The following is a 72,089-nucleotide window of genomic DNA, read 5'->3' as shown; positions in this document are numbered from 1 at the left end:
TAATTATTTTACTAAAATTAAAATCATGAATTAATTTAAATACGAATGAAATTAAATTAAACTTTTTGGATTCAATTATAAATTTATATGAGCTTTAAATTTTAATTAAATTTGTATGTTTCCGGTTAGACTAGAAATACATTTTTATGTTTAAAATTAGTAAAGCATATGAATTTATTGGTTTAAGTGGGAGCCCTTTTAGTCATAAACTCTTGATTAGGTCTACAAATCCTTAAGGTTAAAACAACTTGATTAGAATTAATAAGGACTGAATAATTGGTAGATTATTGGTGCCCTTGATTAATTGCTGCAAATGTTTACGTGATGCATAATGTGTTTTACTAACCAGCTATGTGGGCCATTCATGATAATGAATGGGTGAATGGTATATATTATATATGTACTGTTTTGCAGGTTATGAAGTGACTAGTATGGCCCAAATAGGATAGAAAATATGGTCTGCGTACCATTAATTTGAATGTAATTGGTCTAAAGTACCAAAGTTGTCTTTTAATTCAAATATGGTCTGCGTACCATCAAATAGTTGTAATTAGTTTTAATTATAGCTTATCCTATTTGAAGAAAATGGTGCCTCCCACGGAGATTTTCAAGACGGACTTTGAAGTTAAAGCTTCAAGATGAAGTCGGGCCATACTAGATCACATTTATCTTATGCATGTTTTAAGTTATTTATTGCTTTTAAATATGTCTTAAAATCCATGAGATCATAAGCTTGATTATGTTGCATGATTAAGGATTTTAGTTCACTTAAAATCTAACCAACATAGTAAGAGCCTTAAGTTCCAAACTTAAAAATTGAGTTAAAAGGTGCCATGCCAAAATATACACTTGCTTGGATATCCTTTACATCAATCTAGTAATAGTTTTCGCTCAGCGAGGTGTTACTTATTGGTCCTAAAGGGGCAAGGTACACAAATAATTGTGAGTACATGTTAGTTTTGGTGAAACTCAACGATATAAGTAAGGAGTCCTTTTATGTCGTGGCAAAATCGATAGGTTTACCTAATAAGTTCTTAGACGTACCTATCAACCAAGAATAGTTTCTAGACTATTAGCAAAAGGCTTTTGCTTACCTAAGATGTTTTAGGATTAAGTCGACAAACTGTGCTTAGTTCTTCAATGATTTTAGGATCTTGGAATCATTTTATTCACACCTGCCGGAACACATAACTTGAATAAAATGCTTAATAAACATTGAATTATGCATGTATGCTAGAATTTAAGTTTATTAAGAGAAACTGTGAATGGTTATTTATTTGTTTATTCTTTTCAATTGTAGTTTTTAATATGGCAAACAACAATTCATTCAACATTCGATCAATTCTCGAAAAGGAGAAGTTGAACGGGAAAAACTTCCTTGACTGGCAAAGGAACTTGCAAATAGTTCTTATGCAGGAAGAAAAGGAGTATGTCCTAGAAGAGGCGATGCCCGAAGCCGCAGGCGACGGGGTCACTCAGGCAGCCCTCAATCGTTGGATTGATGCCAACAAGGATGTGAAATGTCTAATGCTCGCCACCATGAGTGCGGATCTGCAGAAAACGTTCATCAACTCAGATGCTTTCACAATCATCAGTGAGTTGAAGAACATGTTCCAAGATCTGGCTCGAGTCGAAAGATTCGAGACTCATAGGCAAATTCTTGAGACAAAGCTTAAGAAAGGCGAGCCCGTAAGTCCACATGTTCTCAAAATGATTGGACTCATTGAGAATATGAGTCGGCTGGATCAGCAATTTTCTCAGGAAATGGCTATAGACACCATCCTCCATTCTCTTCATAGCGGGTATGATCAGTTCAAACTGAACTACAGTATGAATAGTCTGGACAAAACGCTCACTGAGCTTCACGGTATGCTGAAGACCGCTGAAAAGACGCTCAAAAGTGATAAGCAGGATGTGCTTATGGTGCGTGGGGGCAAGTTCAAGAAATCTGGAAAGAAGAGGAATGCTAAGAAAGGTGGCAACAAGGCCAGCCCAACTAAGCAAACTGGCGCCAAATCTGTAAAGAGGAAGGTCAGTCAACCCACTTCTGAATCCGAATGCTTCTACTGCAAGAAGAAGGGGCATTGGAAGAGAGATTGCTTGAAGCTAAAAGAAGATCAGAAGAACGGAACAGTCGTTCCATCTTCAGGTATTTTCGTTATAGAGTGTATACTTGCTAATTCAACTTCTTGGGTATTAGATACAGGTTGTGGCTCACACTTATGTTCCAATCCACAGGGACTAAGAAGAAGTAGAAAGTTAAGCAAGGGTGAAGTCGACCTACGAGTGGGAAATGGAGCACGGATTGCTGCATTAGCTGTAGGAACTTACTATTTGTCGTTGCCCTTCGGGCTAGTTTTGGAACTGGAAGAATGTTTCCATGTTCCAAGTCTTACTAAAAACATCATTTCAGTTTCTTGCTTAGATGCTAAGGGATTTTCCTTTTTAATAAAAGACAATAGTTGTTCGTTTTATTTTAAAGAGATATTTTATGGATCTGCTAGATTAGTCAATGGACTTTATTTATTAGATCACGACAAACAAGTATATAACATAAATACCAAAAAGGCCAAAAAGGATGATTCAGATCTCACCTATCTGTGTCATTGTCGTTTAGGCCATATAAACTTGAAACGCTTAGAAAGACTTCAAAAGGAAGGAATTCTAGAACCATTTGACTTAGAGGATTATGGTAAATGCGAATCATGTTTACTTGGCAAAATGACAAAGCAACCTTTCTCTAAAGTTGGAGAAAAAGCAAATGAACTATTGGGTTTAATCCATACAGATGTATGTGGACCAATGAGTACAAATGCTAGAGGTGGTTTCAGCTACTTTATCACTTTCACTGATGACTTCAGTAGATATGGTTATGTCTACCTAATGAAGCATAAGTCTGAATCCTTTGACAAATTCAAGGAATTTCAGAGTGAAGTAGAGAATCAATTAGGCAAGAAGATTAAGGCACTGCGGTCTGATAGAGGCGGTGAATATCTGAGCTATGAATTTTATGACCATCTGAAAGAATGTGGAATTCTATCAGAATTGACTCCTCCAGGAACACCACAATGGAACGGTGTGTCGGAACGGAGGAACAGAACCTTGCTAGACATGGTCAGGTCAATGATGGGTCAGGCCAAACTTCCATTAGAATTTTGGGGACATGCACTAAATACAGCTGCACTCACTATAAATAGAGCTCCGTCTAAAGCTGTCGAAAAGACCCCATACGAATTATGGTTTGGAAAGCCTCCAAATGTGTCTTTTCTTAAGATTTGGGGATGTGAAGTATACGTCAAACGATTAATTTCAGACAAACTTCATCCAAGATCTGACAAATGTATCCTTGTGGGCTATCCAAAGGAAACAAAGGGGTATTACTTCTACAATACATCTGAGAACAAGGTGTTTGTTGCTCGAGATGGTGTCTTTTTGGAGAAAGATCACATTTCCAAAATGACAAGTGGGAGAAAAGTAGACCTCGAAGAAATTCGAGTCGAACAACAAACTCTAGAGAATGCTCAAGATGACATTCAGGATGAAACTCAGAGATCTTTAGAAGAATCTGGTGAGAATCATGGTCAAACTAGAAATGTTACCCCGCGTAGATCGCAAAGATATAGATCTCAACCGGAAAGGTACTTAGGTATTTTGACGAACGAGAGCTATGACGTTCTATTACTTGAAAGTGATGAACCTGCGACTTACAAATAAGCTATGACGAGCCCTAGCTCCAAGCAATGGCAAGAAGCCATGAAATCTGAATTAGACTCCATGTCTGAAAACCAAGTATGGGATTTGGTCGATTTGCCAGATGGTTACCAAGCCATTGGAAGCAAATGGGTTTTCAAACTGAAAAAGGACAAGGATGGGAAACTTGAAGTTTTCAAAGCTAGATTGGTTGCAAAAGGTTACAGGCAAGTCAACGGTGTGGATTACGATGAAACCTTTTCACCAGTTGCAATGCTAAAGTCTATTCGGATAATGTTAGCAATCGCTGCATATTACGATTACGAAATATGGCAGATGGATGTCAAAACTGCTTTCTTAAACGGCGTTTTAACAGAAACTGTGTTTATGACACAGCCTGAAGGTTTTGAGGATCCAAAGAATGCTAAAAAGGTATGCAAGCTAAAGAAGTCAATCTACGGATTGAAGCAGGCATCCAGGAGCTGGAATATACGTTTTGATGAAGCAGTCAGTGACTTTGGTTTCATCAAGAACGCAGACGAATCTTGTGTATACAAGAAGGTCAGTGGGAGCAAAATTGCTTTCCTAGTATTATATGTTGACGACATATTACTTATCGGAAATGACATTCCTATGTTGAACTCTGTCAAGATTTGGCTTGGGAAATGTTTTTCGATGAAAGATCTAGGAGAAGCACAGTACATATTGGGCATCAAGATTTACAGAGATAGATCTAAAAGGATGATTGGACTTAGTCAAAGCATTTATATCAATAAGGTGCTTGATAGGTTCAAGATTGCGGACTCCAAGCGAGGCTACCTACCCATGTCTCATGGAATGACTCTAAGCAAGACTCAGTGCCCAAAAACACTTGATGAGCGTAGACGAATGAATGGGATTCCATATGCATCATTGATTGGTTCAATAATGTATGCTATGATATGTACACGCCCGGATGTTGCGTACGCACTCACTGCTACGAGCAGATACCAGTCAGACTCAGGAGAGGCGCATTGGACTGCTGCCAAGAATATTCTGAAGTACCTGAAAAGGCACAAAGATGACTTCCTGGTCTATGGTGGAGATGATGAATTAATTTTTAAAGGCTATACGGACGCAAGTTTCCAAACCGACAAAGATGATTTCAGATCACAGTCTGGGTTTGTCTTCTGCCTCAACGGAGGAGCAGTAAGCTGGAAAAGTGCTAAGCAAAGCACCATTGCGGATTCTACAACTGAAGCGGAGTACATTGCTGCACATGAAGCAGCAAAGGAAGCTATATGGCTAAGGAAGTTCATAGGTGAACTTGGTGTAGTCCCCTCCATTAAAGGACTAATAGCCTTGTATTGTGATAATAACGGAGCCATTGCACAGGAAAAGGAGCCTAGACACCACCAGAGAGTCAAGCATGTACTTCGTAGATTTCACCTTCTACGAGAGTTCGTTGAAAGAAAAGAAGTCGAGATAAGCAAAATTGGAACTGATGACAACATATCAGATCCATTGACTAAACCTCTGCCGCAGGCGAAGCACAACTCGCACACTGCAGCTATGGGAATCAAGCATATTGGAGAATGGCTTTGATGTCTCTGTTTAATGTTTTAAAGTTTTAGAGTTTAAATCTTTGTAAAACATTATTGGTTAATCATTCACAATAAATGAAAAGAATTCATTTTTCCATTTAATTTGTGGTTTATTAAATGATGAGTCCCTTCAATTTGACGATATATTCAAGATAGACTGTCAGGACCAGTCCTGTGACTAAGAAATGTCTATCAAGTGAACTTGAATGTCAAAGGTTGAAAATGGTCCCTAATCGGAGTTTTCTATAAAATTGGACGCATAGAAAACGTTAGACGATTAGAATGCAAGATGACTAGTAGTTCTGTTTCTTGAACTATGTGGACATGGCAATGTCATAATCATCTGCATAGATACTTACTTTGTGAAGACTAGTATCGGACAAGACCTATGAAACTTTACTGTAAGAGATGAAAATCTGTCATAAGTAAATTTCATTAAAATTATTAGACACTAAATCCTCAATACCTGAGTGATTTGAGATTACTTGTTTGAGAACTGGTTGCTTTGACGTTGACCAACCGTCGCACCGTAAAAGGAGGCTATAAAGGCAACGCTCAGGTAATCACCTATCAAACGAAGTCTAATCTCAAGATCGCAAGATTGGGATTGTCCTCCCATAAATCGGGATGAGATGCTTAAAAGTTGTACAAGGCCACTCGGAGAGCTAGAAACTGTGAAATGCATGGCCGTGCTCGGATGAATCATAGGCTATGATTATCTGTTTACTTGATCAGTTGAACTCTGAAACCGAGGAACACCTCTGGACATAATAAGGATGACAACTCTTACCTTATGTTCAAGAGCAAGCATCGAGCGACAAAGGAATTAGGAAATGCACACTTGTCCCTAAGGACAAGTGGGAGACTGAAGGAAATAATGCCCTTGGTCCAAGTATGCATTCAATGATAAGTCTAATAAATGCGGTTCAGTATTAATTAACAAGTTAATAATTCAGTGAGATCAAGTGAGCTGAATGCCTAGCTAGAGGCCGCTTCAGTTCAAGTGGAATTAATGATATTAATCCACAGCTTACTCTTGACTGAACCCGTAGGGTCACACAAATAGTACGTAAACGGATCAAGTATTTAATGGCATTAAATACTCCATCTATGGATATTCGGAATCGACGGATCTTGGTTTAAGTGGGAGCTGAGATCGTCACAGGCAAGAAATGAATACTCCGGAAACGATGATATTGCCGGAAACGGAAATATGGATCGTATCGGAAATATAAATATTATCCAAGTCGTAGATGTTGCCGGAAACGGAAACATGGTACATATCGGGAAATATTATTGGAAATAGAAATATTGCCGGAATCGGAAATATTGCCGGAAACGGAAATATTGTCTGAATCGGAAATATTATCGGAATCGGAAAATAATTCCGGAAACGGAAATATTAAATATTTGTTCGAAACGGAAATTAATTCCGGAATCGGAAATGTTAAATATTGTTCGTATCGGAAATGAATTCCGGAATCGGAAAATTAATCGGAAGCGCGTCGTACGAATTAGCATCAGACGAGCTTGCTAGACGAAGGCCCAGCACGAAGCCAGGCCCACGTCCAGGAAGGGAAACGCGCGCCACAACACGCCAGCCCAAGGCTGCGCCAGGCCCACCGCAAGGCAGGCCCAGCGCGCGCCCAAGGCTGCGGCAGTCGTGGGCTGCGATGCTCGGGCTGTGCGCGCGCGCGCATGGCGCCCCTCGTGGGCTGCTGTGCGTGCGTGGGTGTTTGTGTTCACATACGAAACCTAAAACGTACAGGATTCGTTTAATGATTAAATTCCTAATTCTATTTGATAAATTAATTAAATAAGAGTTTCATTAGGATTCTAATTTAATTAATTCGTATCCTAATAGGATTCCAATTCTCTTTCCATACCCCTATAAATATGTGGCCTGGGTTCACAATTTATAACAAGTTTTTCAAGTATTCAAAGTGAGTTTTGAGAGAAAAATTCAGTCACATTCCTTGCTCAAAAGTGCCGAAATTTTTAGTACCTTAAGGGCGATTCTAGTTGGTCAATCTTAAGGCGGATCCGGACGTGCTGTGGACTATCTACGGAGGGACGACACTTGGAGTCCTAAAGACTTGTTCTTGTTCGGTTCGGGCGCAGCTAGGGAAGGCACGCAACAAAGAGTATGCATCTAAACTATGCTATATGATTATGTGTAAATAATATGTATTCCTGGCTAAATGGTTTTTCCGCATGATTTATGAATTTTCATATGTATCATAACCTAACAACTTGTGCCCGTGTGGCACATGCTTTAGGCTTTTAGGGCCATCATTTCCAGAATTGCGGGGATATAAACCGTTTTCAAATTGACTTAGATTTACTTGGTGTATGTCTGCACAAAGGTCAAGGTATACTTAGTTCTTTCCCTAGTTCTTTCATTTCAATTTCTAGCCCCCAGTTGCTATTATGTCTTCTCATTAATGATGCTTTCAGATTTCGATTTTAGATGCCCGTGTCATATGTCTGAGTAGGGTGAGCCTTGGTTAGGTGCCAAGTCCTATTGACAATGTCTGATTTTTTCAAAGGGGATTCGCAAGCATTTGGATTACCATGAACGGGTGCCCTGAGTTTGAAGGAACGATGGGGCGATGCCGTAGAACAATCCTCTTTATTGCAAGCATACTGCCTTTACTACTTGTTGGCGATTATGACTGTGTCTAGTGGTGAAAGAAGGTTTTTAAGTGAGTAACTTTGCTTTAGGGAGGGTCAAGTCGAGTACTTTAGAGGTCATGGACGCTTGCGCTAGCCCCCATTCAATTGAGGCAGAGCGATCATTTGAGTATTGGCTAAGTGCCTAGGAGTGTGAGTGTTCCTTCTAGCAAGGGTACGTGCCCTTATTATTTTTCGACGTGTGCTTATTTTGGCATCTTGATGACTTGGATTCTTCCTTTGACTTAAATTTTTCTTTCGATTTGGATTTCAATAAGGACTCTATTTTTTATTCTTGCTATTCTATAGGTTTTAACATTTTTGCAAATTGGTTGGACCGAGTCATGGATTGCCTACGTATCCGCCTTAAATAGATTTAATTTGGAATCAGGTCTTGCGTAGTTCTTAGCCAGAAATGGTTTCGTAAACAAGTACGTTCGAGTGGAATCGTAATGTTTGAAATAGGGTGAAATCAGTGAAGTTTATTATTATTTTAATCTGCTGCTTTGCCGTAAACTAAAAAATTTGTTTTATTTTTTTTGAAGTACATGTATTTGCACAAAAAATCTATTTGCACAAAAATCTTTTCATGTGTGTTTTGGTACGCATATCTGAATACGTGTTGTACCGCCCCAAGTGTTCGTTATTTTTCCGTGCATGTGCGGATAAAATGACGAGCACTTCTGGACAAAATTTGGCAAGCAGAGAGATTCAGCGCCCAGGCTGGGGCGTTAAAGATTTCGGCGCCCAGCTCTGGGGCGTTGAAAGTGATTTCTGGGGAGATTTCTTGGCACGTTGCTTCTTTTCGTTTTGTGCCAAATATTTGCGAATCTTTTTTTTGTGCGCTAAATGCTTTTTTTTTTAGACGAACTTTAAAGACGCTTTGCAAAGTTTCTTTTTTATTATTTTTTTTTTACGTTAAGCGTAGAATGTACTTTTCATTTGTCTTTTTTTTATTCGTGACTCAAGACGGCTTGAAAGATGGGTTGAATGAGATAGGATAATTTGTATAGGTATTAGCCAAGCATGAGGATTGGAAAGGGTAGAAGATCGTGGAACTTTATGTAGTCTTTGTGGTATGATTTGGATTGGCTGACTCAATTCTTTTCCTTCGTTTACTTGGGTAAATTTCGCACTTTGGGAGGTACGGGCTAAGTATTTCATGGATCGTTCTTTTCGCTCTCCCTTTTCTCTTTCTCTTTTTTCCTTTTTTACTTGGGATTTCTCCCCCTTTTTTATTTGGGCTAAAAGGTAGATGGTTGAGGTCTTTGAGTCACAAGGCGAGACTGAGTGAGCCTCGTTTGGTAGGCCTATAGTGGACCTTTAATTTTAGTAAGCCTAGGGTGGACCTTTAAATTGTCTTACTTTGCAAGCGTTTTTAATCGTTTATTAAAATGTGCAAATAGCGTAGATTCAAAATGTTGTTTTTACTTTATTGAAATTTAACGAAAGAATTACATCGAAAATAATTTTTTGCTTCTTTTTAGATTCCAGTTTCAAGGATTTAATTGGAAGTTGTGATTTAGACTCGAACTTTCATTAATTTTTTTTTACTATAACCCGTGTATGAATACAAGGAGGTGGCCTAGACTCCAAATAATGACGTGGCGTCAGCCTATAATACTTGACCAAGCGACTCTCAGACTTAGGCTAATTGGACCATAACTTTTGTTGGTTGGCACTTTAGATTTTAACCCTTGGGTGTTCGTTTGTCATGCGCCATTTTGCTTAATGTTGGCAAGGTAGTTAGTTGGGGAGATCAAATTTTCATTTTTGCAAGACTAGAATCATTAGTGCGGCTTCTCTCTTAGTGTGTAATGCTTTACCCCAATGGTAGCCTTATGGCATGCCGATTTGGGTATTTTCATGGTTCTGAAGGAAATATGTCCTTCACCCAAGGTGCATTAAGTCTAATACCAAGGTTCAGATTAATTGCGAACAATTAATTCAGTGAGATCAAGTGATCGGAACAGCTAGCTGGAGCAATGCTTCCGATCAGTGAGTTCTAATGGATATTGAACTCACAACTTACTCTTGACTGAACCTACAAGGTCACACCAATGCCACGTAACAGATCACCGGATTAAATGAATCGGAAATTCATTTAATATCTTTTCTGGATATAAGTTGGAAACGTATTATACGATACGACCTTGCATCAGAATCGTATATCGTATCGCGAATATTTGTAAGCTAGGCGAAACGAATAAATCGTATCGTACGACGGTGATTCGTCGTATACGAAACGATAAATAATATATGGGAAATATATTAAACGCGAATACGAAGAGCGGCCCACGAGCCGAGTGCACGAAGCACTCGAGGCCCATGGGCGCGCGCTAGGCGAGCAAGCAAGGGCCAAGGCAACACGGCAGCGCTGGCCCATGGCCGAGCGGAGCTGCGCGTGTGCGCGCGGGCCTATGCAGCGACACAGCCACAGCAGCGAGGCCCATGGCCCAGCGCGATGTGCTTGTCTCACGCGTGGCTTGCTGGCCGGCCTTGCCTCCGGGCTTGGTCGGTTAGTAAGGTTATGTAAATAACCTTATGACCTAATTTCCAACTTACTGCAATCACAATTCAGATTACTCAAAACCCTAGAGACACAGAGAACCCGAATTCTCTCTGTGCCTCCAAAGTGAGTTCTTCCCAAAAAGCAAAGTATCTTGATTAATTGTCTAAGCTACGATTATCAAGACGGATCTTATCGTGTCGGTGTACCAAGTAGAGGAACGACAATTGGAGTTCTTTGTTCGTGTTCGTTGACGGATTATTGTGGAAAACACGCTTCGAATGTAAGTATGCTTAATCTGTGCTTTATACATGTTTCCTGGCTTTGGGGATTGTTTCGCACATGTTATTATCTTTAACTGTATTCCCCTACAGTGGTATCATGAGCCTTATGTATTCAAAGCATGAATTAGCATGATTATTATTGTTTTTGCATTGTCGAAATTTTTGGAATTTTTGTTGATTTTTCGGAATTTTTTCGAATTATTGGATTAATTGCGAAATTGGCAGTTCCGAAATAAAAAATATTCGCTTTTTCGATTTTTAAAACCCTAATCTGATTGAAAACGATTTTCTAAGATCAACTCATGAGAATAGAATTGCGAAAACAGGCCTCGAAGCATCAGTTTATGGGCGTTTTTGTTAATTTTTTATTAAAAATTAAATGTGTCGGACAGTAATTCAATTAAAAGGTCGACCTAAACTACTCGGAATTGCTTGAAATTTTGACACAATGTTGCTGAGTTCATGCTTGATCTGTGGTAAAATTTCAGATTTTTCCGATAAGTATAAACCCTAATTTTGCCTTTCCCCAATTCGTAAAATTTACAACCCTAATTGAATTTTAATTAATTTTGGATTAATAATTCGGTTAATTGGGGAAAGGGGTATAATTTCATGGGTCAGTGGCTAATTTTAAAATTTATTAAATTAAAATTTTGAATGGTTTCGTTAATTTTAATCGCACTTAAACCAAATTATTAATAATCTGAAATGTAATTGTTTATGAACGATATAAAGTTTCGGATTTTATTAATTAAAACTTCAAACTTTAAAGTTGATTCGATCGTTCTTAAAAGTTTGAATATTGTTAGCCCTTGATTTATTAATTTTACGAAATTAGATTGTCGTTAAAGTTTATTAAATCGTTAAAAATCGTTGTTTTTCAAAAATTATATCGTAACCTTTTTGAAAAATAAAATTAATGCAAGTTCGTGAATTAAATTTAATTTTAATTAAGATTGGTCCGTTTTACGAACCAAAAACACGAACATGGGCATGATGGAAGTATGGCTCGTCGAGCCATACGAGGCCATTGTGCTCGCCGCGCCATGCGACACGGGCAGCAACACAAGGCTGCGTGCCTCGTGCGCGCTAGGCAAGGCAGGGGCAGGCATGATGCTTGCGGGGCTGCAACGAAGCAAGCACAAGGCTTGCGACGTCCAGCACACTCGACGCACAACACACACGCAGCGCAGGGGCAGCTAGGCTGCGGGTACGCGATGCGTGCGCGCGAGCGATGGGGGGGGCGCGCGGGCAGTGCTCGTGTGCTCTTGGGCCTCTCGCACGACGGGCTGGGCGCAAGCCTAGGCCGTTTAATTGAACTTTTTTTTGAATCGTTTAATTTGGTGGGCTTCATATATTTGCATTAATTTGGGCTAACGGGATATTTAATTTCATATTTTATTTGCTTGGGCCGGGCCGCGAGTTTTAATTTAATATTTCATAATTAATTATCCAGTATAATTATTGGTTTCAGTGGGAGCCACTAAATGAAATTAAAATGAAATAATTATTTTAATTGTTTCGTAGGTCGCATTATTTTAATTAAATTCAATTTTAATTAGAATAAAGTCTAAGGATTAATAATTTGGAAATTGATTAATCTTTTAGGACGCATTTATGTGAACGTGAATTTTAATTAATTCACGTAAATACTTGCATATTAACATGGGCCATTCGTTTTAGATACGAATGGGTGAATGCGTAGAATATATATTTTATGCAATGCAGGTACTCCAAGTGACTAGTATGGCCAAATTTAGGATAGTTAAATACGGTCTGCGCACCGTTCTATATTTGAATGTAAAGTTTTAAATATGGTCTGCGAACCATGGAAATTTTGATGTAATTTATTATTTTCAAGTATTTCTAGTTTAGAACTTTAAGTTAGCATTTGAATGAAGATTCAAGACCATGCCAAGCTAACAAGGAGGTGATGAAGATTGGATGCTTCAAGACAAGAAGTTTTGGGCCATACTAGATCACCAATTAATTATGCAATTTAATATATATATTATGCGTGAATGTATGAATGTATGTATGCTTTGCATGAACAGGTTGTTTCCTATGAATCGATTAGTTTCAAGTTCACTTAATAATCGAACCAACATAGAAACAACTAGGTCCAAGTAATATTGAGTTTTAAAAATTGCCTTCCAAATCAACACTTACAAAAATCTAGGGATCTAAGATAGTAGGTTTACGCTAAAGCGAGGTGCTATTTTAGTTGACTTAGGTGGTAAGGCGTCCTAAAGGAGCACGTTGATTGTGGTTACAACTCAAACAACAATGGCATTAAGTTGTGGCAATGGGATAAATTATGGCATTAATTTATTAACCAAGAGTAATTTGGAGATTACTAGCAATAGGTTTTGCTTACCTAAAATCTTAAACTACTTAAGACATGCTAAAGCTGCTTAAGGATTTAGGACTTTTGGGGTCTTGGAATCATTTCATTCATTTAGGACCATGTTTTTGCTTTTTGCATGAATGAAATGTTTTTAATAGCTTTAATGATTGCATGTTTTGCTTTTATTTCAAAGTTATTGAATTGTATGAATGGTTATTTATTGCAAATTCTTTTCGATTGTAGTAATCAAAATGGTCGCAAACATAACAACAATCATATCATCTGAAATTCTGGATGTCGAGTTAGACTTGACTAATTTTCTTGAATGGAAAGGGAAACTTGTCGAAGTTTTGAAAGTTAATGGCATACATTATGTCATTGAACAACCTTTCCCTAGCTATGATGCGCGAGGCATGACTCCTGAAAGGTACAGAAGTTGGGCACTTCACAAGTACCTTGTCACGGAATTCATCCTCAAGTCTATCCCTGAGAGTTGGAGAGGGAGGTTCATTACTTTTGAACCTCAAGCTCTCCTAAGTAGCCTCAAGGATAAGTGTGCGGGTTTTCGACCCTTATGCCAAATTGGTGGCAATGGGGTTGACGAATTGGCAAATTCGATGGGCGATCTCAAGCTCATAACCCCACGCAAGTCGTGCCTAGAAGTCGAACTTCTGGAGGCACAAAGGCGCATTTACTCTGTCAAGATGGACAAAAACACACCAATTCGGTCTCATGTGGATATGATGTCTAGATTATTTTTCACAATTGAGAGACTTGGTGGTTATCAAAGAGTCGGTAGCTATTGCACTAGTGCTGAATTCTCTTCATAAGGATTATGAGGGCTTCAAGATGCACTATCTCTTTCATCAGAAAGAGAGCACATTCTGTGAACTTGTGGAATTACTCGCGAAATGCGAGAAAATCCTTAAGTTCAATCAAGACCCTTTGAATGTGAGGTGCACTAAATTCAAGAAAGTAGGCAAGGGGAAGAAAAGCAAGGCTACATCTTCATCCACTCCCGGAGGGCATCTGGCGCCTTCCAAGAGCAAGATGAAGAGAAATGCTTCTCCTTCTACATCGCAATGCTTCAATTGTAATGAAATTGGTCATTACAAGCGAGATTTCCCCAAACTAAAGGAAGAGAAGAAGGACGGAAACGTTGCTTCTCCTTTAGGTATGTATGTTATACATTGTAATCTAGCTAATTCTACTTCTTAGGTATTAGATACTGGTTGTGGCTCACACTTATGTTCCAATCCACAGGGACTAAGGAGAAGTAGAAAGCTTGATAAAGGCGAGATGGATCTACGCGTGGGAAATGGAGCACGGATTGCTGCATTAGCCGTCGGATCTTATTTTATTTCTTTGCCTAGTGGGTTTGTTTTGGAACTAGAAAACTGTTCCTATGTTCCTAGTATCACCAGAAACATCATTTCCGTTTCAAGTTTGGATTCTAAAGGTTTTAGTTTTCAATTTAAAGACAACAATTGTTCTTTTTCTTTGAATGGAATGTTTTATGGTTCAGCACAACAAGAAAACGGTCTTTACGTGCTAGATACGAGCAAACACATTTATAACATAAATACCAAAAAGGCTAAAACTGGTGATTCGAATCTCACATTTCTGTGGCATTGTCGATTAGGCCATATAAACATAAAGCGCATGGAATTACTTCAACGGAAAGGAATTCTAGAATCATTCGACTTAGAGAAGATTGATCAATGTGAATCTTGTTTACTTGGCAAAATGACAAAGCAACCTTTCTCAAAGGTGGGAGAAAGAGCAAGCGAACTACTAGGGCTAATACATACGGACGTATGTGGGCCTATGAGTACGAAGGCTAGAGGTGAGTTCAGCTATTTCATAACGTTTACGGACGACTTCAGTAGATATGGCTATATTTACTTAATGAAACACAAGTCTGAATCGTTTGAGAAATTCCGAGAATTTCAAAATGAAGTAGAGAATCAACATGGCAAGAAAATCAAAGCTCTATGATCGGATCGAGGAGGTGAATATCTTAGCCACGAGTTTGATGACCATCTAAAAGAATGCGGTATTCTTTCTGAATTGACTGCTCCGGGGACACCTCAATGGAATGGAGTGTTGGAACGGAGAAACAGGACCTTACTCGATATGGTCAGGTCAATGATGGGTCAGGCCGAACTTCCTTTACAGTTCTGGGGACATGCGTTGCAAACTGCAGCACTCACACTGAATCGTGCTCGTCAAAAGCTGTTGAAAAGACTCCATACTAATTATGGACTGGGAAACTTCCAAAGTTGTCTTTTCTGAAGATTTAGGGTTGTGAAGCATATGTCAAGTGATTAATTTCAGACAAGCTACAACCTAAATCTGACAAATGTTTCTTCGTTGGGTATCCAAAGGAAACTATGGGGTACTACTTCTACAACAAGTCAGACAACAAGGTATTCGTTGCTCGTGACGGTGTCTTTTTGGAAAGAAATCATATTTCCAAATTGACAAGTGGGAGAATAATAGACCTCGAAGAGATTCGAGACGAACAAAGAACTCAAAACTCTTTAGAAGCAGTTTAAGTTGATGAACCTCCAAGGTCTTTAGAAGAGCCAGTGGGAGTAGTTCCTCAAAACGTTGTTGCCCCTCGTAGGTCAAATAGAACTATTTTTCAGCCGGACAGATGGACAGGCGTCCTCTTGACTGAAAACTTAGACGTTCTCATATTGGATAGTGATGAACCTTTGACTTACAAGCAAGCTATGACGAGCCCAAGCTCCACAAAATGGTTAGAGGCCATGCAATCTGAAATAGACTCCATGTCTGAAAATCAAGTCTGGGATTTGGTTGATTTGCCGGATGGGTTCACACCTATCGGATGCAAATGGGTCTTCAAATTGAAGAAAGACAAAGATGGAATTGTATACATATACAAGGCTAGATTGGTAGCAAAAGGTTACAGGCAAGTTCACGGTGTTGACTACGATGAAACCTTTTCTCCAGTCGCGATGCTTAAGTCTATTCGGATAATCCTTGCGATTGCCGCTTTTCATGACTATGAAATATGGAAAACGGATGTCAAAACTGCCTTCTTGAACGGTGTTCTTGAAGAGACTGTGTTCATGACACAGCCGGAGGGTTTTGTCGATCAAAAGAACCAAGGAAAGGTATGCAAGCTTAAGAAGTCCATCTACGGACTAAAGCAGGTATCAAGGAGTTGGAATAAACGATTTGATGAAGCAGTGAATAAGTTTGGCTTCATCAAGAATCAGGACGAATCTTGTGTATACAAGAAGGTCAGTGGGAGTAAAATTGCATTCCTAGTCTTGTATGTTGACGACATACTGCTTATTGGAAACGACATTCCTATGTTGGAGTCTGTAAAGACTTGGCTCGGGAAGTGTTTCTCAATGAAGGACTTAGGAGAGGCACAGTACATATTGGGCATCAAGATCTATAGGGATATATCTAAAAGGATAATTGGACTAAGCCAAAGCACTTACATTGACAAAGTGCTAGCTAGGTTCAATATGATGGAAGCCAAGAGAGGCCATCTACCCATGTCACATGGCGTATATCTAAGCAATAATCAGTGTCCCAAAACATCTGATGAGCGTAGAAAGATGAGTGGAATTCCATACGCTTCGGCTATTGGATCCATCATGTATGCTATGATTTGTACAAGGCCGGATGTTTCGTTCGCACTCAGTGCAACGAGCAGGTACCAGTCAGAACCAGGTGAGGCGCATTGGACTGCTGCCAAGAACATCCTAAAGTACCTGAAAAAGGACCAAGAATCAGTTTCTGGTTTATGGTGGTATAGATGAGTTGATTGTTAAGGGCTATACGGACGCAAGCTTTCAAACCAACAGAGATGATTTCAAATCACAGTTTGGGTTTGTGTTCTGCCTCAACGGCGGAGCAGTAAGCTGGAAAAGTGCTAAGCAAAGCACTATTGCGGATTCTACAACTGAAGGCGAGTACATTGCTGCCTCAGAAGCAGCAAAGGAAGCTGTTTGGATTCGGAAGTTCATCGAAGAACTTGGTGTTGTCCCCTCCATTAAAGGACCAGTGGCTTTGTATTGTGACAATAGCGGAGCCATTGCCCAGGCAAAGGAGCCTAGGAGCCACCAGAAGTCCAAGCACGTACTGCGGCGATTTCATATACTTCGAGAGATTGTTGAAAGAAAGGAAATCGAGATTTTCAAGGTTGAAAGAACGTCGCGGATCCATTGACTAAACCATTGCCACAAGTGAAACACAACGCACATGTAGCAGCCATGGGAATCAAGCATGTTGGAGAATGGCTTTAATTTTCTAAGTATTATTTTAGAACATCTGTTAGATCTATGTTTAAAACAATTGGTTTAACCATTTCATATTTATGAAATTTATTATTTCATATTCATTTAATTGTGGTTTAGAATTAAATGATAAGTCCATGTGATTCAAATCATTCAAATGGGATGTCAAGATGGATTCTTTGACAAAGAAACACCCATAAGTGACCTTGAATATTGAAGTCACAAAGGATCCCTAATCCAGGTCACTGAAAGGTGGACGACCAATGACTAATGAAGATTAGATTGCAAGTAGATTACTTAGTTCTGTTTCTTGAACTAGAGTGACTGGATGTCAGAATTTTTTGCATAGATACTTATTGGATCTTATATCGGATTGACCATGAGAACGCTTTAAGAGATTAAAGTCATGTCATAGGTAGTTCTCATTAATGGTGATTAGAAACCGTTCCTCAGAACATGAGCGATTATGTCTGCTCGTTTGAGAATTAGTTCGCTTTGATACTAGCTAAACGTCGCACTGTAAAAGGAGGCTATAAAAGCAGTTATTGGGCGTATTATGAATCAAAGTGAATGTTCATAGATTGCAAGAATGGATTGTCCTCCTATCTTTGATAGGATATGGTGTTGTTGTGTAACAAGGCCTCTCGGAGAGTTAGATACTGTAAAATGCATGGCCGTGCTCAGAATGGTTATGCTTAACCTTCTGCAAAAGTTTGACAGTTGAACTCTGTAATCCGAGAAACACTTCTGGGCCTAATAAGGATGGCTTGGATCTTACCTTATGTTCAGTAAGTAACACTAAGCGACAAAGGAATGTGGATGCACACTTGTCTGAATGACAAGTGGGAGATTGAAGGAAATATGTCCTTCACCCAAGGTGCATTAAGTCTAATACCAAGGTTCAGATTAATTGCGAACAATTAATTCAGTGAGATCAAGTGATCGGAACAGCTAGCTGGAGCAATGCTTCCGATCAATGAGTTCTAATGGATATTGAACTCACAACTTACTCTTGACTGAACCTACGAGGTCACACCAATGACACGTAACAGATCCATGGATTAAATGAATCGGAAATTCATTTAATAGCTTTTCAGGATTTAAGTTGGAAACGTATTATACGATACGACCTTGCATCGGAATCGTATATCGTATCGCGAATATTCGTAAGCTAAGCGAAACGAATAAATCGTATCGTACGACGGTGATTCGTCGTATACGAAACGATAAATAATATATGGGAAATATATTAAACGCGAATACGAAGAGCGGCCCACGAGCCGAGTGCACGAAGCACTCGAGGCCCATGGGCGCGCTAGGCGAGCAAGCAAGGGCCAAGGCAACATGGCAGCTCTGGCCCATGGCCGAGCGGAGCTGTGCGTGTGCGTGCGGGCCTATGCAGCGACACAGCCACAGCAGCGAGGCCCATGGCCCAGCGCGCTGTGCTTGTCTCACGCGTGGCTTGCTGGCCGGCCTTGCCTCCGGGCTTGGTCGGTTAGTAAGGTTATGTAAATAACCTTATGACCTAATTTCCAACTTACTGCAATCACAATTCAGATTCCTCAAAACCCTAGAGACACAGAGAACCCTAATTCTCTCTGTGCCTCCAAAGTGAGTTCTTCCCAAAAAGCAAAGTATCTTGATTAATTGTCTAAGCTACGATTATCAAGACGAATCTGATCTTGTCGGTGAACCAAGTAGAGGAACGACAATTGGAGTTCTTTGTTCGTGTTCGTTGACGGATTATTGTGGAAAACACGCTTCGAATGTAAGTATGCTTAATCTGTGATTTATACATGTTTCCTGGCTTTGGGGATTGTTTCGCACATGTTATTATGTTTAACTGTATTCCCCTACAGGTTCGTCATGTTGCATTCATGGAAAATCTTCTAGTCCGTACTTAGGAGTGTTTCAAGTAGCGAGTGGCTCGAGAGGACTATGATAGTCGTGACCCAATGTGATCATAAGCCTTGAGGCCATTATTTTTTTTTTTTGCCAATGGTATTGACACCTTAGGCTCACTTTGGGGGTTGTGCGACTATGGAGGAATGATTTTCAGAATGTGACTGTTTCCATTTTGCAAATACTTGAATTACATAATATATTCTTTTTATTGGTGAGAGATAGTATTGAGGCCGTAGATTCTTAGCAAGGGATGACAATTACATATGGGTGCTTATTGATTTTAATGTTAGGAAGGGAGACTCAATATGGTTTAACCTTTTAACTTGCAGAACGACACCAAGCATTAGGACCGATTCTATGTATAAGACAACTAAGGCTTAGGATTTAGATTGTACTTTGGCATAGCCTAGTCTAGACTCGGATTTATTTATTTTTTATTCGAACGTTATTTTTCCTTGAAAACTTTATTCGAACATTATTTTTTGAATACTTTGCCCATGTGACATTCAAAGTTTTTTTTTTTTTTAATTAGCATGCTCGGTTTTGGTGCCGAAAATTGTCGTCATAGGAGCCCTAATGACGACACAAGGAGTTATATATTTTTTTATAAGTTGTTCTTAGAATCGAGTGCCTTTTTTCATACGTCCTTGTAGCAAATTTGTTACGAATTTTTTTTATTGCTACGTATATTTTATGCGCGGGCACCGAGGCTGTTGTGCCTGAACAAAAGGCCAGGCAGCAACTTCACCGCCCAGCTCTGGGCGTTGAAAATGATTGGCGCCCAGCCAGGGGCGCTGAAAATGCATCCCTGACTGGTACTCGTATTCTGTTCGCGTATCCTTTTTTCGTATATACGACTTAATTTTGCGTGCTCGCCTAATAACGTCCATTACGCGTTGTGCAGCGTTGTGGGATCCGTTACAGGCCGTCCTGGGCGTTGCTTATTTTTGTGGCGATCGCCCGGGGTTGCGGAACACGTATTTTGGTATAACTCTTTGGCCAATTGGTGTTTATGAATGTTTGGGCAATTTTTAGGGTCGTTGGTTTTCCGGTATTATTTGTCACACACAATCACAGCACAATCACATAATTCGCTACACATAACTAGCATTACAACATGAAGCAAAATAAATCATATGTCACGTAGTTTATGATAGGCTTCTATGGGTAATATTTGCGTCTGGCTTGGTACCGCTTCTATCGTAGATCCATCACATGCCCCGGTCGAGGTAGTGCATTCAACAGACGAATTTCGTCCCAAGAGGCCAATCACGATGTAAGCCAAGGGGGCATGCACCAATGAGAGGGACCTTAGTGGGCGAGCGATTGGGTTTGGGACGGGTGTACTACTAGAGAAAAGTGTCGAGTGGACAACATTCGAAGCGTATGCACCCCCCGAGTGGCGATGGGTATCCTTATTCCCAACTCCCGAGATGAAACATGCCAAGGGAGCCAAGATTCGTTATGCGGTTCTGTCCGTTCACATTAACATGCTGATTTTCAGGTCGTCCCAACTTGATAAGGAAATAAACGCGGAGTAGGATCGTTTCACCCTTCGGCTATTTTGATTACCTACGAGCACGAGTATTTCATTAACGTTCCCCAGTGGAGTCGCCACTGTGAGGGGGTCGAAAGAGCACGAGGCTAATGCGTGACCTCGTCCCTCGTGGGCGTGACGTTGTCAGATCAAGTGTAATTAGATTCCCTATGGTTTACACCCAATCGACTAGTAATATAGGAGTCGCCATTCAGTTTTTAATGACAATGAGAAAAACTGACAAAACCCGGTTATCGTGACATAAAGGGAGTGCAATTATGTTCGACCACGACGGCCATATGTTCCCTTGTGATCCCTGGTGTGGGGATTGCTCAACGTACACCCGCAGGGCAGAGATTGAGAGTTCGGGGGACTGTAACTACCGAGAGGAGTGCTCATCGATAACTCCAGAGGCAGGTTATCCTTACTAGCTCAGCTAAAAATAATTGAAGGGACATGCGTTAAACTATTAAACTATTCTGAATTGATTTTAGCAATATGAAACACATAATACTAAATCGATCGTGATTATCTTATTTAGATTGATTTAAGGTACCTAGCATGATAATTCAATTGTCCAAGGTATTATCTTATTAGGCGTGATAGATCAATCAAATTAATAGTTTAACAATTTTATAAAAGGGTGATGAAAGCGATTAAATCATATGAGGGACACATTACAACGCACCCTTGAGAGGTGCGTTACGGTTCTCAGAAAACTAACCACTTGGCTTTGCTATTTCTCCTTTTATTTAACGAATCTCGGGTTTCCAAGCAATGTTCCAGTACTTAGGCTTAATTCATCAGCTACAAGGGACAGGATGCGTGCTGTTCGACTTTTGGGTCGATTGCGACAGAACGCCGGATCAATTTCGCAGCGTGAGGCTAGGCTTAAGGCTAGAGTCAATACTCAGGTTATGGAATTGTGTGTCCCCTTCACGTCGGTTTCGGCGCCCATACCCAGGCGTTGAAAATAGGATCTGGGCCGAGCCTTTTGTCAGATTTGGACTCTTAAACACGGAGCTTTTGAGACTTATCCGAGTTTCTTAGTGCGTATTAACTTATGACGGAATGCGTCTGGGCCCGTTACGAACTCTAGGTTCGTTAGGAATTTAATTAATACGTAACTCTTATTTTCGAATTATAGCAGGAATAGAATTCCTTTTGCCAATTCTATCTCTTTTAGGACTTATGTTGGAGTGCAACACCTACTTCTGACAGATTTCTATCTTTTATGACTTCGCCACTTTTAAAAATTACTTCTTATGGCAGTTACTATTCTTAGCAGGTTTCTATAAATAGCAGTTTTGGCTGAGATGAAAGGGTGATTGAGACTCGTTATTTTATAGGAGATGCGTTGCCAAGTGGAGATTTATGTTCTCATCATCGAACATTCCCTTTTGGGAATGGGGACAAAAGTAGGTGTCTACACAAGTACAACATCCAAAATCCCGAATCTTCGGAGTGGCACTTAGGGTCAAGTCTAGGTCTCATTCATTGCATGCATATCATATCATGTGTCGGGAAGTCCAAGTTCTAAAATCGTAAGGTATGTTCTAACTAGGAGTCCAAGGATCCTGTGGGTTCGTCGAAGAGGAGAGAGGGTGAAAAGAAATCCATCAGCCCTAGCCTCCCTCATATCCGGCATCGAACGAGCAGCCAGTTCATCTCCTACAAATCAAGCTTCAAGTCCCTTTCAAGAATCAATTCAAATGGCAAAATGTTCAAGATTATTGTGGGCGAAGGATTTATGATGAGCGAGTCCGAGTCAGAGGATGAGTCTGGATCCGAGTCTAGTTACGAGTCTAAGAGTCTAGGGCTAGATTCTTGCATCAATCAAGATCCTCTAAAGGCCGAGCTTCAAGTCAAAACAGTCGATGTAATGATTGATGATTTCAATAACACTTCAATTTCTACTTACTCTTCGAGTCCTAATTAAAAACACAATCCTAATCCAAACAACTTTGCTTTACAAGAAACTGACTTTGAATTTCTAAAAGCTATCGAAAATCATGAAAACAGAACGCCCATAATTGAGGAAACAGAAAAAATCAACCTTTCTAACAGCGGTGAATCAAAACTAGTTCAGATTGGTTTAACTCTTTCTCAAGCAGAGCGGGACGATCTTATCAAGCTACTTTCAGAGTATGTAGACGCCTTCGCATGGTCCTATCATGATATGCCAGGGGTTGATCCAAGCATCGGTCAGCATACAATTCCCCTTATTCCAGGTTCAAAACCCATCAAGCAGAAACTCCGTCGCATGAAACCGGATGTTTCCCTCAAAATTCAAGAAGAGGTCTCTAAGCAGCTAGAGGCCGGGTTTATTCAAGAGTCCAAGTATCCAGATCATTCAAGGTATTGGGTTCCAAGCAGGTGTCCCAGTTCATTCAAGAAAACATCCTATACAGATACAGTGTTCCTCACAAGTTCATCAGTGATCAGGGAACCCATTTCCAAGGAGAATGGGAAGACCCATTCAACAAGTACAAGATTCAAAATTCAAGTTTTACGATCTCTAACCGAGCAAGGTTGTGCCATGCAAGGCATCTACAATTCCAAAGTACAAAATTCAAGTTACAAAGGTTCAAGTTCTAAAAACATCTACAAGCTTCAATAGTTCAAACTTCAAAAGGGGATACCGTACAATCTTCAATGCAACAATCCCAACGGACCCATGCTCCGGGAAATTCAACATCATCACTCTTCGCCTTATCGCCCACAAACCAATGGGGCAGTCGAAGCAGCCAACAAGAATGTCAAGACCATCATTATGAAAATGACTACCAATTACAAGGATTGGCCCCAACAGCTGCATTTCGCATTGTGGGGATATCGAATTTCAATTCGAACTTCAACTGGTGCAACTCCGTTCTCATTGGTCTATGGAATGGAAGCATTACAACCTATCGAGCTGGAGATACCTTCTCTAAGTCCTCGAAAGAAAAATCCCAGAAGCTGCATGGGTACAAGCAAGATATGACGAGCTAGTCATGCTCGATGAGCGTCGGCTTCAAGCCGCTCACCATGTACAAGTCTATCAGCGCCGAGTGGCCAGACATTTCAACAAAAGGGTCAGAACCCGAAACATCAAGGAAGGCGAGCTTGTCCTAAAAGCCCTTCGCAAAAGCACCATGGACCCAAGGGGAAAATTCAAACCCAACTGGGCAGGCCCATACATTGTCAAGAAAATCCTCTCAGGGGGAGCAGTCGAACTAACAGACATCGACGGAACAGAATTCAGATCTCTTACCAACCTCGATCAACTCAAGAAGTTCTATGTCTAAGTTCCATGTTCAAGTTCAAGAATCCAAATTCAGGTCTTGTAAGGTAGTCAGAACTACGTCCAGCCTGATTCCCTAACGGGACACGTAGGCAACCTCATCACGAGGCCCGGCCACTTTAATACAAAAAAATTCAAAATTTCCTCAATTAAGGGCTTCCTAAAAATCAAATCAAATCAAGTTTGAAAATTCAAAATTGTTGTTGTTTTTATTCCAAATGTGCCAATTCAAAGCAAAGCATGTTCAAACGGAATTTAACACAATAACTTATTTGGCCCTAAGGCCTTCAAAGCTAATTCAAATACAAAGTCAGGATCAAGTGAAGCAAAGTTCAAAATCCTTTTCACTTCCTAAACACACTTTCTAAACACATCTTCCAAACACATTCTAAACACAATTCATCGCAATGCAATTCAAACACATTTATCCTACAAAGATCTAGGGTCAGGCGACTATGCTCTCGAGTCTTGGCACCTTGAGTACTATCCCCTGGCTCCTCCCGCAATCAATCATCAATCTTCCCCTTGCCCAAGCGGCGGGAGAAGGAACTTGCAAGCCTTCCAAGACGGGAGGACGACGAACCTCCTTTGGATTCCGAACGATCAAGCACCGGATGGGCCACACTCCCCTCACCTTCCTCATAGTCAGTTGATGCAGGATGTCTAGCTCTAGAAACTCGGACTCTAGCTGTTCCGGAGAGAGAAATGTCCCTCTGGCTTAGGCCTCTCATCCATACAATGTACCCCGTAGACAGAGTAACTGACTCAGGTGAGAACTGGATACTCAAGAATGGTTTGGCGACCCAATACCGCCTCCAAACTTCAAGTCGATTTGCATTCAGCGCAACAGGTTTCGGGTTCTCTTCAGTACAGTCCGGGATCTCCTGTTTCAAGCCATATTGTCTCATCACTCGAGCAGGCGAGTAGAAGACCAGCATTGTGAGGCTTGGCACCCTCAAAGCAATAGAACCAGGGGCATGTTTCATAGCAGCAATCCCCCACCAAGGAACTACCCACCTTATACAAGATTCAATCCCAGAGAGTGTACACCGCCACTCATCCAATGAAAGCCGGCCATGCAGCATGGGTCGCACAGTGAATCCCTTACTATTATAGCTCGCCATGTTCTCCGGTGGTGCCACCAACATGACCCTCTCCATAAGCCAAACCTTGGGGAGTATACAAGAAGCACATTTCAAAATTCAACATTCAAAATTCAAATACAAGTACAAAATTCAACATACAAGAGAGCTCCAGATCCTTACTTGGAGTAACACCGGACTTCCCGATGGCAAAGAAGAGGGGCCCGACTTCAGCATATCAAGGCCCATCAATGTTTCGCCAATCACAAGCGGCATTGGGTCCCTACCATTAGCAAACTGCTCTGCAATCGCTATTAGGGAGGCATCGCCATTGCCAAACCCCTGCTTCGAAAAGAGGAAGCGAGCGAATATACAAAAACTCAAGGCTCTCAGGCAAAAAACTTTGGAAACATCAAGCCCAGCAAAGTAGGTGACAAAGAGGGACAAATCCACCCCTCTGCCATATACAACAGCACTCAAAGTGGGGGCTTCAAGCCCAAATACCTTTCAAAACTCGAGAAAAAGTGTTCAACACTAGGCATGCATGCATGGCTCCAGCATCAAGGGCCACCCCAATATGGCACTAAATTCCTCAGGGAGGGGACATACCTCATTATTTCTAAAACAGAAGACATGATGATTCGGGTCCCAAGCCTCCAGAGCAGCAAGAATGAAGTGCAACTCCAATTTTACAAACCGGAAAGAGACGAGCACCCCAAGATGCATGCCATCAAGCTCCCTTTTCTCCAATTTGCCTAGCGAACCAAGCCACGAGTTCAAGGCACTTTCAAAGGACACAGCCATACTTTCTTTTCTTTTCTTTTCGAGAGGAAGCAGTATGCAATGATAGCAGGGAAGGATTGACGCAAGAAATAATCCAACAAGCTCCCTTACAAGAGTCGGCTTGTACGTCAGCCCACAAGCGCCAGGCGCCAAGCCCGCGCCAGACGCCTGGAGCCTGCACCAAAGGACGAGGCCACCGTCCTCTCTTATGACTCCGAGTACACCCTCTTTAGTGTTTCGGACAGCAGAGTACAACCTCCATTATTCAAGATTCCAAAGCCGCAAGCCGCGCAATTTCAAGCAGTCCAGATCAACGCTTCGGGCAGATTTCGGATCAATTTTTTTCAAAATTCAAGCATTCTAGTCCTAGATCGGCGTCCTAAGTCGAGTCTGCATGTGCATTAGCAAAAGTTGAATATACTTTGACTTGCGCTTTTCCTAACCAAAAAACCTCAGTCAAAGTGGGGGCTTATATTGGGTATATACACCCGAAAAAATGGGTAAATTTTTTCAAATTTTTTGCAAATTTATCATGCATGCATATAGCTACAAAATTTCAAGGCACACACTACGCATACAATTTCAAGCATTCAAACATACAAAAGCCAATCTTCAAAAAACTTCAAACCAATTCAAGTTCAAAGCCATACAAACCATACAAAAATTCAAGTTTCAATCCATACAAATATAATACAATTCAGCCTATACAAAATCAACCCAGGCAAGCTGGAACTCGCTACCATGCAGGGTCAATCTGAGTCATCACCAGCAGTGATATCAACCACAGGTGCCTTGTCCCTGTTCCGCCTCCTAAGGCACTCCAGCTCATGATCCAGCTCCGTCCCAGGGGTACTAGGATCCTGCTCCGAGATACGAAGTGTGCCAGTGGTAGGATGAACTCCCTGCTGAGAAGAGGAATACTGATAAGGCGGCGGCATCGGCATATACGGGTACGACCCAAACATCTGTGTCTGGTGCATCCTCTCCATCTCCGCATAGCAAGCCCATGAACCTGCACCCCAACGCTGAGGACCACTTCCTCCGAAGTAGTAACCGGAAGGAGGAACAAAGGGTCGTGAACCGCTAGCACCTCCAAATGAATACCTGGTGGGATCAACATGCACAAAAGGGAAAGCTACCCGCTCAGCATCAGAATGCCTCTGATGAGCACCAGCACCGGACCCCTGTCCCAGCTCCAAGCTCGGTCCCTCCTGTCCCAAGGACGTCTCCGCTTGAGGCTCCCTGTCAACAGAGTCTCTACGGTCTCGACGGCGCTCCTATACAAAATACAATTTCAAGAATCAATTTCCCAGTTGGAATTTCTAGTATACAAGTTTCAAGATCAAGTGAGGTACCTCTCTGTTCCGGCCAGAAAGCTTCCGGGTCAGCTTGGCGCACTACCTCTTCCAAGAATCAAGCAAGAGCATCCAGCGACGCACTCTCACTCGAGGCGCCTGCATACAAAGTTCAAGATCAATCTTCCCATAAAAAGTTACAAACAGTTTCAAAAATGCAACAGTACTTACAGGGGCGTAATGCTCAGGTACAGCATCATATGATTTCCGGTGCGGAGGAGAAGCCCAAGGAATGGTCCCCACCACCTCTTCCCCGTCCGAGTTCTCATAGCGGAGGATCCTATCAGCATGAGGAATGTCCTCAGGATCAACCTCCTCCTCCTACATACAATCATGCAATCAATACAAGAATACAAGATATAAGATTCAAAAGCTCACCGGCAGTACGAAGCGTACTGGTGGGGCCAACCTCCTCAGGAAGTCATCATAGCTACCCTTCCTGTGTACAAACTCCCTCCAAGAGCGGCAAATAGCCTCACCCCTAGCCTCCGCATAGAGTCGGGCAAGATCTTCATCCAGAGCCAGCATGGACTCCGGTGGATCCTTAGGGACAAGCCTATCCCCTGAATGGTGTTGAAGGGACACTCTCTCCCCCAGATACCACATATGGCGGTACACCCCTGGAAGCAAAACCCGCCACCCAGACAGGAAATGGGCACGAGCAGCCGAGACAGGTACAACCGCGTTGGCAAAAGGACGCCATACCACCTGCAAAGCAAACAACTCAGGCAACAGTACAAAAATAAATACAAGAAAGCAAAACAGTACAAAAGATTACATCTTCAGCGGATAGAACTCTCCAAGCCCTGCGAGAAGCCGCCAGAGACGCACCAACGCGCACCGCTCCTATCCAAGAGGCAGCATACGGGTAAGCCGCATCTCTAGTACGCTCCGGCGCCAAAGTCGGAAAGTGCTCATAGATCCAAATCTTTCAAGGAACAAGCAAAACATCAGTCAAGTTCAAAATACAAGCATACAAGTACAAAGTACAAAGTACAATGAGTCTCAAATACCTCCAGCACGCTCCACAGAGCAGCCATGCTCGGGTCGCTCCCCAGTGCAATCCGGGAGGCCCGCTTCATCTCGTACAAAAGGTGGTTGTATGCCAAGCCACCCCCGTTATAGCTCGAAACAGCTCCCAAGTCCCGCAAAACGGACAAGAATTTGATGCGCACCTGACTGTTCCTACTCAGGGCCATCACTCTGCTCACCAAGGCTAGGAGGAAAAGCTTAACCCTCTACTCCGCGGACACACCCCCACCGCAGATAGCCTCCACAATCACCTTCACAGAAGCGTGAGCGTCATCATCAGACAAGTCAACAACAGGGCCGAGCAAGTCCCTGGCAGCGGCCGAGGGCCACGTCAGCTCAGAATCAAAGGTCACATTCCTCTCAGAAAAAGGAAGACCTATAATCATAGCAAATTCAAGAGGGGTGATAGTAATCTCCCCTAATGCCATGTGGAAAGTGTTGGTGGTATCCCACCACCGCTCTAACAAAGCCCACAAACCGTTTTTAATCCCCGTTCTCCTCGGAGAACCTCCCATTGTGCGCCAGAAATCGGTCAGGCCCATCTGCGACCAAATCTCCATAGCCTCCGCATCAGCACGAAGAGCTTTAAAGTCCCTCTGAACCTCCACCAAGGACCAGTAAGTACGGAACGGCTTTCCATCGGCCTATAGGTGAACGAGTTAGCTCAAGACCTATACAATTATAAAGTACAAACCCAAAACACAGTACAAGACTCACCATGCCAGCGCGAGACCGCTGAGACAAGTGCCAATCCGGCCGAAACACCAGGTCGGAAGGGATCCAACCAGTGCCAGGGAAAGCGGGCGCATCTCGGGGAACCATACCCCCACTTGGCGCATTTATTGCAGCCGCTTCATCATCCGAAGCATCTTCCTCGGCAGCTCGAATCACAGATGATTCAGCGAGTTTCCTCCGAGTGTGATGAGGCATACTAAATCAAGTAGCATACAAAGTGTCAAAATTCTAAACTGGGGGCTATCCTATGCTGGCCTATACAAAGTCAAAAGATTCGAAACAACAATCCCCAGTGGACCTCTAGTTCAAGATGCAAATTCCTACACCAACGCCTAGGCTACCCACGCCGAAGCAGGTATTCAAATTTCTACACCAACGCCTAGGCTACCCACGCCGAAGCAGGTATTCAAGTTCTACATCAACGCCTAGGCTATCCATGCCGAAGTAGATACAAGTTCAAAAAATTTCAAAAGTACAAGTTCCAACAGTTCAAGTTCAAGTGGCTACCAAACAGTTTTCTACAAGATTCAAGAAGCTTAAGCATACGAGCATCATTTCAAAGTACGAGAAAATCAAAACTACATGCAATCCTAGAGTTATTTCATAAGCAAAAACATGAAAAACTTACATGGACGAGGCAAGAACAAGACCAAGGGAAGAGCCTAATCGACCTTTGAGAGAGAAAAGAGCAAAGAATTCAAGAGAATGTGCCTCAAAATGGCACGGCAAGGGGATCTTTTATAGCTCAGCCCCGCGCCAGGCACCGCCCCAGCGCACTGCGCTGCCCTGCTGCATGCGCGAACCTGCAGCGCGCGCGGTCTCCCGTGCTGATTGCACGTCCTTTGCTGCTACGGTCTTTCGCACCAAGCATCAAACGTCGCATCGAACCATCCATCAAAAATACGGGTATACACCTGTATCTCCAAGTGCAAACAGGTGAATATTTCAAGAATACAAAGTCCAAAAAATACAACGACTCAGGCGCCCAACTCCCAACGGACCCAAGCTCCGGGAAAGTCAGTCAAAAGTCCAAATTTTAAGGGCCAGCAAAAGCTCTTATCCCCAGCAAAGCACATCCCCAACGGATTAACTCCGGGTATTCAAAATTTCAAGATTCAAAATTTCAAGATTCAAAATTTTCGATGCCAAGCTCCGTCCTGAACTCAAGGCGGAAAAATACAAGTACAAACCGGAGTCATCACCAACCGCATTGAGGTAGACTCTATCCTTTTTTCTAACGCCTGTTTTATGCAGGTACCGACGTACAAAGAGTGGTCTCGATTGCATAACATCTTGACCATTCTCCGTCCCTTTCGAAATACTTTGACTTGCCCTTTCCTAACCGAACGCTTAGTCAAAGTGGGGGCTTCTGTAGACACCTAATTCGTGTCTCCCCTTTTGGATGATGACGATACCATTATCCTTGTTAGGTGATTGAAATAACTCCAGGCGGAAATCCCAATTGCTAAGAATGCTTCCAAAATTCAAGATCCAAAATCCAACCCCCGAGACCGTTCCCCTTTCGGTTCTCGGTACAAAATACAACTTTCCAAATCCAATTTCAAAATCCAAGTACAATCTCAACTAGTAAACCATCCCATTGGTTTTACTAGGCCTTTTCCACTCAAAATCATATAAGGCAAATCAAATTCGGGCGCCGACCCACAAAACCGAGCATGCCGGGCCCAGTCCCGTAAAACCGGAATTCAAAAACCCGAGAAAGGCTTGTTTTTAGACGCTAAACGATGCCTTAACCTCCAAAAAAATACAAAACGCCAAAACTAGTATTATTCGTACAACAGGTACAACGCTACAAGACGAAACAAGGACGATTCCCCGTCCTTGCTTTGGCGGCATTCAAGCCACGTCAGCAGCGCACTGCGCTGGCCTGGCGCCCTGCGCTGGCGTGTGCTGGCGTTTTGCACCATTCCCTCCTATAAATACCCCTCATTTCCATCAAAAAAAGGGGGAGCACAACAATACAACGTCGTAATTTCGACATTACGTCTCAAAATACAACTGAAAACTCCTTAAAAACACATACAAAATTCCTAAAATCCAAAGCAATTGGGAGCTCTTGCCTAAATCTAACTAGGTAAATCCGAATCCCATTCTAATCTACTATGTTTCTTTGATTTCTAAATGATTAGCAGGTTGGTGTTTTTAATCAATAAAAAACACCACTTGCAACAATCACACATGTTTTCCAAACATACAAACTTTTTCAAAATACAAAATACAATTTTCAAAGATTCAAGGATGTCCAAGTTGTTTACAATCATCTCTTGGGCTAGAATCACCATCAAACATGGGGTAATCAAAGATAAACACCTTTTAACATTTAAAGGTTTAGTCTTTTGAGATTCAAAACTCCATTTTCAATATACAAGTTCAAGTCTTCAATTTTCAAAGATCTTACCATGTTTAGGGTTATTCATAGTTATTTCCCTAAACTAGGATCATTTCAAGTTCAAATTTCAAACATTTCAATATTCAAGCTTTCAATTTCAAGTTTAATATGTAAAATCTAGGATATTTGGGTTGAGCAACCTCTCCCAAGTTGAGATTTTTGGCTTTGAATTCGTGTCGGGCGCACTTATTTTTAAGGAGCCGCTTGGCGTTCGAATCTCATGTGCCCAAGTATAAATTTCAATTATGCACCTTTCTATATTGCAATTTCAATATCGCACCTTTCAATATCGCACTTTCAATACCGCAATTTCAATACCGCAATTTCAATTCCGCATCTTTACTTGCCTAGTCCATTTCTACGCAATGTGGACCTACTCCCTAGTCCTTTTCTAGGGGGTCTTGTATTTACTAATTCCGCACTTTATTTAGTATTGTGTTGTTGCTTTATGTTCTTTATCGCTTTCATCACCAACATACTAAATACAACAAAATACAAAGGTTACATCACGCTTAACGAAGATATTTTTGGACAAACCGGCCTTAGGTTCCTTAAATCAATCTTTAAAGCAAAGTGACCACCGTACAGTTAGAAATTCTATTTTTCTCTAAAATTCAAACCCACATAGTCTAATCTAGGGTTTATTTTTGAACTAATGTTGTGCCAACGTACTTGAATATTTCTAAAGCTAGCCGAATAAGCATTTTCGTTCCCGAGCCCGGATCTCACCCATACGTTTCAAGGATTCAAGGCCTTATCCAAAAATAGAGTCATTTGCGGTCTTTCCAAACAAGACCTTAAATAAAGTTTGGTAGCGACTCCTTCGAGGTGCAAAAATTCAAACGGCTCTCTAAACGAGTCGGCTAGCCTCCTAAAACCCCCCTTGTAGGAAACGGGAAACAAAAAAACCCCCTACAAGAGTATCTCCTTCTTCTAGTCTTGCTATCGTAGGCAAGATTTGCAGGTGTCGTTTTACAGCCTCAAACGCCATCTTCTCTGTCTCGCCCCATTTGAACAGGTTTTGCTTTAGTACGTTGAAGAAAGGCAACGATTTGTCCGCTGATTTTCTAATGAACCGTGTCAAGGCGGCCATTCTCCCTGTCAACCTTTGCACATCTTTTATGCTGCTTGGCTCTGGCAAACTCATGATTGCTTCTACCTTATCTGCGTTAGCATCAATTCCTCTCTCGCTTACCAGGAAGCCTAAAAACTTCCCTGGTGTAGACACCTACTTTTGTCCCCATTCCCGAAAGGGAAAGGTTCGATGATGAAAGCGTAAATCTCCACTTGACAACGCATCTCCAATAAAATAAACGAATCTCAATTCCCCTTTTCATTTCACCCGAAACCTGCTATTTACGGAAACCTGCTAAAAATAGTAACTGCCGTAAAAGGTAGCTTCTAAAAGTGGCAAGTCATAAAGATAGAAACCTGTCAGAATTAGGTGTTGCACTCCAACATAAATCCTAAATTAGATAGAAAACTGCGAGAATCCTATTCCTAATATGATTCGGAAATAAGAGTTACGTATTAATTAAAATCCTAACGAGCCTAGAGTTCGTAACGGGCCCAGACGCATTCCGTCATGAAATTGATACGCACTAAAAGACTCGATTAAATCTCAAACACTACGGATTTCAGGAATCCGAATCTGACTAAGAAAACAGCCCAGACCCTATTTTCAACGCCTGGCTCTGGGCGCCGAAATCTTCGGCGCCCAGGCCTGGGCGCTGAAAGTACCTGGGTACGTGTTTTTCCTAATTCTTTGTGAATTAGAACTCTGCAATTCTGTCTTTCCACGAACTCTTCCCTATAAATACAGCCCCAAATTCGACATGAAAGGGACACACAATACACAATTATATTCTGAGTATTGACTCCAACCCTTAGCCTAGGCCTCACGCTGCGAAACTGTTCAAGCGTTCTGTCGCAATCGATCCATAAATCGAACAGAACGTATCCTGTCCCATAATTTGAGATTCGTTAAATAAAAAGGAGAAATAGCAAAGTCAAAGTGGTTAGTTTTCTGAGAACCGTGACGCACCTCTCAAGGGTGCGTCGTAATGTGTCCCTTTTCGATGATTTAATTGCTTTCCTCGCCCTTTTTATGAATTGTTAAACTAACTAAATCTGATTGTTCTATCACGCCTAACAAATATAATATTTTTGGGAAATTGGATTATCATGCTAGGTCCCTTAATATTATTTAAATCAGATAATCACGATCGATCTAGTATTATATGTTGCATATTGCTAAAATCAACTCAGATTAGTTTAATAGTTAACGCATGTCCCTTCAATTATTTATGCTGAGCTAGTAAGGATATCCTGCCTCTGGAGTTATCGACGAGCGAAGTACTCCTCTCGGTAGTTACAGTCCCCCGAACCCTCAATCTCTACCTTGCGGGTGTATGTTGAGGGATCCCCACACCAGGGATCACAAGGGAACCTACGACCGTCGTGGTCAAACATAATTGCACTCCCTTTACGTCACGATAACCGGGTTTTGTCAGTTTTTCTCATTGTCGTTAAAAACTGAATGGCGACTCCTATATTACTAGTCAATTGGGTGTAAACTCACAGGAAATCCAATTACACTTGATTGAATAAAAAGAATCATCACACCCACGAGGGACGAGGTCACGCATTAGCCTCGTGCTTTTTCGACCCCCTCACAGTGGCGACTCCACTGGGGATAGTGAAGGAAATACTCGTGCTTGTAGGTAATCAAAATAGCCGAAGGGTGAAACGATCCTTCCCCCCGTTTATTTCCCCATCAAGTTGGGACGACCTGAAAATCAGCATATTAATATGAACGGGCAGAACCGCATAACGAATCTCGGCTCCCTCGGGAGTTGGGACTAAGGATACCCTTTTTCGCCAATAGGAGGGTGCATACGCCGCGCATGTTGCCCACTCGGTACTTGTGCAGGTAGTACACCTATCCCGAACCCAATCGCTCGCTCATTAGGTCCCTCTCGCCTGCATGCCCCCTTGGCTTGCACTTGCGGGTTGGCCTCTTGGGCGAAATTCGTCTGTTGAAGACACTACCTCGACCGGGGCATGTGTTGGATCTACGATAGAAGCGGTACCAAGCCAGGCGCAAATAATTACCCATAGAAGCCTATCATAAACTACATGACATGTTATTATCGCCTCATGATAAATGTTAGTTATGTGTAGCGAAATATGTGATTGTGTGTGACAAGCTACCCTAGAAAAAAAACCAACGACATTAAAAATTGCCCAAACATTCATAGACTAATTTGCCAAAGAGTTATAGCGAAATGCGTGTTCCGCAAACCCGAATGATCGCCACAAAAATAAGCGACGCTCAGGATGGCCTATAACGAATCCCAGAAACGCTGTTACGCGTAAAGGACGTTATTAGGCAAGCACGCAAATCGAAGTCGCATAAACAGAAGACGGAAAACGAGAACCAGCCAGGGACGCATTTTCAACGCCCCTGGCTTGGCGCCAGAATTTCTCACGCCCCTCGCTGGGCGCTGAAGTTGCTGCTTGGCCTTCTGGTCAGGCGCAGCAGCCTCGGTGCCCGCGCAAAAGGAAAATACGTAGCACAAAAAATGTTCGTAAAAAGAATTGCTACGAGGGCGTAAGAAAAGCACTCGATTTCAAAAGCGACTCGTAAAAAATTAATAACTCTTTGTGTCGTTGTTCGGCCTCCTACGACGATAATGCTCGGCACCAAAACCGAACATGCTAATAACTATGAATGTCACACGGGCAAGTGTTTCGAAAATCCAAAGAATGACCAAAAGAAAAGAAAAACTAAAAAGTGTACCAACAAAAGAAAGAGTGAAAAACCAATTTAGAGAGTTGAAGTCTAGACTAAGTAATGCTTGGAACTTTGGGAACCTAAACTTTAGCTTATCTTATGCCTAGGACTGGTCCTGCCACTTGGTGCCGATCAGGGAATCAACGGTTAGTGCGTCTCGAAGATACATCGCCAACATCAGGTTTTGTGACTCCAAGCTCCGTCCGTCATCCCTCATTTCAAGGATCTCCGCTTCCCCAACCTCGATTCGCACCTTCAAACATGTCCATCGAAGATTTGCAAGAGCAGATGGCTCAAATGACCTGACTCATGGGCCAACTGAAAATGGAAAATGAAGCTTTAGCGGCTGCGCAAGCAAAAAATAACCTCGATAACGAGAAGAGGATTGAAAAAATGGTCCTACAGCAAACCATGGGGAGCAAATACTTCTCCCTCGATCCTGAACCTTTTCCTGGCAAACTACCAGAAAAGTTCAGTTCATCTGACTTACCAAAGTTCAAGGCCACGGACAACCCCCGTGATCATCTACTGAGCTTTGTGAATGCCATGAACTTGAAAGGCGTGGACAAGTCCATGTATTTACCTGCCTTTCCTTTGTCCTTGGAACCTATGCCGCTCAAATGGTACTATCACCAGGACCCTAAGCTCTTCCCCACTTGGGAAGACTTTGTCAATGTCTTCATCAAGCAATACTCGTCGAACATGGATTTCCAAGTCACCATGAGCGAGCTGGAAGTTCTCTTCCAAAAGAAAAATGAGGGTTTCACGACCTACTTTGCTAGATGGAGGGACCAGGCGGCCCAGCTAATCAATAGGCCTCCCGAAACAGAATTGGTCCAAAAATTCATCGACAACCTGGACCCGGCTTACAGACAACACCTTAGGTACCTGGGACTTGACACTTTCAAAAGAGTTTATGATGTGGGAATAAAGATCGAGGACGACATCGCCAAAACCATACAAAGCAAACCCACATATAAAAACAACACCTATAATCGGGGTAACACATCCCAAGCCCAAGAAGTCCATGCTGTAGAAGAGACTCCCGCCCGAAGAAGCCGTGGAAGATGGGTCCGAGACCGAAAGTTTGCCCCACTCGGGTCGACTTTGGTACAAGCCTTTGAAAGACTAACCAATCAAGGAAAGTTGAGACCTATAGGCCCCACCCGTGACCCTCCTGTCAAAAGCAAATATTGGGTCGATGGTACTTACTGCAAATTCCATCAAGGAAATGGGCATGAAACTGAAAACTGCTGGAATCTAAAACATACGATCCGGGACATGATAGAGGATGAAGTGATACCTCTCCCTAACGTTGGCAAACCCAACAACAACAAGAGCCCACTCGGCTCTTGTCACATCTCTCTCGACCAACCAGAGAATTTCGACCCCACGGTGTACATCACGCCTCAAGGTGCACCACTCGCTGTGGTCCTTATGGATCGAATCGAGAGAGAAGTGTGCGGTGTGTGGAATGATGATGCTGAAGATATTTACCTATCTCAAGTATCGGGCCAGGACCTCTTCACCGAAACTTGGCCCGGGTATGCTCTCATTGACACCACCCCTCAGGAGCCTGAGGTCGACAACCTCACCCGATCCGGAAGAATATACCAACCGGATATTCACCCACCTCTTATGGACGGCATCCCGGTTAGGCAAACTCCTGAGAATGGACGGCACGCCACCGTCGCAGAAGTCATTGAAAATCCTCTCCTGAAACAACTAAAAAGAATTAAGGCCGAGATTACCATCTGGGATCTCTTGTGTACTTCAAAGGAACATCGTGAAAAGCTTATTCGCTCACTCGACCTCATCTCAGTACCTACAGACATCACACCTGACTCATTGGTTAGCCATGTCACGAGAGATGCCGGAGAAAAAGCCATAGTTTTCACTGACAAAGACTTGCCCAAAGAGGGGGGTGCTCACAATAAAGCCCTTTACCTAGTGGTTGGATGCAAAGGACAAAACATCCCCCTAGCGCTCGTGGATAATGGTTCGGCGGTTAATGTCTGCCCATTGCGAACCGCCCATTGCTTGGGGCTAGGAAACGATGACTTCCAAACCTCCACGCAAGGGGTACGAGCTTATGATAACTCCCGAAGGCCTGTATTGGGAAAAATAAACCTTACCATACAAACCGGGCCTGTGGCACGCACCACGGAGTTTCAAAAAATCGACATCAAGCCCACTTTCAACCTCCTCTTGGGGCGACCTTGGCTCCATGACTTAGGAGGTGTGGCTTCTACCTTGCACCAAATGGTTAAACTTAACCATAACGGGGTAATACTAGAAATTCGCGCCCCTCCTCTCGACGTCAGTTGCACTATGGTTGGAACGGCCGAAACTGCAGACGACCTTTACGGGTTTCAAATGGAAGAAACAATTCAGTGCATCGAAGATTATGATCCAACATTCCTAGACCCGCATGCATCCCGAGTCATCCCTAGAATGCTGTTAGCTCAAGGTTATTTCCCAGGAACCCCATTGGGCATAAGGAAGAAGGAATACACATTCCATCCTTTTCCCAACAAATCTACTCCCTTTGGCTTAGGCTATGAACCAACGGAGGAAGATATTGCTGACCGCCTGTCTAGGCTACGCCTTAACAAAGCCAAACAAACCACCCTCCTTCCCCCGTATCAAAGGACCCTTAACGGGATGTTCGTTCGGGAAGGAGAAGAACACCCATGCTGTGATTTCCCTGAACCCTTCGTTCAGGATGGCTTGCTAAAACCCGGATTTGAAATTTTCCATGACTGCCACACCTTGGATGAGGCACCCCACCTCACCAAGACTAAAACAGCTGAAATATTGGACAACCACGCTCTATGGACATTGTTTAACGAATCGAGGCCTATGGAGAACGAGACTGTGATGACTACCCTAGCTTTACAAGATGAAGGTTTCGATCCAACCCGGTTAATCTCTCCTGCATCAACACTAGAAGAGGTCGAGAACGGATGGGTGAAGACATATCAGTGGGTCAATGCAAAAGGAATGAAATTCAAGATGAGTACCGGTGAAGGACCGAAGTTTTATGAGACTAAACCCCAGGCTTGAGCCACATAGAGCACCATTAGTAAAAAAGCTCCTAGTAGTTCTTTAGATTGATAGAAAAAAAATTAGAGACTTTAGATGGTCCTAAGGCCCCTTAGAATATAGGTCAGTTTTATTTCAGTGTGTTTTCCTTACTTTCCGAATCAATAAAGGCGTAATATTTCTCCTAAAAATTTTATTCTAACATTAAATAAGCACCAAATGTACTTGCGAAATACTAAAATAAAGAGGCGGCCCACTCTAGGCCCAACAAACGAGGCCCATTCGGTCTTGAAATAGTGCCATGGGAACCAGTTCCCGAAAAGCCACAAAATAAACCACACTATCCCATCCATATCCCCAAAACCTAAAACGCCAACCAGTGTCATTATAAGAGTCAATCCATGCAACCCAAAATCAAAGGAAATCAAAATCCAAAACAATACAAATGTTACCAAAAAAACAGATTCATAAAACATAATTCCATCATACCCTTCACTAACAACACACACTTCAACCCACCTCAAAATCCTACACAAACATCTTCATAACTTCCGCACCCTAACTCCATCGAGTCACAAATAGAAAAAATTAATCCGGACAAAAATGCATTTCACGCTAACAGTCAAAAAAGCCTCCAAAATAGCCTCAAAATTGACTTTAAATATGAGCAAAAAATCAAGGCACAAAAAAGAAATAAATGCAAGAACATGTGAAGCAAAGCGTCAAAAATTGACCGCCCAAGTCATTTTCAGCGCCCAGGGCTGGGCGCTGAAATTTCTGACGCCCCAGCCTGGGCGTTGAAACTCTCTGCCTGCCAAAAATTTTCTTTTCAGAAGTGCTCGTCATTTTATCCGCACACAACGGAAAAATAACGAACACTTGGGGGGTACAGTACGTATCCAAATAGGCTTACCAAGAATATAGCCATACAAATTAGTCGAATTTCGAATTTCATATTTTACGCGACTTATGGCAAAAAAAAAGCGGCAGATGAAAATAATGATAATACTTCACTCATTTGGCCGATTAAGTAAAATGCTTCCACCTCAGGGCATATCTACCGAAATCCGGCATACTAGAACTTATTCTAAAGCTAGAACTACGCGCGACCTGATTCTGACAAGATACGTAGGCAATCCTTACCAAGGATTCGGTCCAATAAAAAAACATATTCTTTGTGCAAAAGTGTTAGACATATAAAAACATAAAAAAGAGGAGAAACAAAATAAATGAAAATGAAAAATAAAAATACGCCTTTATTAAAAAATAATAAGAAGGAAAACAAAAGTGCTAAGAATAAAAAACAAACACAACTGAAATAAATAAAGGGCACCTACACCCTAGCAAGAACTACACTACTCTAGTTCTTCCGGATCATCAAATAAAGTCTTGTAGAGGGCAATGTTCGCAGGATCCACCCCCAAAGTCTTTTGCGCTGCCCCAATATCAATCTCCATAAGAACCGGCTCCTGGACACTAACTTCCAAAGATGCCAAGGCTTCAGAAACATTCTCAGTTATAGCCCGCTCAGCCTCAAGGGCACAGACAATGGTGGGAGAAGGATTATTATCATCAACTAGAGCTTTCATTTCTTTTAACAACAGCAGGCCCCTTCATGTTAGGCATCTTTTTAGGCCTGAAACTGGAACAGGGAGGAACTTCCTTTCGCTTTCGATCAGGACGAGCTTTCACAGTCTTAATACTATAGGTACGAGGTCTGGCAGAATCAGGACCCTCATACTTAACACGAATACGAGGTATCAAAAGCTCAGCCGGCTCCCCATTTCGAGCCTCGGTCCTCACATCTTTATCATCGAAGCTCATCCACAACTTGTAGTTTTCAGAAAGACCCACAAAGCCATTTGTAGCTACGGCCCAACGCGGGAGACCATCATAATACTTAGCCCACGCTAGGACCCGTGTTTGTGAAAAAGCCGCTACCTTAGGTGGTACCGTATCAGAAAAGGGGATAGTCTGCCTTAAACCATATTGACGCATGACTCGGTAAGGGAAAAATATAAATGGGACGAGATAGCCCCAACAAGGAAACATAAACCGATACATCAGAACCCCCTGTCATTGTAGTCAAACCCCACCACGGTACCACCCACTTAATAGAACAGATGCCATAAGTAAAAAAGGAGGTACATTCGGCCTCGTCCTGGCCTTGGTGCAAATATTTTCGGTTACCCAAGGCTATAGGGTGATACTGTTTAGGATCGGCAGGAGCTTCCAAAAGTCTAAGCCGTTCCACGAGCCAACTCTGCAAAAAACGGGCACGATCAAAAAATAATAATAAAAGAAAACGGTTCCGGGGGCGCAGTTTCAACGCCCAGGACCAGGCGCCGAAAATTCCAGCGCCCAGCCCTGGGCGCTGAAACTCATTCTGTACGCAAAAAAAAAAGAGAAGAAAAAAAAACGTGTATACGTGCGCAAGGAAAAATCGATTACCTGCAGTAATAGGGGGCTTCCCTTAAAATGTTCAGATTTGGCATCCTTCTTCAGCTCATCCGCACTCAGCAAAGTCTCGGCAACAACCAACGGCATGATAGAATAGCAACTTTCCATCTGGCTAATCAAGGGGATCAACCTTATGTCACCGAACTCACCATTGTTATTCGATAGCAAATAGTGATTCAACAAGCAAAATACAAGGACTCGAATATTCTATTTATGTTCGGTCATATTCCTACTAGGCCTAAAATGATGTTTTACAAGTTTTGCCAAGTTAACCTCGTCACCTACAACAATTTCAGCAAACATGTTATCATCTAGTCCTAGGAAAGTCCCTATGGTTGTTTTACCCTCTTCAATAGTGCCAGGGGTAACGCGAGTAGCATTAGTAGGATAACCAAGGATCGCAGCAAATTCATCTGGCAAAGGACATATCTCGTTGCCCCGAAAGGCAAAAACATGATGATCGGAGTCCCAAAAGCTTAGGGCATCATGCAGAAAGTTATAATCAATATTAATTTGGTGTAAGCCTAAAAGTGCCTCTAAGTGATATTCTTTTAACAAAGCCTTTTCTGTGGGAGTAAGGGCCCGTAGCCAACGCCTAACAGTCCGTTGGAGTGAGAAAGTAGGGATCGACATGGCAAAAGCAATGAGTAATTAAAACACAGCAAAAAAGAGAGAAAGAATTTGAGAGTGGTGGAAAATAGGGACGTACCTAGCCCCTATATATAGCTGGACGCACCCAGTGACATCCTGATCCCATTCCGAAACGTGTTAGGAAATCCGAAAGTCAAATATCACCAGGAAAAGACTTTCAGCGCCCACGGCTGGGCGCCGAAATGTTTAACGCCTGGCCTTGGGCGCTGAAAATGCAGCCCAAGGCCCAGATTTCACAAAACGCGGAACAGGAAAGGACTTAAGACCGTGTTGCTAAACACGAGGCCCTATTGCAAGTAGGATCAAGCCCAAAGCACCTTTAGCTCCCAAATAAGCAAATATAAACATTAGAACTTGGTCGAAACTTAGACTCGTCTCAGAAAATACTTATGTACACTTTTCAAAAAATAAGTTAAATATCATGGTCATTCTTCGAAACACCAAAAATGTGTATCGTTAAGTCGTTGGTTTTCCAAATAAAAAATGTTTGTCTGTCAAAGGATTAATCCGGGCCAAGCTAAAACTTGATGTCGCCTGAAAACTAAAGTCGCACTCCACGGCTTCGCTAAAGTAGCACACTACTATAAAAGGTCGCTCGCACATACGAGCATGACCCAAAACATGATTACAAGATGCGAAAAACGACCGACGAGCCCCAGTGCTTGGGGGCTCGCGAAAAAATATACTCCAACAAGGAGCGCACGATCAAAATCACATTCCCGGACTACGCCATACACCATCTCATGTTTGGACATCTCAAAAAAAAGGGGTTCGACTTCAGAGAAAGGTCGTCATTGACACTTGTGCATGGTCCTCTGATCAAAGACCAAGTAGTGGCAAAAATCGAGCCGTAAAGACTAGCTCAAACCACGAAACCAGACGATCGTAAGACAAAGGTCCGTCTGAACACGTTGTCAGCCCACGTTCAGGTTATAACTAAATTCGAGCATCCCTCGAAAGAATTCGCTCTTGCAAGAATGAATAAAAAGAAATTCTCAAAAGAAATCACAAAAAACCAAAGAAATAGGAACTTGCCCATCTTCAGTTGGCAAGACCGCGGCACGCGAATCCCAAATCAAAGAGACGAATTCAGGTTCGCTCACCTCCAGCGAGCGGGGCGTCCACCCTTAGCGGACAGGGCTCGCCCACCTTCAGCGGGCGGGGTCTGCGTCACTAGCCGCGCAGGTCCTCAGTTTTCGAAAAATAGAATCTTCAAAAAACAAAATGAAATAGGCTCGCCATCTTCAGCCGGCGGGGTCTACGGCGCAAACCACGTAGGTCCTTATTTTCAAAAAAAATAAACACAAAACAAATTCCAAAATAGATTCGTCCACTTCTATCGGACGGGGTGTCCACCCTTAGCGGACAGGTTCGCCATCTTTAGCCGGCGGGGTCTACGTCACAAGCCGCGTAGGTCCTTATTTTCAAAAAAAGCAAACAAACTTCAAAACAGATTCGTCCACTTCTATCGGACGGGGTGTCCACCCTTAGCGACAGGCTCGCCATCTTTAGTTGGCGGGGTCTGCGCCACTAACCGCGCAGGTCCTTAGTCGCTGCAGCGATAACTATTTCTGGTTTTCCCTTTTCCAAAAATTAAAAGGATTGCTTTTTCGTTTTTTCCAAAAAAGAGCGATGTGCTGGATTTTCCTTGTTTTACGTCCCATAAAAACAAGGGGGTTTTCTCGTTTAGCTAGCCCTGAAAATGAGAATCTTTAAAAACATTTTTACCTCGTGGTTGGGCTTGGCCAGGCCCAATTACACTTTATAGCTTTGATTTCGAAAATATCTGTAGCTACTCCCAATGACAAAGTGAGGGAGTTTCTACGCCTCTTTAGATACTTCTAATGACAAAGTGAGGGAGTATTCTATACTATCCGTTGACAAATCCCAATGACACGTGAGGGATATGTCGACATTTCAAGTGATGACCCTTAAGTCAAATGTTATCACTCGGGGGCTCGTGAGACCCTCGCAAAACAGGTCACATACACCATAGCTTGTGTGACGCACTCCGTCTAATACTTTGACCATCGTCTCATCCCGAGACTCAGTCAAAGTGGGGGCTAACTGTAGACACCTAGTTTGTCCCCATTCCCGAAAGGGAAAGGTTTGATGATGAAAGCGTAAATCTCCACTTGACAACGCATCTCCTATAAAATAAACGAATCTCAATTCCCCTTTTCATTTCACCCGAAACCTGCTATTTATGGAAACCTGCTAAAAATAGTAACTGCCGTAAAAGGTAGCTTCTAAAAGTGGCAAGTCATAAAGATAGAAACTTGTCAGAATTAGGTGTTGCACTCCAACATAAATTCTAAATGAGATAGAAAACTGCGAGAATCCTATTCCTAATATGATTCGGAAATAAGAGTTACGTATTAATTAAAATCCTAACGAGCCTAGAGTTCGTAACGGGCCCAGACGCATTCCGTCATGAAATTGATACGCACTAAAAGACTCGATTAAATATCAAACACTACGGATTTCAGGAATCCGAATCTGACTAAGAAAACAGCCCAGACCCTATTTTCAACGCTTGGCTCTGGGCGCCGAAATCTTCGGCGCCCAGGCCTGGGCGCTGAAAATACCTGGGTACGTGTTTTTTCCTAATTCTTTGTGAATTAGAACTCTGCAATTCTGTCTTTCCACGAACTCTTCCCTATAAATACAGCCCCAAATTCGACGTGAAAGGGACACACAACACACAATTATATTCTGAGTATTGACTCCAACCCTTAGCCTAGGCCTCACGCTGCGAAACTGTTCACGCGTTCTGTCGCAATCGATCCATAAATCGAACTGAACGTATCCTGTCCCATAATTTGAGATTCGTTAAATAAAAAGGAGAAATAGCAAAGTCAAAGTGGTTAGTTTTCTGAGAACCGTGACGCACCTCTCAAGGGTGCGTCGTAATGTGTCCCTTTTCGATGATTTAATTGCTTTCCTCGCCCTTTTTATGAACTGTTAAACTAACTAAATCTGATTGTTCTATCACGCCTAACAAATATAATATTTTTGGGAAATTGGATTATCATGCTAGGTCCCTTAATACTATTTAAATCAGATAATCACGATCGATCTAGTATTATATGTTGCATATTGCTAAAATCAACTCAGATTAGTTTAATAGTTAACGCATGTCCCTTCAATTATTTATGCTGAGCTAGTAAGGATATCCTGCCTCTGGAGTTATCGACGAACGAAGTACTCCTCTCGGTAGTTACAGTCCCCCGAACCCTCAATCTCTACCTTGCGGGTGTATGTTGAGAGATCCCCACACCAGGGATCACAAGGGAACCTACGGCTGTCGTGGTCAAACATAATTGCACTCCCTTTATGTCACGATAACAGGGTTTTGTTAGTTTTTCTCATTGTCGTTAAAAACTGAATGGCGACTCCTATATTACTAGTCAATTGGGTGTAAACTCACAGGAAATCCAATTACACTTGATTGAATAAAAAGAATCGTCACACCCACGAGGGACGAGGTCACGCATTAGCCTCGTGCTTTTTCGACCCCCTCACACCTGGCCGGACTCCGAATACACACTTCTTCGCATTTAACTTCATCGTGAATTTTCTCAAAGTTTCGAACGTTTCTCTAAGATCATCGACATGGTCACTGGCTAACCTGCTTTTCACTATGGAGTCATCAACGTATACTTCTATGTTTCTCCCTTTCGGGGAGGCAAACACTCTATCTACCAGCTTCTAATAAGTCACTCCCGCGTTTTTGAGCCCAAACGGTATAGCCTTATAACTGTAGACCCTTATGTCCGTAATGAAAGCAGCGTTCTTCCTGTCGGCTTTATGCAGACTGATCTGATGATACCCTGAGAAGGCATCCAAAAAACTCACAAAGCATGCCCGTTGGTTGAGTCTACCAACCTGTCTATTCGTGGCAGCGGATAGCAATCTTTAGGACAAGCCCTGTTTAAGTTGGTAAAATCTACGCACATTCTCCAACTGCCGTTGGGCTTCTTCACCATAACCACGTTGGCCAACCACTCGGGGTAATCGCAAGCCTCTATAAATCCTGCCTCCAGCAGTTTTTTTACTTCTTCTTGTATGGCCAGGTTTTTTTCATTGGAGAAATTACGCTTTTTTTGTTTTACCGGCCTTATTGCTTTGTCAACATTCAGGCGATACACCATAACGTCTGGGTTGATGCCTGGCATTTCATCCGCCGAGAAGGCAAATACATCTGCGTGTTCTTGCAGTAAGCCGATCAGGTTAACCTGCAGATCTACTTCCATACCTGCTCCTATTCTCACTGTTCTTTCAGGGACCCCTTCTACCAATTCTACCTCTCGTGATTCTCCATCGGCTGCCGGTCTTAGAATTCCGGTCGGCCTTTCGTCAAAGTTTTCCATGCTGAGGTCCCCTCTATGCCTTTTAACTGGTATGTTCTTTTCTCTTGCCATGTTTGCTTCCGGCACCGTTCTCCCTGGTGTTTTCAATGTAGTTAGATAACATGACCTGGCAGCTTCTTGGCTACCATGCACCCTTTCGGTTCTTTCCAGGTTCGAAAGGTACACCATAGTGAGGTGGTAAGTCGATACCACTGTCTGCGCATCGTGGATGAAGGGCCGACCTATGATTACATTGTATGCTGCCGGTACTTTGATCACTAAGAAATCGACCATTAAATCCCTTGCTGACACTCCTCTTCCCACTTGAACTGGTAGGTGAATGCTACCCTCAGGATAGACAGTAGCCCCCGAGAATCCGATGACAGGATAATTCACCCTAGACAACTTGTGATAGCCGATATTCAACTGGGTGAATGCTTCCCAGAGTATGATGTTCGCAGAACTTCCCCCGTCAATCAAGCATCTTTTGACTGGGAAGTTTGCTATCTCCAGCTCCAGTACCAACGGATCGTCATGGGGGTATATGATTCCCCTGCAGTCTTCCGAGGTAAAGGATACGATCGGCAAGCTGGGTGGCTCCGGCCATTTTCTTATACTGTGATAGTTTACCAGGTGTCGGTGCTCCTCCAGACTCCTCACGGCCCCACTGATCGTACCCTCATGTATTGGTCCGCCTAAGATGACCCAAACAGTGGGTCTTTTTCCTCTATCATCCCCCTGTATACTTTTTTATGGTTGCGGTCGGGTCTCCTGTCGAACTGGTGGTGCTTGTTCGATTCTACCAGCTGGTTGGGAGTATTCAGGCTGGGTGAGTACATAAGGAGCGTGATGTTGCGAATTCTGTTGCCTCCCATTCCCGCCATTATTATCCTAACAGGCTTTGTATTGGGACAGGTGTCCCTTTCTTACCAGCACCTCGATGTTATCTCTCAACTCTTTACAATGTTCTGTATAATGACCGTGGTCATTATGAAAAGCACAAAAGTTCTTCGTGTTACCTGGAGCATCTAAAGGGAGCGGCTTTCTCCAAGCTGTTGACTTATTCACTGCATAGATGGTCGCCCTAGCCGTATTTAGCGGGGGTGTAAACCTGATACGCTCCTATCGGCTGTCTGGCCTGAAAACCTCCCCTGGATTGGTAACTTTCCTTTCTGCTGTTATCCTTTCTGAAATTATGTTGTTGTGAGGGAACCTGATCGTTTCTTGCTGGTTGCACTGCCTGACCCCCCATGGTGGGGTGTGATATCAGCATCAACTCATCACTCCTGATATACTCGTTGGCTTTCTTCAAAGTTTCCCCCAAACTGGTGAATGACTTCCTCCCCATGTATTTTTTGAACTCACAGTCTTGCATCCCTCTCAACAGAGCCAAAAATGCTATCTCCTGCTGCAGCTCTGGTATAGTAATGGACTCGTTGTTAAAACGGGTCAAGTATTCTCTCAGAGGCTCCTTTGGCCTTTGTGAAATCGACATTAATTCCCCGGAAGTTTTCTTTCTCTCCATCTTACTGATAAAACGTGTCACAAAATCTTCATCTATCTGTCTGAAGCTGAATATCGACCCTGCCGGCAACTTCTTATACCAATCTGCCACCACCCCTGATAAGGTGGTTTGGAACACTTTGCACCACATGGCATCTGAGTCCGAGTATAACATCATATGTTGTTCGAATGCGGTGGAATGGTTTTCAAGATCAGTGGTTCCGTTGTATTTGCATGTTGGCATTTTCATTTTTTCCATGGGCTGCTCCAGAATGCCCCTGCATAAGGGGGAGTCCTTGGGGTGGATGGTGCATCTCATCAGCTCTGGATAGGTCCTGTACCTCTCGTATCTATCCCACTCAGGTTGTGGAGATTGCACGATGTATTCTTCATGATAGGCCGTGGGTTCCCTGCTAACCGGGATAGACCCATCCCGCTCAGATGCCGATTCCTGATGTCTGGTGGATCTTTCCCTATGCCTGGAGTTGTGCCTCCTTCTCCTGACAGTAGGTTCGCTGCGGACCAGTATGGGTTCGGGTTGCACCGACAGCACTATTTTTGCTCCAAGGTTTCATAAAGATTTCGAACGACCTGACTTGGCTGGGAGCCGGTAACAACGACCTGATTTCCTTCTTTCCACCCGGAGGACAACTCAGCCATCGCCTTCATGAATGCCGAAGCCGTCAGGAGTTGCTGCGGTGTAAACCTTTGGGACAGCGACGAGAGGCTACTTTGGATAGGTGGGGGGGATGGAGAATTCTGCGCTCTTTCTTCCAGAGATGTTTCATCTTCTATGACAACATTGTTCGGATCTTCGAAACCTGGGGCATGCTTATCTTGGATTTGAGTGTTTGTGGGACAGGGTTGGCTACTGGTATGGCTTGGCCGATTTGGGCGGATGGGTTTATTGTTTCTGTGACAGAAGTGGCTGCTGCCGATTGGGAAAGGCTAGCATTTTTCTTGGGTTTTTTGTTGTTGGTTGTAGAGGTATCCATAATGGTTGTTTTCATAAGGCCGGGAAGTCCCCTCCTTCTAGCGCCAATTGTTCCGGTATGAGTCAGGAACGGTTGGAGAGGCCGGGCAGGTTGAGTAACTTCGATTCCGTGATGAAATCCTGCACAAGTGATAATGGTAAAACTAGCCTCGGAGGTGATTCGAGGATCCCCCCTCCGATGCCAAAGTCAAAGATTATGAAATATATGTTTTGAGGTCGAGTAAAATGATTGGAATTGCGTACCTTTTACAATAAATGCGATCCATATATATAGGAACGGATCGGGTGTACGGATAATTCGGGGCCTACCTTGGAGATAGAGACCCGTTGAATTTACCGACAGAAGACCTGTTGCTGCTATCGGCCATAAGATAGCGTTGGTAAGGAGAGCGAAGAGCCGGTAGCGACTTTTACTCTTCTTTACCCCATACGGGTGAGGGTGCTATCTGCTAGCTGGTAGCACACCCGTACATGTCCCATCTCCAAATAAAACCCATCTTCCTCCAAAATGAAATTTCTTTAAGATGATTTGGACCAATAAAAGACCAGGGTATGTGGATCCTACATACCCCCGGGGTATGTGTATCATCTCCCTAGTCTTCTATTAGCAACCTTACTCCATGGAATTTGGAAAAAGAATACTACTTCAAGTCTTCAGCATCTCTAATTATTGAGATTCAGAGAAATGATAAGTAACTAATTTTTCGTATTTTTTCATATTTACCACCTTTTAAATGTAAAGTTTTGTATTTACTTCCTTATAAAATGTTACTCCCTCCGTCCTAGATTAGTTGTTACACTTTCCTTTTTCGTCCGTCCCAGATTAGTTGTTATACTTCTAAATTAGGAATGACCCCATAATTATTATATTGTCTCTCTCTTCCCACTAAAACTTTTTTGGTCCCCACACCCTCTCTCATTCAATTAAAAAAAATACCCCACTAACTCCTATCACATCTACTTTTTCAAATAAAATAACAATTGATAACCAAACAACCACTTATCACCTAAAACTTTGTGCAAAGGTAACTGTAACAACTAATCTGGGACGGAGGGAGTATTTTTTTTGTGTTAGCACCCGGTTCACCTTTAGGTTTAGTCCTGATTCGGGGCGAGTTCTGGGTGGATACTAGACCTGTCAAAAATCGACCCGACCCGAAAATCGACCCAAATCCGACCCGGAAATAGTGGGTCCTGAAAAAGATTTTATGATCCGTAATCCGATTTTATCCGAACCCGAGCAACCCGAAAAGTAATGGGTCAAAACCCGACCGAACCCATTTTGGACCCGACCGATTGAAAATCAATGTATTTATAGTAATAAATGAGATTATGAGAAAATTTAAGCATAATAAACACGTTGTTTTTACTATTGTTGTGTGCAATATGATTTTAATTTGAATTATACGCCATCTTATGGTTGAATTTGACGAAATATAAACTTGTGTAGGAAATTTTGTTAATTTGTGCCAATAGTTTGTATATTCATCACCTAAATTAATGAAAATATAACCCGCGTTTTAAAATCTCTCAACCCGTTGGGTCGACCCGAACCCGAAAGTTCGGGGTCTTGAACAAACATTTGTAAATCCGAACCCGAAAGTGACCGACCCACTTAAATCCGAACCCGAGAATAATTTTTATAACCCGACCCGAACGACCCGTTTGACAAGTCTAGTGGATAGGTTTCAATCTCCTCCCAATTGTTGTTGCGGGGGATTGATCACGGGTTCTCCCTACCAAGTCCAGCTTCAATCAGGCCCAGCCTTAGGGGGTAGGCAAGGGGTGCGCGCCTAGGGTCCAAAGGCGAAAGGGGGGACAAAATAATAGTTTGTCCAGTAAATTAATGCTAGTAATAAACAACACATTAAGTACACATGTTATTTCCTTGGTTCATTGGTAGAAAGTAGGTGCTAATTAGCCTACAACTTTGATACCTACCATTGGTCTAGTGTTTGACTCCGCTCACTGTCTTTATTATTTTGTTTATTCGCTCCCTCGTTGTTTTCTTGTTGACTTTCATCTTCCTTTATTCGTTCAACTCTTTTTTTTTTTTAACTTTGTCAATATTTTTTTATTTTGTGTTTCTTAGCTCGTACTGTAATTTTTTTATTTAAATTTATTTTTTAGCAACTAATTTTCTCATTTATAATACTTTGTACATAAAGTGTCTCAATTATTTAAACCCTTTATTTGTATTAGCTCTGTCCTTTAATCCTTTACAAGATAATTAAGTTTTAAAATAGATATCAAATTTAATGATAACAAAATTAACTGATACTTTTATATGCTCAAAATGAACCTTTATTTTTAAAAAAATAAAAATCTCTTTATGCATATGGAGTTAAGTAATTATTTATTTTATTGAAATATTTCAAGAGATATAATAATTTTTTATTCTAGAATCCTGCAAAGGAGATATAATAATATTTTATTGATTTGATTTCAACAATATAATGGATTTAGCAAAAACAAAATGATATTATTTCTGATGTGGCATAATTGAAAGACCACCTGGGACATATGTAGGATTGACACGTGGCGTTCCTACCAGAGTTTGTAGGAAAGCAAGCAAAGCCCAAAAGCTATAAAAAGCCCATTATGGAAAGGCACCTTAAGCCCTTTACTCCTAATAAGGACACATGTCCCCATCTTTGAGGTCAGTCAATCATATGGCTAGGGTTTTGGAAGTACTTCCAAAACCCTAGCCCTATAAATAGTTCAGATCCCAAGGTAAATGGCAATCAATTCATTCTCACCTACCTTAAACTATTTTGCTCTGCCTTTTCACTAGCTAGAAATTACTTCTATCTCTAGCTAATACTTACTTAGGCATCGGAGGGAATATTCCTACGGGAATATTCTTGTTTTGCAGGTTGCAAGGAGATCGTGCCAGCGCATACTTGATACCTCCGTGGAAAGGGTGACACGTCATCACCAACAAAGTTCCCACAAAATTTGGCGCCGTCTGTGGGGAGGTATAGTATCATGGCAGGCCTGCAAACTGAAGGAGAAGGACTTGAGGACGGCTCCAGGGAAAGGCGTCCCCATGAGAGGAGCCACCGTCATATAGAAGAAGTTAATCGAACTGCCAATGCGAAAAGCACCCCAAGGCGCGCTCATGAGATTGAAGTAGTCAGCGAAGAAGACCCGGACACTGAGTTGCCTCCGCAGGTGGACACCTCAACCCCAGTGTGAAGGATACCGTATTGGACGAGAACCTGGACCTTCCCGTCTCAGTAGGGACGTTGCGAGAGATCTTATCTGGATTCCAACAACAGATGAATCAAACTTCATCTGTTGCGTTGTATTTCCGATTTTCTATCTAAGTTCCTGATGGTCACGATAACAACTAGGTAAATATAAATGAGGCTCAACACACAGTATAGTCACTCTCCTAGGGTCGACACGAAGAACGGGCGATTTCCCATGTCATATGGAGCGTTTCCGGTGTCAACGCCTCTGTGCTCAATGCCTATCAAGGAGAACAACTATAGCACACAAATCGCTCTTTTCCTTGGGGTTTGGAACAAGGCAACAAGAAAGCAAGGTTCATTTCTAAGGTATATATCATGCAAGATACGATCAACCTAAAGTATCTAGCAAGCAAGGGTCAACCTAAGATACCTAACATATTCATAGATCCATCTCAAGCAAGGACATAATCCCACAACAACTAGCAAACCCCAACAAACACCAAACTTACAAACACAAGTAGAGAGAAAGAGGACTCATTCCATAATTCTATTAGGGGTCACCCAACCCCTAGGCCTGAGTAACATACTTACACATAGCTACACTTAAACCAAGTAGATCAGTAAACTACACGTGAAAACATGATTTACTATTTCGGTAAAGAAACTCGATCAACCTAAAGTATGAACTTGGAGATGAACACCAAGAACATACCACTTCTGGTAAAGAACTTCAACCACATATCATGCAATAAAAATTCAGAAATTGAAACCAATGTAAATGCATAAAATCTATGAAGAAATAAAGCATGAAAGGTAAAATAATTACTTGAATTGAAAGTGGATCGATCTGGCTACAAGAATTCAGAAAGGTGAAGACAATTAAGCAATTAAACTACACTAGAAAGCAATAAAGGTTGGTAAGAGTGTGTCACTAAGAGATAACTAACTGATTAGAAATAAACCTAAAGACACACTCCACACCTTACACTTAAGGGTAGCTTTCAATTTATACTAAGGGGAACATATTTCGAAAAAAGTAGGGTGATCGTCAGACCTTGCACGGGGCTCTTCAGCTCTGCACGGCCCGTACCAATTGTGCACGACCTTGAGCTATAATTGGGTACCAGTGTTGCATGACCCGTGCCAATTGTGCACGACCCATGCCAGGGTCGTGCACCAGAAAATGCACGACTCGTGCTTGGCTGCTCCCATGGCTCTCTTCCTTCCCAATTCAAAAGGTTGCGTCATCTATGCATGGATGATACCCCTAGATTCCCTTCTTCTTCACTTCTAAGTTGTATAAACATTGTGCTACTTCAAGTGCATAGGCTCGACTTGGTGGAAGCTTTCCACTCATACTTCTCCTTCTTTTCGTGGGAGCCTTCAATGATAGTGATGAGATGAGATGACGAGCATGCCGCCAAGCTTGAACTCGAACCCCATTGGCATGGTCAATCTCTCTTTTGGATTAGTAGGATATACATACTCTACGCGTCGCTTTAGCTTGGCCTGAAAATAGGGAGAGAGGAACTCTCCGTAGAAAACATAAAAATAAAGGCAATATAGTAGGAATATCTCTAAATGCAACTATATGCAACTAAACTACGCTAATATGCACACAAAAGATATCGATGTGCAAATTACAAGAACATCAGTAAGAATAAAGGAGACAAGTATGATTATCCAATTTATAGTTAAGTCTCAATTTCTTATCGTTGTAAAATAACTGCTTAATTCGGGATTGGGTCAAGAAGATCACCCCATTAAAAAACGGTACCTAAAACCTGATTAAAATTCCCAATTATAAATTTAATCCTAGCCCAATAAACGTAGACATTGTCGATTAGTCCCAATTTAGAGAAATATGTCATAACGATATTTCTCTAAATCATCCCAACATTGGTTAATGCAAAAAAGTACAACCTTGAGAAGACAAGAGATGATGTCAGCCCGTCATTTATGATTGCCATCATTACACTTCTGCCCAAATTTTATAGGCTCATGAAAAATCGAACTTCTGCAACACTCTGCTTAGGGGAGTTGGAGGATTTTATTTCTTCATTTATCATATATGAAGTAATCATCTTACCCACAAAGAGAATTACAGAAAAGATAATCACCGTGGAATTTAAAGAAGAAGAAAACTTCAGAAAGTCGTGGAAATTTTCCACATAAAACTACTTCATCCGAATATGGAGATGGTAGTAGCAGTGACGATGGGTCAGAGTCACAAAACTCAGAGTCTTCTTGTGACTCTCTGTTAAGTTCCCAAGATGATCATTAAAGATCATTTAAGCGAAGGAGGATTGTCTCTAGGGCTTTCTCATAAGAATTTAGTTTCGGAAAATAATCATACATCGAGTCGGATCTCCGATCATCAGAAAATGAGGAAGAAGACATCCCTTCATCTCGTAGTCCCATCCACACTCAATCCTGCAAGGGCATTCATCCTGATATGTTCATTGATGAGCGAGCCAGACGAATATGGTTATGCTAGAAGTACTAGTGACTATGGTAGTGACCAAGACATTTGATTAAAGTCATCTTAGCAAGTCACATCTTTTGACACGAAGGGTTGTCCAATATAGGTTCATATTCCTATTCTCTTTGTTAGCTAATACTTTCCTGCACGTGAAATACATTTTGGGACACATACCTTGTGAATATTTTGGATACATTGTAACATATTTATATAAAAGCCGAACTTTCATATTCCCAAAACACGGAAAAGAGTAAAGAGTAATTTGTATTAAACACGGGTAAACATGCTGGTAAAGAAGACCAATAGTCTCCCTTCTCTATATAAGAAAGGATAGGTTCTTCTTTAGTCCAAGCACACTTCCATTCCAGCTTTTAACCACGTCTCTCTATCGCTCCCTTTCATTTTCAGCTCAGCAGGAAATGGAGTATGACGCCATCCCAGATGAGTATTGCTTTCCTTTTGACTGCTATAATCACCGGTTTAAGATGAACGTGACGGACGATCATAAGACAACTAGAGATAGAGCCGCCGTCAAACTATTCGAGAGAAACTACAACAGGTGGTTCAGGACGGCGATAGAAATCTATACCACCTCTCACAGTCCCGAAAAAGTCAGCGCCACACATGTCGGTATTGTGCTCGATCTGATAAGACAAGTGTGGGACAAGATGACCAGCAAACTAGGGTCAGCGCAGCGCTAGTCTGCAAAGCTTAGGGAAGGGAAATCATACCCAGATACCTTCAATTAACCTGACTTGGACTGAGATTATATGAGGAGAATCTTAGTGTTGCAATTCTCGTGTTAAGAGATCACTCAGTTCAGGCCAGACTCTGCTTAAGTACAAGTGTGCATGCTCTTTATGGAATGACGTTGTGATATACGAATGTCCCCTCCCTCACTATCTGCTAGAAGATGGTGAAATGGTGTATGATGACTTCGACCTGTCAAGGGCCATCTTCGTTATCATCTTCGGCCCAAAAGAGCGAGAGAATGTATAACCAAGAAGATTATCCACGCGCTTAGATCTCAACGCTAGAATTTTCCGGTATTTTGTCTCGCTTATTTCGTAAGTAATGGAAAGTTCTAATTTTGAAATCTTGTAATGATTCTCTATTACACTCATGAGTATAAAACGTGAATGCACAATGCACAACTTTGACCACCAATTTCTTTAACTACATATTTATAAAAACTTATAAAAATATTAATATTTTGAAAATATATAGTAAGATGAAGCCAACAATATTTTGAAAATATACTAACGTTTGTTTTCATATACTAGAAATAAACTAAGTCAAAGTAAATTATGTGAATAGTGCAAAAAGTCAAAACATGTCGAGTATTAAGGGACGGAGGGAGTAAGCTACTGACATGGAAGTTGTCTCATCGGCAATTCATTCTTGACCTTCGATCGTCTTTTGCTGCACTTCTTCCACCATGAAAGGGTTTGGGCTAGAATCTACAAAATTAATTGCAACTATCCACCGTAAAAAATACTTTTAAATCAATTACCATATAATTCATTAGCCATTAAATAAGATTACCAAATATCAATTACTTAGCCGTTACCCCTTTCTACAATTTTTTTTTTTTTTTGGCAAAATCAGTAAATCTGATATTCTCCCGTAATTCATTTGAATCCCTTGGTAGGTTTCTATTCCAACATATAAATTTTATTTGATGTTTTCAAAAGAATACATAAATTTCTCTTAATCTGGAAAAAAAATCAAAAAAATGCAATCACATATATATAGCCTATGCGTTCTATGGCCAGAAGCATGGTCATCGATTGACATAAAAGAGTAAAGACCGATCAAGATTTGTGATAGAAACGGGATGAGAGGGGGAAGGGGGATAGAGAATCCGTATGAAGAAGGTAGGTATTTAATTAAACAGTTTATACATTTAAAAATTTAATTAATAAGTAGTAGTGCGTAGCAGTAAATAACAGTTGTTGTACATAGCAATACACGTCATTTATTGTGGACTCATTCAGAATTTAAGGACTCCGGGATATTAAGCATAAAATACTCACTCCTATCACAAAATGGAGGTTTGTTTCCTCACTTATCCGGGAGTAACATCATATCCAACAGCAGTTACTCTCCTAGATATCTAATTCCATAAATGCTTCCAAAAAGGAAGGAGAATAATAGGATACAGAAGTTCTCTACGGATCAAGATATTAGGGCCCAAGGTGTTACACATATCTTCAATAGAATCAGTTTCACTATTGTTAAAGGAGTGGGGCCGATATAGTATCTCGGCTTCCCACTAATTTTGTAGTGTTAAAACGTATGTTTAATATAATAATAATAATAATAATAATAATAATAAATAGGAAAATTTGGTAATATTTATCCAATCTTTGGCCGGTTTTCTTTTATTAATCCCACCTACGACATATTTTTTAATAATCCCATCTTTACTACCCAACGACTTTTATTAGGCTTAAGTGACCGGTAATCAGTGAAAAAGTCATCGAGATGGTGATGAATTGATGATGATGACTGAATATATCGAGAGAGAGTTACTGCCACATAGGGACATATTACCGCCTACAATAGGTTTATGACGTGTTGGGCCCAATAAAAGTCGTTGAGTAGTAAAGGTGGGATTATTAAAAAATATGTCGTAGGTGAGCTTAATAAAAGAAAATCGGCCAAATGTTGGATTAATATTACCAAATTTTCCTAATAATAATAATAATCATCATCATCATCATCATCTGATTTGATTTGATCCGATCTGATCTGATCTGAAATAAGTAATAACGTCCTGAAATAAGGTGAAATAAACAGGGCCTTATTTTGTCTAATTATCTATCTTAACTTATTTTAACTTATCTTAATTTATTTTATCTGGAAAAATAACTTATTTTGTCTGAAAAATTATTTACGTGTGAAAATATTTGAATATAACTTATCTATCTAAACTTATCTGAACTTATTTTGTCTGAAATAATTCAATTAGAACAGGCCAAGTCTTAAGAGGGCGTTTGGTTGCGGGTCTTCAGAAAAGGGAAAGGGAATGATGGGTTTTAATTCCATATGTTGTTGTTTGTTTGTTTGTTTTTTTCATTCGCTTTACCCTCTTTTCTTTTTCAGTTACCCTCAAATTCCTCTACAATGATACTCTACTGAGGGGTTTCCATTCCCTTTCCCTTGACCACCCTCTTTAATAAATAATAAATACTCCCTTCGTCCCTTAATACTCATCCCGGTTTAACCGTCACATAGTTTTAGGAAATTTAATTGACTTATTAATTTATTAGATGATACTCCCTCCGTCTCTTTTTGTTTTTTACGTTTGGTATTTTGCACGCGTTTTAACGACTAGTTAATGTGCATTGAGATTTTTCTTATTTATAATGTTTTCACTCTTATCAAAAATTCTGATATTGGGAAAATGAGAAAAAATTAATGTCTCAATGGAAAAGTGTGATAGATTAATGACCTAATGTATTTAATTGGTTAAAATAATAATTGGACACAAATTTTGATAGAATATTAAATCATTTATGTGATAATATAAAAGGAAATGTAAAGAATATTTTGGAATACCCAAAAAGAAAAACGTAAAAAACAAAAAGAGACGGAGGGAGTAGTTGATAGTGAGATATTTTTTTAATATAGTTAGTGAGAAAAGTGTCAAACTTTTTTGAGGTGTGAGTAAGGAGGTTGAAATTTTTTAATGTTATAAAGTAGGAATATAAGTGGGTCCATGTGAAGTAAGAGAAATGATATAGAATATTAGTAAAAGTATGCCACTTATAGAAACGGGGCGAGTATTAAAGGATGGAGAAAGTAATAAACAATAAATAATAATAATAATAATAATAATAATAATAATAATAATAATAATAATAATAAATTATAGGAAAAATTACTTTAAATAATCCAACCTTTCGACGATTTTCCGTTAATAATCCAACTTTTGGATTATTATCTAATAATCCAACCTTTGCACCCCATTAACTTTTATTAAACCCGAGTGACAGGAAACCGGTAAAAAAGGTCAACTTTTTTTTTCCAGTTTTTTTCCCTTACCTCCTTCCTCCTAACTCCTCTACCTTCATAGTTGTTTGCTGATATATCTTCTTCTTCCCTCCCAGCTACTGCCATAATACCAGCCCACCAAAAAATCAACCCCACTCAATAAATCATATACCCGTCTCCCTGAAACACCAACCCACCCTCGAAATCCGACCTCTCTCCCCCGCCTTCATCTCATATGCGACCACCATCAACACCTTAATTAATACCATTCATGGACATCCTAACTCCACCTCCAACCAATCTCCCATCAAAACTGACTAAAAATATCGTCTCTGCCACCGCAACAAGCTGGAGAAGGCGGAGAGAGAAAATCGAAACTCCTCACACCTAAACTACCACCGACGTTTCGACTCCCTACGCACCAATCCTTTGTGCATCCCATGCAAATTAATTAATTATACGAGTATAAAATAATTTTGGCCTTTTTTTATGTTTGTTTATACTTTTATACATGTAATATATGGTGCATGATTCGAATTCCACTTGAAATTTCATCTTTGTTGACTGTTAATTTGTAATGCTGAATTTGTAGATATTTTTTTCTTACTTTTGTTTTTTGGATTGATTTTGTGTGGTTGGTTTTGGCTTTTTTTTCTTTTCAATTCAAAATTTGAAATGAAGTGGAATTAATTCGCGTAGATGAAAGAGAAAACATTGAAGATGATGTAGATACAAAGTGTTGTTTCCTTTGTTGGTGAGGAGGAAGTCAAGAGGAAGGAAATAAAAAAAAAACCAGAAAGAAGACAGAAGGAAAACAAAAGAGAAAAAAAAAATTAAAGAAATTATACATTTTCAAAATAAAAATAAATTATGACGAATAGTCGCATGACACGTGTACAAGTTACCTGTTGAATCCGGTTGGTGACCTGTTGGGTGCAATAAAAGTTAATGGGGTGCAAAGGTTGGATTATTAGATAATAATCCAAAGGTTGGATTATTAACGGAAAATCGTAGAAAGGTTGGATTATTTAAAATAATTATTCCTAAATTATAAATAAATATATAAATAATCAATAATTTAGAAGTAATAAATAAATAATAAATAATACATCCTCTGTTCTTTTTTAAATGACACAATTATTTAGACACGTTTGCCAAATCACGATTTCAAACGTTAATATCTTCCTTTATGGATGAGAAAAAATTATAAAAAAATTGATATTTAAAAGATATTTAAAAGATATTTATTGAGACGAAACTAATAAGACTTTACACGACTATATTTTTTTCTTAAATATAAATCACAAAAGGAAATCAAAGGAACTTGTGCGAATAGTGTCAAAACCCAATTGTGTCATGTAACTAAAAATGAAGAAAGTATATAATAAATAATAATTTTAGATAATAGATAATTATTACGAAGTATTTTTTATTTATTCAGTTCAGTTAGTTGAGGGCGAAAGGGGAGAAGAATGGGAAAACCAAACACTATTCTTAAACAAAGGGTTTTCATTCCATTCTCCTTAATTTCCTTTACCCACTCTAATCAAACGGCCCCAAGTTTTAACTTGTACCATTCCCTTCACGCTTCGATTCCACTTTGTTACAACTCCAATCTTTGTTTCCGCCATCAATAAACAAACGAAGGGAGTATAAGATCATACGTGTACGTAGTACTTCGTATTTCATAATTGGAAATTATGTAAACTCAAATGAAAATTTTATTAAAATAAATGTGGTATCTTATATATACAAAAAAAATGAATAACAATTCCCTTCTGTTCTTTACCTCTTTCTTTTTCTTCAAGGGAAAAAAATAATAACAGTAATAACTGTGTAAATGAAGATAATAAAAAGTACAACACTTTTTCCTGAATTGGACAGTTTACCAAGCCCTGCGCAATGAAGTTGGGGGAAGAGGTTCTTTTCCTCTTAATGCAGGGACGGCGAAACCATAAACTATCTGTATAATTTGTTTGCCTAAACAAAAAATTGACCTCAATCTGTGCCTGTGACGACTCTGCCTATCTCAGTAGCTCCGGCAGCAACCTTACGGTTCCGTCTTCGACCTCTTCCTCTCCGTCGATTTGGAGGGGTTTCGTATCGAGTTGCTGGAGGTGGGGGAGGCAGCAAAGGAGGAGGCGAAGGAGGAGGAAGGGAAAGAGCAACTGGAACAAGACGCCGAGCACCTAATGCTGCTGCTTGCTTTTGCTTTAACACATCCATATGGTAACCCTGCAACCCAATTTAGTAGTAGAAATTATCAGACCAAAGCAAAACCAGTTATTCATTCTTAAAAAATGAAGCACCATTTAGTAGTGGTTTGCTGGTTCTCCACCTATATTTGGAAGTTTTTGTTTAATGTCAATTTTCACAAAACCGCCTTTTATGACTAATTTTTCAAGTGAATAGGGGTGTGTTGGAGAAAGAAATCACAAGTTCCTTTTGTATCCTTCATCCGTTAATTTATCGTTCAATAGATTCACCCATACGGCCATACTTCATCTCTCGATAAGGGAAGTGATTTTGGCACACCAACTGTAAGAGCACAACCATTGATGTGCCAAAATTAGTTCCCGTCAATAACTAATAAAATTTTCTTTGGAAGACAAATGACCTTCCAAATGATAAGTGAAATTTTGAAGACAAGGGGTGTTTTCGTCTTTTACAAACAGTGTTTGTGGGCAGGTACATTGTTGTTATCTTGTTAATTAGATGACAACAATGTTTTAGTCATCCTCAAGTTCAGCAAAATAATCAGATGGTAGCATAATAGTGGCACACAAATTTCCTGTTAAAAACTGAGGTCAAGATTCTCAGGACTGGAAAAAATAGCTTACCTGGACAACAAAATTGCGCCTTTCACAGTCCAAGAACATGCTGACAGTCCAATTCGCCTTCTTCTTAATATTATCCCTTACAGTTGAGAAACTAATTTGGTCTCTGGAAGTAAATCGATCAACCTCATGGAACCATAAACAACTGAAAAGATCAGAGATTGGGACATGCTCCCGGAGTATAACACATCCTTCAGGGACATCTGTTAAATATAAGAAATGATTAAAAATAAATCTCAAAAACACCTCAAGGGTCATTCTGATACTCTTAACACTCCCGTTTTCTAAACCCCTTGTAATCATAAAAGTTCGGCAAACGCATACACAGAAAAGAAAAGGGATCATACCACTTGTAATCGGAAGCTTAGCCAAAGAATATGGCGTCAATCCTTCCTTTTTGTAAAAATCAATCTGAAAATCAATTGAGGCATTGTCATACTTTGCAGCAGCTTTATTCGCTTCAGCTTCCTCAAAAACATCGAAACGTTTATAATGTCTGGATATTGCAAAAGTGGCATTTTGTCTCCACAAAAATCTGCAATAATTTGAGGATATACGAAGTTTAATATTTCAAAACTATAGTACGGAGTATCAGCTATTGCAGAAACATAAATTGGTAGTACACTAACACGGGAAGAACAGTTGGATTAAACCCTGCAGTATTACCCTATTACCTCAAATCTGGAGTTGGGGTATAATTTCAGAAGAAAATCAAACGTTCAACTATCAGACAAACATTAAACACGTTCGAACAACGGGCTTTGATATCTCCAACTAAATTATACCATTAGTATAGGGAAAGCCAAATGAAATTTTCCATCTCCATGTCATACATTAACACATTGCCTCACCCTCTAAGACTGGTATCATAAATTTACATTCAACAACATGATGAAAACAGGGTAATTATCTTTTGGCTGAAAACTGATAGTTCACCTACTTTCAGTTCCACGTCTGTTCATTCATTGTGTATTTACATCTCCAAGATGGTTGAGATCTTCAAAGAAGTACTGTAGAAAATGGATTTGGGTCACTGGGTGCAGCTTCAACTAGATCAACCCGTAGAATTGCACAGTACGAAAAGAGGGAGAGAGACTGTGAGATACATTTGTTCCAAAACCATGATGCATACCATTTTCCACCATTCACCTACTGAATTACCCTATAATATCACCAGAGTTCTTTCATTGAAACAAAACTCTAACGATAAAGATCCTATTATAGTTCTTACTTTTCCTGAGACCTTGAGTTCTATATCTTGTTAAAGAGCTTAATCAAGCCTTTCCATAAAATCTAAATACAAATTTTAGTAGCTCTTGCTTGCAGGTAAGCCATGTTATCAAAGATGCAAGTTATCCTCTCCTCCATCTCTGTCTCCCTAATGACGGGGGATTTATTCTAACCTGCCGAAGTTAAGGTCCCTGAATATTCATGGACTGTGGTAAACTGGTAGTATCCTAATATACTGAGAAAATTGTGCTAACTGCAATAGAAGTAGGAGTAGAGGTGGAGGACGGAGAAATAATGGTTTGAAGAAATGGAAAAACTAGTTAATTAAGGCATCTGTTTGGACATACATGTATTGTTCTCTCAGAACTCTAGATTCCCTTTGCACAAAAAACTGCTGCTAAAGTGCACTTTCTCTAAACAAGCAAACGGGTATCATTCCACTCATCGTCAAACAGAAAGCTTAGCTGTCTGGACTGGTCAAGCCGCTATTTGAGGTCAACTCTTCTCATTTTGGCACAGAAATACTATACACCAAACACAGACAATCTTCCATAACATGCACAGACATCCAAGGACAGGTACTTTCTGATTTGAATTATCCACTCAGTATCTAATCACATTGTATTTCAAAATGTGTTTTCATCATCCAGGATAAATTCATGCGAAGATTGCAGGGTCTAAAAAGAAGTACAGAAGTGACCAAGTAGGAACCATTACAATAGACATTAAAAGCAAATAAATAATTCTACGAACAGCTATTGTGTTAAAATGAGGCCTTGGCATGACAAATTGACAAGAATAGCAACTGAAGAAAATTTGGATTACAAAAACTCCGCACCAGAAATTGATCACAAGAGGAAGAGTATCAAGAAATCTGCAGTGTACCGAGTAAGTGTTTTCAACTAATCCTAATTGTTTTACCCTTTAAAAAAACCAAAACAAATGTGTCCTTGCAAGTAGGATCACAGGCAGGCAAGAAAGCACGTATAAAAATAGATAGGATAGCATGGAAAAGAAAAGCAATAGAATTAAAGTTAACGGAAAACTGTAGCAGGCAATCAACTTGGTGAAAACTATTCATCACTTGTGAGCAACAACATGTTTCATGTAACGACTAAACAGTTAAAATAGATTGGATTTCCTCATAGTGTATTTTTTTTCTGATAACATAGCACTTACCTTTCAAGAATTCGATACGGATCCTCTACGAGTTCAAGTTTCCCATCCACCCATATAGAATAACGAGCATTAGGAAACAATCTGTGAAGTAGAAGCTTTGGAATCTATCAAGAAAGAGAATCATGTCATAAACCTAATGACACTTGTCAATGAGAAGGATAGCATTATCAAAAATAAAAATAAAAGTGCTCAACAATAGCCAAAGTAACAAAAGGCATAATTTTTTTTGAAGAAGTACTAGAAATGGACCATCAACATAAAAGGCTCAGCATTACATATAAATAAAACTAGGTTAAAGAAAGTATAAATCTCCACCAGCATAGCTAGGTCAATCATCCACAGGGGTAAAAATTCTTTCAACCAAAATGTATCATTTGATGATTTAAAGCTTTCCTATAAATAACATTAAAAAGATGGCATACTAACTGTACACAAGCATCAAACAAGAAGAGTTCAGTGGAGAAAAGGTAAACGGGAGTATTTTGTCCCAATGAAAGCCATAAGAACATGGAAATCAGGTATATAAATAGACAGAAACTTATTAGAGAAAAAAATTGCATACAACTAAGACAGTAAATTATCATTCTTATTGGTTTCTTGCTCTTGTTCTTGATTTAATTGTTACTGTTCAGTTAGGAACAACAAGTAGAAGATGGTCGTCCCGTTATCGCTTTTGGGTCAATTGGAAACAACCTCTCTGCAATTGCAGGGGTAAGGTTGCGTACACCCGACCCCCCTTACCCCGCTTCTTGCGGGAGCCTCTTTGAGACAATGGGGTAATGATAATGACGATAACGATGATGTTCCGTTAAGAACAAGAAGTAGAACAATTACTGAATTTCATTGCCACAGCATGAGATTCCTCTTGGCATTTGATCCAGCATCCAGCCTACTGTAAAACTATCTACCTAAAGCTGGTAGCTGGTTAGATGGGACCAGATGACACCCATACCTATATACTACCAAGAAAGCTAAGCCAAAACTAATTCCGTTAAAGGATCCCAATCTTACATTTTAGTAGTGAAACCGATATGCCAGAAATGTCAAAAACAGCACGTATGTACTTGTTATTTGCACAATGTTAAAGCGAATATGCAGAGGTTACAACTTGCCTAAGTGTATTTAAAGCAGGACAATTGGCAACTAATATTCACCAATACCGCATTAGAGGTGAGGCAATTCAGATGACATACATACTTAAAGCTACCAACAGATGACTAGTTGAAGGACAAAGTATGAACCCAATATCAATTTACCTTGCCATTGCGCCTTGGATCTGTGTAAGGAAGATTATGAACAACAACAATTCTCCATAACCCTGCCTTATTGCTTCCATCCAGAACACTAGCATTCTTCATAGCTGCTTCAGTTTCCTCATCCAAAAACATGAAGAAGCAAACATTTTTTTTCGCATCTTCACTGGTATTTTTGGGCTGTTGAAGTATATCATAGTTTCCTGGCAGAAAAATGCATCAATTTAAACAACAAGTCCTAATTTAGGCAACAATTAGATGAAAGAACACAAAACAGAGCAGTACCAAAGATTGCCGAGGCAACAATTATTCCATTGCACTGTTCCATATCAGCAAGATCAGCATCATCGATGTCAAAACCTGTCCCACGACCTGGTTTTTGTCCTTTGACAAAACTATCAAAAGATAATGCAGAAGGATCATTTTTTAGTATACATGTAAGTTAAGCAAAGAGGCCCACATAAACATTTGGGAAGTAAAGTAAACCAGAATGGAAAGAAGATAATATACCCGCAATGTACATTCATGGACTCTCTTATATCATAAGAATCATCCCTTTGTTTCAGGGAAGGATATCCACCAAACTCAGAGCCTCCAAACTCAGTTTTTGATGAAACCTCCTCATAAACATATGTTAAATTATGGACAGGAGAGAATGATGGTGCATCTGGCATTAATCCAATAGCTTGCTTCTGATCAAGGTAGCAAACTGGACAAGCTGAGATAGAAGAAAATAGAACCATAAGTTACAAATCTAGAAGTTTGGTTTCCAAGATTACAGAGTCAGAAGTAGTAACTAGTCAATTACACAGAAAAGTCACAAGGACATTAAACTTACGTCGAGGTCCAGTTCGTTTCTTATCAGCCGGTGGAGGTGGTAATGCAAAGTGTTCACATGGATTATCAGAAGGAAGTGTATATCCCGTGAAGTATCTCATAGCTAGCGCTGCATTAGTTAGAGAAGATTTAACGCTTGCAAGTGTGCTGTTACTTGGAAGATCGTACTTTATTTGTTCATTACGTGCAGATGTTCTGTTATTAAAAGTAATACTTGTAGGACCTTCGGTTCCTCTGGAATCTTCACCTGGGAAACAACCATGTATTATACATCAATTGATTTGGTATATCACAATGTTAAAGTGCCACTTAACTACTAGGGTTGGTAAATGGCAACCTAGATACAAAAACTTCAATCCTACCAATAACATGAGCCAAAAAAAGGGGTCTCAAAAAGAAAGGACAAGACGATAAAACCCAACACTAAAACAAGAAATAAGTTCAGATTAAATTATCGACACGAAACTATCCATAAGAACAATAACACTATTACAACTATAAGAATCTTTCCACTGGCATAATTTCTTCAACACGAACAATGAACAGGACTAAAACGACTATAACTTAGAGTGCCCTCAACCATACACACAATATTTCATGTACCTTCGAACAAGATCTGATCATGATGTACAAATCCCACATCTCCATAATTACATTAATTCTAGCACTAAACATGAATCTGATATCATATGCCAACAGGCCCAACATAGACAAAATTATTAAGATCTTAGCATAGTCGCCTTCAAATATCTCGGTTTCACACCATTAACTAGTTAAGATACTAGCCCAAAAGGATTGATGTATGATCATCACCATTCAGTAAGCAAAGTCAATCCACTTCCAATCAATGTATAATCCAATTTCACATCAAAAATCATACATAAACTGAAATTTATAAATCAATGAGCGTTAAACAACAAGTCTACACAATGCAGGATCAAGAGGAAAAAATTACAAAAAAGATGAGAAAATCAAACCTTTGCCAACATACAGGACCCAAACAAAAACTGCCGCAGATACCAGACAGAGAAACAGCATGCCAACCTTTTTCCGGCCAACAAACTTGTAAAGCCAATGAAACAACCTCTCCTTTTCCTTCATCATCTTGGCCGGTTTCCGGGAGAACGGCGGAGGTGGCGGCGGCGAAGGCGATGGAGATTGATTTGGTAACAAATTACTTTGCAGTTGTAGTTGCAATGATCCATAACTTGCGGAACGCAAACCCAGACCCAATGAGCCTCCACTCATTGTGTCTTCTTCTTCCAATTTTCAGGCTCACTTCTCATTGCCCTTTTCTTCTCTCTGTATAATCAAAAACCCACCTCCAAATTTGCTCAAATCAATCCAAAAACAGTCCTAAAGATCCAAACTTTGATGAGATCTCAATCACTCTTTCGGCACAACCCAATTCAGAAAACTCAGTTTTTTTTAATTGCTTCAAACTAGCAAAGAATCAAAAAGTGGATTCTGGATCAATCAATCAATGTAAGTTGAAATTAAGTACAAACTCACTTGAAAAACAACGAATGAGAGAGAAATTTGTACAACAATTGACCAATCAATCACGAGATGTTGTCTAATTAAATCATATGATTGAACTATAATTTGTAATTTATATATCTCTAGTTCGGGCTTTTTTAGGGTTTATGGAAATCAAAAACAAACCCGGATTTGGAGATTACAAATCTGAACGAGGGAAGAAGATCACACAGCTTACAGCTCACGATACAAATTATTTTTGTGAGGGTATTTATGAGATCAACTTGGAAAAATATTTAAATAAATTAATTAAAAATAAAACAGTACATAATATTACCATAAATATAATTCTGGAATTACTATCATGTTTGAAAAACTATAAAAACTTTAAAAAAAAATTATAAAGAAACGTGGTAAGGTGCGACATGTGAGTTCCAGGATTCTTCATTTGGTTTGGTTTAGGACTCAAGAGTCTTAACATGATTAGGAATTTAATATATTTTTTAATTTAATTTAAGAGAAAAAGCATAGAGAGAAAGGGGACATCAATTATCAAATTATTGACTTTATTAGACTTTAATTACTTCAACTTGCAAATTCAAAGACCGATTTCTACTCTCATTTGATTCTTTGATTGTTGAAAACATTGTCATCCCCCATTGGAAGAATTAATGTTTTGGTCAAATGAGACGATATTTTGTTATATATGTATCACGTAATTAACCGTAAGTCTTAGTGAATTTTCATTAATTTACTTGGTAAAATTTTAGCAATATTATTATTCAAAGAAATGACTTGTGTTGTTGACTAGTGCTTCATCATTTCACATTTGTTGGGGAAAATTATATTGTTTTCGGAAATTATATTGGCGGTAATATATGATATTTAATAAGTTACCTCTAAAATAAGACAAACATCGTTAACCAATCTTTCAGTTTTTATTTTTATTTTGAGGGAAACACTAAAATCTATCTATTACTATATATTACTTTACTATATACTAAAAGAGACACCGGGAATGACACGTGTCACTTCCTGGTGAAAAATTTTCCAGCCAAAAACTCTTTCTTAAAAAGTCATATTTACTTTATTCTTCTTTTATTTTCTCTCCTTTTGTATAGATGTTTATATATGGAAAAAAAATATAGGATCATAGAATATGCCATTATTAAAAAATTTGTAATATTTAAGTCAAACTGTCCTATCAATAATAGAAAATATTCTTACTCAATATTTTGGTCAAATTAGCATATTAAATATATCAAATATTTTAGTCAGATCATCATATTAAACATATAAAATATATAATATGTAGTAAGTTAAAATATGATAAAATGAGTACATTCGAGATTATTAATTACCCAATAGATTTAAGGGATAAATAATTCTTAAAAATTTTATAAAAAAAAGATGGTCAAATAATGATTTTCAAATATCCGTGCGTGCACGGGGCCTAATCTAGTATAAATTACATACAAGTGGTTAATTTTGTGCGTTATCCGAGCTGTATTGTTGTATTTTTGTTATGGACGCAATATGGAGTACTTTATAATTTTTATATGTGTTATAAATGGTAACAGGTGGTAATGAAAAATTTATGAAGGAAAATAGATAATAGAGTAGCATCACCATGTCCATGGGTAATGCATATAGATTTTTCTTACTCATTTACATACAAATTCATACCCAGTTACACCAATTATTGTTAGCTACTAAACCGGCCATTGTTGTAATTTATTTACAACTTCATTCCCAATTACACCATTAATTATACATATGCATGCTCATATTGAAGGAACATATAGATGCATAAAGCGGAATTTCAGGAAACAATTTCCTAACATCTATCACAGGATCTCATGCATAACAATAGTATAGATCAGATTAAGTCGAAAGAATAATCACCTTTGAAGCGTGTTCTCCCGTTCGTATGCAAGCTTCGAAGATCTTAGAGCCCCACTTGTTGCTCCTCTACTCAGTCCACAAACACGAATTGAATCCCACGTATGCTAGTACGGAAGAGAACGATCACAATTTGTCTCTTGCTTTGTTTGGGATGTACGGCGTTTAGAGAATGACAGTTAGGGTTTTTGTGTTTGCTTTTTGTGTCAGATATTCAATCAACGTAGTTACTGAATCCCTGACATTATAACTATTATAATGTTTAGGGCTTTTAAGTTAACACAAATCCCAACCTTATTTCTCTTAGCAGGCCGGTTGCCATAGGACCTTTTGGGCCCATTCCAATTAGTGCTTATATGTGTGACCTTATAGGATTAATATATTTTAGTTGTAGGTCCAATCAATATTGTCCTACTAATCACATTTATTCTCTAGCAAGCAAATATGATTACTAAAATAATTAATTTATTATCTTCATAATTAATTCCTATTTATATTTAGTAATTGCCGGAAATGTCTAAGGACATAATTCCTTCAATCTCCCACTTGTCCGAAGACAAGAACGCAATGCTAAATTCCTTAAGTCTCTTAATGCCAAAATTTGATAACACACTGTTATTCTCAAATTCTAGTTTCTTGATCGCCGAGTTCGAACTGTTCAATAAAGATTAACTTTTAATCCCATTCCGCATGGCCATGCAATTTTCAGTTCTCGCTCAACAAGAGGCCCAGACACCATTCCTATCAAATAGGAGGACTTATTCACTCTTGTATGACCATAACTCCCACTCAATTCTTAGCCCACCTGATCACTGCCTTTATAACCTCCTTTTACGGCGCGGCGTTTAACGGCGTCAAAGTTAAACTAATTGTCTCGTGGTTATTAAGACATACTCATGTCTAAGGAATCCACTAAATATAGAAGTTTGATTCTACTTTTAGAATCTAGTTAGGTCAAGTCTCAATGCATCAAGTATACATCCATATAATCAAGGAAAATTTGTAATTATTAATCCAACCTTTTCCCGATTTTCTTTAATTAAGCCTACCTATGCGATATTTCTAAATAATCCAACCTTTATGACCCAACTACTATTATTAAGCCTAACAAGTTACTAACCTGCTATAGGAGGTATTCACCCTTACGTGGCATATAACAATTATAATTTTTTTAATTTTTTCCCCTTATTTTCTTTAATTGCTATTTTAATTTTCGTTCCTCTCTCCTCTGCGATTTTCTGCTTCATCTCTGCACTCCTCTCCATTATTTCTCTTCTACCTCTTCTCCACCATTGTCGATCCCTCATACCTCTCCATTCGAAGTTCATCAAAAATAATCAGCAATTGCTATGGTTGGGGTAAAGCAATTGCCTGTTGGATCTGGATCTTCTTCAAATTCAAGGTTTATTTTTCTTTCTAAATTTTCAACAAGACCACAATAACCAACATCCCATAACATAAAAAAAACTATATTATTGCAACAGCTCGGGCTTTTACGAACTGACCATCAAGGAAGCCCAAAATTCAAAATTTACCAAAAAAGGAACAAAAACGCTAGGGTTCGCAAGTTCACCTTCAATTGTACGATTTTTGAGACGAAATTTGAATGCGCGTGGATGAAGTCACCTATTTCCATAAGAAAATCGCTGATGATGTCATGACCCAGTACAATTGTGGTTGAAGCAACAGTAATGGAGGAGAGAGGAATTGAAACACGGTACAGAGAAGAGAAGGGTTAAGAGTTTTTTGAAGAAAAAAATGAAATCCTTGTTTAGGTGGCAAGTGATGATGACATGTCCAATATTTTAGGAGGGAAACCAACTTTAGGTTGTTAACGTTTTTAACGTTGACTTTGTAGCAGGTAACCGGTCATCCAGGCTTAATAATAGTAGTTGGGTCATAGAGGTTGGATTACTTAGAAATATCGCATAGGTAGGCTTAATTAAAGAAAATCGGGCAAAGGTTGGATTAATAATTACAAATTTTCCTTGACTTTGTAGCAGGTAACCGGTCATCCAGGCTTAATAATAGTAGTTGGGTCATAAAGGTTGGATTATTTAGAAATATCGCATAGGAAGGCTTAATTAAAGAAAACCGGGCAAATGTTGGATTAATAATTACAAATTTTCCTATAATCAATTAGACATCCCTATGTCTCCATAGCCATGGAACTGCACTATCAATTAATTACATGCTAGTATTCACATAAATCACTTATGTCCAATTTAGTGATTTAGACTAGGGACTTAATAAGTTGTGATTTCAGTTCACTTTATAGGGTTCCATTATCAAAACGTTTTCGATAATCCTATTTGAAAACACAAGTTATTTGGACATTTTATTTAATACTAAACCAAACAATTAAATAAGAATGAACTTTTATTGATAAACATTCAAAGCATAATAAATGTCTTTACAATTGTAAACATAAAGTAAACAAACTAAAGCCATTCTCCCATATGCCTAAGCCCCATAGACCTAGTATGACTCTCATGCTTAGGTTGAGCAAGCGGTTTAGTCAGAGGATCAGCCACGTTATCCTCAGTATGAACCTTGCTTACTTTCACATCCCCTCTTTCAACGATCTCTCGAATAAGATGGAATCTCCTGAGCACATGTTTGGATTTTTGGTGCGATCTGGGTTCCTTGGACTGGGAAATGGCACCATTGTTGTCACAATACAACTCAATGCCATTTTCAATGCTAGGAACTACACCAAGTTCACTAATGAACTTTTTGATCCAAACAGCTTCTTTTGCTTCATCACTTGCTGCAATATACTCAGCCTCTGTTGTAGAATCTGCGATGGTACTCTGCTTAGAACTCTTCCAGCTCACAGCCCCTCCATTGAGACAAAATATGAAACCAGATTGTGATCGGAAATCATCTTTGTCACTTTGGAAGCTTGCATCGGTGTATCCAGTGGCAACCAACTCATTATCTCCACCATAGACCAAGAAATCATCCTTAGTCCTTCTTAAGTACTTAAGGATATTCTTTGCTGCCATCCAGTGCGCCTCTCCTGGGTTTGACTGGTATCTGCTGCACATACTCAAAGAATATGCAACATCCGGTCGAGTGCATACCATGGCATACATAATGGACCCTACTGCAGAGGCATAAGGAACATTACTCATGCGCTTGACCTCATCAGGTGTCGAAGGACACTGAGTCTTGCCAAGTGAAATGCCATGTTGCATGGGAATGAAACCTCTTTTGGAGTTTTACAGCTTGAACCTTGCAAGAACCTTATCAATATAAGTCTCTTAGCTAAGTCCAATCAACCTTTTGGATCTATCTCTATGGATCCTTATTCCCAAGATGTATTCAGCTTCTCCTAGGTCTTTCATGGAAAAACAACTTTTAAGCCATTCCTTGTCATCCACATACAAGACTAGGAAAGAA

At 40.4% G+C, this 72,089-nt stretch overlaps 2 protein-coding genes across 2 annotated transcripts; both read right to left on the bottom strand.

Moving 5' to 3' along the window:
• Positions 1–46,876: 46,876 nt before the first annotated feature.
• LOC130463078 (uncharacterized) lies at positions 46,877–47,545 on the bottom strand. Its single transcript, XM_056832112.1, has one exon. It carries the CDS (start codon positions 47,543–47,545, stop codon positions 46,877–46,879), a length of 669 nt encoding a protein of 222 aa, XP_056688090.1.
• A 12,120-nt stretch (positions 47,546–59,665) lies between these two features.
• LOC110790047 (probable hexosyltransferase MUCI70) lies at positions 59,666–67,337 on the bottom strand. The gene is made up of 9 exons (XM_021994787.2): positions 66,281–67,337; positions 65,305–65,550; positions 64,977–65,184; positions 64,752–64,861; positions 64,470–64,669; positions 63,214–63,317; positions 61,152–61,339; positions 60,808–61,007; positions 59,666–60,202 (listed from the first exon to the last, which is right to left on the bottom strand). The coding sequence occupies exons 1-9, from the start codon at positions 66,549–66,551 to the stop codon at positions 59,966–59,968; spliced, it is 1,764 nt and encodes a 587-aa protein (XP_021850479.1). The 5' UTR covers positions 66,552–67,337; the 3' UTR covers positions 59,666–59,965.
• Between the last annotated feature and the right edge of the window lie 4,752 nt (positions 67,338–72,089).

This window comes from Spinacia oleracea, chromosome 6 (assembly GCF_020520425.1).
Source record: "Spinacia oleracea cultivar Varoflay chromosome 6, BTI_SOV_V1, whole genome shotgun sequence".
NCBI lineage: Eukaryota > Viridiplantae > Streptophyta > Magnoliopsida > Caryophyllales > Amaranthaceae > Spinacia > Spinacia oleracea.
The sequence above is the reverse complement of the archived record's forward strand: the minus strand, read 5'-3'. Positions and strand labels throughout refer to the sequence as shown.

Bases quoted from the DNA above. Each gene is read 5' to 3' on its own strand.
- LOC130463078 (XM_056832112.1), bottom strand. From the start codon at position 47,545: ATGAAAATGCCAACATGCAAATACAACGGAACCACTGATCTTGAAAAC.
- LOC110790047 (XM_021994787.2), bottom strand. From the start codon at position 66,551: ATGAGTGGAGGCTCATTGGGTCTGGGTTTGCGTTCCGCAAGTTATGGA. The intron at 65,185-65,304 runs GTAAGTTTAATG...CTTCTATCTCAG, and splicing joins GAAACGAACTGGACCTCGAC to CTTGTCCAGTTTGCTACCTT. The intron at 61,340-63,213 runs GTAAGTGCTATG...AAATTATTGCAG, and splicing joins CCGTATCGAATTCTTGAAAG to ATTTTTGTGGAGACAAAATG.